Source organism: Mytilus edulis, chromosome 5 (assembly GCF_963676685.1).
Source record: "Mytilus edulis chromosome 5, xbMytEdul2.2, whole genome shotgun sequence".
Taxonomy (NCBI): domain Eukaryota; kingdom Metazoa; phylum Mollusca; class Bivalvia; order Mytilida; family Mytilidae; genus Mytilus; species Mytilus edulis.
Window position 1 is genome coordinate 35491794 of NC_092348.1, and position 72089 is coordinate 35563882.

General features: G+C 32.2%; 2 protein-coding genes and 3 long non-coding RNA genes across 5 annotated transcripts; 3 read left to right on the forward strand and 2 right to left on the reverse strand.

Annotated features, from left to right (window-relative positions):
• Window positions 1-10639: 10639 nt before the first annotated feature.
• Window positions 10640-15696, reverse strand: LOC139522383 (IgGFc-binding protein-like). The gene is made up of 3 exons (XM_071315908.1): window positions 14283-15696; window positions 13567-13603; window positions 10640-11186 (listed from the first exon to the last, which is right to left on the reverse strand). Exons 1-3 carry the CDS (start codon window positions 15624-15626, stop codon window positions 10948-10950), a joined length of 1620 nt encoding a protein of 539 aa, XP_071172009.1. The 5' UTR covers window positions 15627-15696; the 3' UTR covers window positions 10640-10947.
• Window positions 15697-43390: 27694 nt separating this feature from the next.
• On the reverse strand, window positions 43391-49055 carry LOC139523553 (uncharacterized). The gene is made up of 2 exons (XR_011664640.1): window positions 45187-49055; window positions 43391-43780 (listed from the first exon to the last, which is right to left on the reverse strand). It is a non-coding gene; the product is annotated as an uncharacterized lncRNA (long non-coding RNA).
• Window positions 49056-57355: 8300 nt separating this feature from the next.
• Window positions 57356-57703, forward strand: LOC139525067 (chromo domain-containing protein cec-1-like). Its single transcript, XM_071320246.1, has one exon. It carries the CDS (start codon window positions 57356-57358, stop codon window positions 57701-57703), a length of 348 nt encoding a protein of 115 aa, XP_071176347.1.
• A 5037-nt stretch (window positions 57704-62740) lies between these two features.
• Window positions 62741-67156, forward strand: LOC139523531 (uncharacterized). The gene is made up of 2 exons (XR_011664637.1): window positions 62741-65421; window positions 66283-67156. It is a non-coding gene; the product is annotated as an uncharacterized lncRNA (long non-coding RNA).
• Window positions 67157-68455: 1299 nt separating this feature from the next.
• LOC139522384 (uncharacterized) lies at window positions 68456-69523 on the forward strand. The gene is made up of 3 exons (XR_011664406.1): window positions 68456-68530; window positions 68939-69079; window positions 69387-69523. It is a non-coding gene; the product is annotated as an uncharacterized lncRNA (long non-coding RNA).
• The last annotated feature ends 2566 nt before the right edge of the window (window positions 69524-72089 follow it).

Genomic DNA, 72089 nt, shown 5'->3' on the forward strand with positions numbered 1-72089 from the left:
AGCCTCCCATAAGCTACGCAAGGACTTTCTGTCACTGAATCCAAGTTTAAAAAACAGCCTTCATGTTTTTGAGCATACAATAAACCTATTCTCTTATATAGTACTAAAATTTGGGGATATTTCAACCCTTTCAAAAAAAAAAAAAAAAAAAAAAAAAAAAAAAACTTTGACTACAAATGTAGATCAGGCTTATCCTAAGATTCTTTCAGAAAGACTACGCATTGAATTTTGTAAACATTTACTTGGTATTACCAAAAGAGAAACATATTTTGCCAATCTTTCTTAACTCGGTAAATTCACTCTGTATTTGGTCATTGCAAAGTCTATGATCAGATACTGGCACAGGCTTGACAATTTGGGATCATCTTTCCACTACTAGAGGAGGCATATTTAGAGTCAAAATTACCTACACGAGTTAAAAAAATTCCTTCACAGTATGGATCCTTAAACTTCTTTCTAAAGAATATTAAAGGGGTCAGCAATTTACATTGTTTATTATATGCTGATGATAATGTTTTTTTTTTTTGAATTTCAGCAAAAGGACTTCAGCAAACAGTATTCATACATAGCTTGTAGCCAGGATAATATTTAAAAGATAGATCTTTATGCTTCAACTCAGCGTGCTGGTCTTTTAAATCTGAGTACATTCATACAATATAAACATATAACATAAATATTATTTTCAACCTGCATATATATGTATGTGATAGTTGCCGCAGTACATTTAGTTCTACCTTGTAATATTATCTTAGCTACAAGGCTGGCTATAAACTACTAATATTTGATCTTACTCTTGAATTCAAAGCTTGTATCATTGTAAACTATATACCTGCATATATGTATGTAATATTTGCCGCAGTACATTTAGTTCTACCTTGTAATATTATCCTGGCTACAAGCCTGTCTACAAACTACTGACATTTGATCTTACTCTTAAATTCAACGCGTGTAGCATTGTAAAATATCTCAACCTTATTCATACTTTCTAGGTTAACACAATGTTCATGGCGACACCATGGATTAAGTTTTTATTCTGAACCAATACTTAGAACAATTATCAATGATATACCGCAAGATCGTCATGCAATCGATAAAAAATAAAGACAACACGATAAAAACACCAGACATTTGTGGATTTTAAATTAATCACGATTCACCAAAAGCCGAATATTTGAAAGCCAATGGTTTATAAAAACTGCAATAGCTGATTAAAAATTAAAGAAGATTGTTCAAAATTGTACGTTCAGTAATTTCATCTGCCGACATGATTGCAGGAAATAAAAAGACGTAAATAAAAAAAAAAATCTGAAAGCAAATATTCAACAACTTTATGCCTCAACGTACAGTAAAAAAATATTAATACTCAACCCTAACATACTATTTGGTTTAATGCGAGTTGATTAGTTTTCACTGTTTCTCATAAATGATGGTCGTTTGGAACATATCAAAAATGTATGATTGATAATTCTTTAACTTAATTTCTGCATACCATTATCAGAGTAACAAATGAAATAATATTTTTTGTAGTAAACTTTATATAACAACTGAGTTTATTAACATGGTTATGCATGTGCACAGTACTTTTAAAATAGCTTGATAAAAGTTCGTCTAAATACTTGAGTTACGGTCATCTTTCAAAGTTACGACCATCTTGTGTCGGTTACGACCATCATCCAAAATACTATAGTTGACATTACGACCATCACAAGTTAAAGTTACGACCATCATGCTCGAATTTTTGAATGACTATTTTACGAAAATTGGAATGATTTTATGTGTCAAATTTGGTTTCAATAAGAATGCACTCACGATATGTGTATATGAGACCAGCGGTTTGACTCAAATGAACCTTTTACTGCACGAAAATCGGAAAAGAAAAACTTATCCCTAGAGTTGTCTCCCATATTCAGATGGTCATGACTTAAAAGTTACGACCATCCGCTTACCACCAGTGGTACATGAAGAAATCGGATAGTAAACAAGGTTTTAATTAATCCGGAAACCTTAATTCGAGGGTTAAAAATAGAGAACAAAACAAAGCATAAAACCAAAGGGAATATTCTTGTCTTATGAAAGATGTTTTTTTCATTTAATCAAAAGAGAGAAAAACCAATGTAATGGTCTTTCTTCCTTTCTTCCATGCCAAGACATACCAAGAAATCCTCGCTTAAAATTCCGGTCGACTTCCTACGGCACCCATTAGTATAGTACTGTAGTTAAAGTTTTGATTTCATTCAACAAATTAATTCATGTCCTTCATGTACGTGACGTTTAGAATACGGCAATATACCAAATGGTCAATATTAATCATCCATGTAATGGTCATGTGTAATTTGCTCCATGGGTATTTGGAGAATTTCAACGGAGGCAATTTCTTAGCATAAGAGAAAAGAAGAAATACCATTCACAATTTGTCTTACATTGTTTTTTCTCTCTTTTAATTAAATAAAAAAATCTTTCAAATGTAGAGTTCATAAGGTAAGAATAATCTCTTTGGACCCCCCCCCTTTTTTTTTGCTTTGTTTTGTGTTCTCCCTTTTCAAAATGGTCTTACAGAATCCAGAATGTATATATTTTTTTACGTACAAGACATTTCTATATATATAAGGGTAGAAGTTCACAACCAATAGTCCAAAATTATTGAATAAATGAATGCTCCCTGATTCGCGTTACGGAAAGTCAAGTTAGGTCATTTTTCGTCCGTTCGTAGGATGTTGAGAAACCTCTATTTGGAGATTTTCAACGGAGGCAATTTCTTAATTTCAACAGAGGCAATTTCTTACCATGAAATTGCCTCCGTTGAAATTCTTCAAATTTGTATTACACATTATTACGAATCTATGGTTAATTTTTTTTTTCACGACAGTATTGAAGTTTGGGAGAAGGAATTAATTCCTTAAAAGTGTAAGAGTCATGTACTGAAGCCTGAGTTTCTGGACACAAGCGATGGTAGGGACTCATTCTATGGTTGTTTTTTGGTCTATGATAGTGATGGCAAGGTTTTATTTAGATCAGCTAGGGTGTGACCTTTATATTTATTTCGGTCCTTTGTTTCCTTTATTAATAATAATGTTATAAAAAGCTTGTTATTTTGAAACTGAATAGCGCACTTCATTAATATATATATTTAACCGTGCCATAATCTTAATTCATGGTCCTATTATTGTGATACGGCGGGTAGTAGTCATGTGTGGGGATTTTAGGTTTGAGATTATTATATAAACACTACCTTTGTAATGTTGATTTTCAAATATCGATTCAAACTCATAAGTCGAAGGCCGGTGAAGAGTTCTTTATCTGACTATATCATAATTATGTATGTCAAGTAAAGGTATTTATTGAAAAAGATTTTAACAAATATATTATCAATATTAAAGCAAATTAATTGTTTGATTAAAGAAAAAAATAATAATTATTTTTTCATTCTTCTAATACATAATTTCTTGAAAAATCGTATCGAATTTTATTCCTTTTAAAAATGTTTAGCTAGAATGTAAGGGAGATAATATAGATGTGACTTTAATATGTTGATATGTGTATACACAATAAATGTATCACTTCTTATACTTATATCTTTAACTTATTAGGGAAGACAGTTCGATTTTTATAACGGGGAGTAGGGTAGGCAGATTTGGAAATAATATCAGTCTCACCTTATTACTGTATTTTGAATGGATGGGAGAAATGGTATTTTTCACGAATTTTCTAATATAGAGAAAAATTTTTCTCTACCAACTAGTTAGTCCAAATAATTATGACAACTTGGAAGGTTATTTTTAAATTTTTGCTTTGACGCCTTCATGTTAGGCGTCAAAGAAAAATACATACAAATGTGATAGCATTTTTTAAGATGTCATAATTTTGGACTACCAACTAGTGTGCTAGCATAAATGCCATTGCAGATAAAAAATATCATAAAACAAATTATCTAAAATTATCTTGACGTTCAAAGACTTCTATGTAGACTTTTCGTTAAGATGGACACACAGAAAATTTCGTGGTTTTAAACAATTTAAACAAATATATTGATCCCGAATTTAATGGGGAAAAAATATTCTGACTAAAATAATATTCTGAATCTATATTTTAACCATACCTTATAGTGTTATAATTTAATAGCAATAAAAACTAAAATCAAATTTTACACTAACAAAAACATACCCCTCCCTTTGAAGATAAATAATTGCTACTTAATATGAGAGTTCCGGATATTGTAGCAAACAAAATTTGCCGGTTTTTTACCACAAAAACTAGAGGTTGTTCTCTGGCTAATAAGTCACGGAGAGAAATCCCTTTTATTTACATAATCAGTGAAAAAAAATATTTGGTAATGGATTTGAAAATAAAAGCTGGGCTGGATTTTCAGAGAACTCAGTTATGAAATATTCACTGAAGACTGTAGTAGTCAAGTTTAGCGTTTGATAACTCACTGATATTAATCATCTTTTTAAAAGTTTTCAGAAGGTTAAAATATCTAGGTAATATGATTTATCAAACGGATTTGCTTTAATATTCTGTTATTGCACTATCTGACCATAGTTGTTTATTTTTTGGTTTGCTTTTCTTTAAGTTTTTTCTTTTAATTAGACATGAATTTTCAGCTAAATTACATAAAATTTTATTTGTTTCATCATCAACACCTCTTTGATCTTACCATGGAAGTAATATTTAAATATTACTTCCATGATCTTACTGAAGTTTTGCATTTTAAAGTCTAAAATATTGTTAAAACAATTTCATCTGATAAATGGTCAAGCAATTTTATTTTAACTTTTGATTTTTGTGAGTCCCATTTAAATAAGATTCAGAGCTAGACCGATTTGAATTTCAAAATAATATCCACGTTGCATACATTTCAAGAAAAGTAAATGTTTACATGACCAGGCAAATAATCAATCTCATGAGTTTTAAAATATTCAACTGAGGAAAGGAGACTTTCACTTTCAAAAGCATAGTCTACAACACTTGAACCATTGTTTTTCATTCAAGTGAAGTTCCCCGTTATATCACCAATATATCTACCATTTAATATACTTAGGCTTGACGTATAGATAAATCTAGTAAATTGATACCTTGTACGTTGATGACTTTGTCACAGCTATATATCTTTTAAAACAGTTATCTATTCTATATTCATCTGGTAATAGATTAGTTTGAGCAAAATTATTTTTGTCTATCACGGTTGTCATCTTTAATATAGTAATTTATTACTAGTTTTAGAATTAAAGTCTCCTAAAAGTACAATTTCCCCCTTTTTAGACTGAAAAATATTTATTTCTTTTTTTTAGATGTAATGACGAGAGGAACTAAACAGAAGGAATGTATACAGCACATATATATGTCATCAGACAAACCAAAGATATTTTTTATCGAGTATTAACCATGATTGTCTATTATTTGATAAAGACCCATTTTTAACATATCAGGTTAAACCCTGGTATATACTTTTTTTTGTAAAATATTATTACGACCCCACCAATGTATATCTTTTTCAACGTTTAATCTTTTTACGTAACAAAAACAATGCTCATAGTATTTTTCTCAGTGTTAAAGCCAGGAATGATATATTCTTTGGATTCGCCTTTTCAAGTTTCAAGTAAAATATTAATGTCACTTTTAATTTGTTTTAAAAAGAACTCAACATTTGTTTTATCTACTAAGCCATGTATATTTCATACAGATATTCTTATTTGGATGTTGTTTACAAGATTCATTTATATATACTACAATATTTTTTCAATGTGCAGCGAAAAAGAAAATGGGTTGAAGTCATAAAAATTTGCTCAGTGCTCGGAGCACAAAATTCATGCTCGAAACACAAAATTCAGTATTTTGATTGGTTGATTCTTCAGTCTGAGTACAAAAATCATGCTCGAAAGTTTTATGACCGCAAGGCCTGATGCACATCAATGTATTGAATAAGATATAAAAAAGAAGATGTGGAATGAATTCAAATGAGACCACTCTCCACAAGAGACCAAATGACACAGAAATTAACAACTGTAGGTCACCGTACGGCCTTCAACAATGAGCAAAGCACATACCAAATAGTCAGTTATATCAGGCCCCGAAATGACAATTTAAAACATTTGAAACGAGAAAATTAACGGTCTAATTTAAGTACAAAAAATGAACGAATAACAAATTTAAATAAACAAACAACAACCACTGAATTACAGGCTCCTGACTTGGGACAGGCACATACATTTTTACATACAGAATATGGCGAGGTTATATATGGTAGCGGGATAGTTTGTTTAAAAAAATTCTTTTCTTTTTCACTTCATGTTAAAACATAATTATATTAATCTTATGATTTTTTTTAAATCTTGTAATTGGATCATGTCAACATAATATAGAAAGAAAAATACAACAACAAAAACCCCCCAAAAAACCAAACATATTAACACTGCAGTATTCATGTGTTAGCTATACAAAGAAAGATAACTCTATTTGTTTCAGAAATTAAAATGTAATACAATTTATGAGCATGATTGTAAATTATTTTGCACATCTGTGTTGTTGAGTAAAAATATATCAAGACTCTATCTAGGTTAATGAAAACATTATGATAGCAGTATTAATTAAATGAATATTATTTTCAGTTCCTTTAGTTACATTGTGTACTACATTAGTACTAGTAAACACAATTTGTAAAAAAATCAAATGTAGATTCAAAGCAACATTGAGAAATTCTATCCAACCAAGTCTCATGTTTATTCTATTGCTTGAATTGCCGTGATAGCTTTAATAATAATTGTTGTGTTTGTCATATGAGGCACTTTGGAGATTTTTTTTCTCTTTCGTAAATATCATTGTAATTGTCATTAGAAGCATTTTGATGATTTTCTCCAACGTATCGATTCGGACGTTTGTAGAAGTGATTCGGACGTTTGTAGAAGTGAGTTGGACGTTTGTAGAAGCGATTTGGACGTTTGTAGAAGCGATTTGGACGTTTGTAGAAGTGATTTGGACGTTTGTAGAAGCGATTTGGACGTTTGTAGAAGTGATTTGGACGTTTGTAGAAGCGATTATGATTTTCTTTACGGAACTGTTGATTCCTTGAGTCAATTACTCCAAGCAGTGGGTTTACTACATGTTTTACATTTGTACATATAGTTGGATACCATTATTATGATTTAAATGGATGCCACCTCATATATAAATCTGTGTGGTGAAATTCTACAACATTTTCATGTTTGGTAAATTTTAAACCATATTCAATGCATAACTCTGTAAGAATATGGTTACCATGGTTACATTTTTAGCTCACCTGTCCCGAAGGGACAAGTGAGCTTATGCCATCACTTGGCGTCCGTCGTCGTCCGTCGTCTGTCGTCTGTCGTCGTCTGTCGTCGTCTGTCGTCGTCTGTCGTCGTAAACTATTTCAAGAATCTTCTCCTCTGAAACTACTGGGCCAAATACTTTCAAACTTTAACTGAATGTTCCTTAGGGTATCTCATTTATAAATTGTATCCGAAGTTATGATCTATCAACAAACATGGTCGCCATTGCTAAAAATAGAACATAGGGGTCAAATGCAGTTTTTGGCTTATAACTCAAAAACCAAAGCATTTAGAGCAAATCTGACGTTGGGTAATATTGTTTATCAGGTCAAGATCTATCTGCCCTGAAATTTTCAGATGAATCAGACAACCTGTTGTTGGGTTGCTGCCCCTGAATTGATAATTTTAAGGAAATTTTGCTGTTTTTGTTTATTATCTTGAATATAATTATAGATAGAAATAAACTGTAAACAGCAATAATGTTCAGCAAAGTAAGATCTTCAATTAAGTCAAATTGACCAAAATTGTCAATTGACCACTTAAGGAGTTATTGCCCTTTAAAGACTTTTTTCACAATTTGTTCATCATGTTGACTTACTTTAAAAAATCTTCTCCTTTGAAACTGCTGTATCAATTTCAGCCAAACTTAGGCTAAATGAGTTTCAGAGTATCTAGTATAAATTTTATATTTTATTTCCTTGTAGGTCAAGAAACATAGCTCCTATGGCTAAAATAGAACATAGGAGAAAATGATTATTTTTTTTTGGCTTTTGAAGAAAATAGGACGATCCAAAAAACATTTAAATAAATTGAAAAGCCAAAATAATCATTGATGAGAGATTTAACCAAAAGAATTAAGGTGAGCGATTCAGGCTCTTGAGAGCCTCTTGTTTTTTATTCATTCTTTTTTGCTTGAATGTGCGTTTTTATAAAATCGATAGCATTTAGCAGAATGATGTTGGTCTCGTTGTATCTACTATTGCTCTTTCCATATGTTTAGCCGCATCTTCAGGTGAACTATCTTCTAGGTCGTTGGATCCAACTGTGAAAATTTATGACATTTAAGAATTTAGAGGTCCATGTTTTCTGTTTGGAATCTCCGCTTTAAAAGAAAGAAATTGCCCGACTCTAAGATAATATATTCCTGCATAAATTATATACCACGTGGTGAGACGGAAATTGTCTTTTAACTTTTGTTTTTGTTTTTTGAACTAGCCCATGAATAAACAAACACATGTCTTATGTTAACGACATTTATTAGCAGAGAGAAAGTAAAACAAAAAGGTGTTTCCGGAAATCACTTGTACAATAGGCTATTTTCCAATTCCCGTAATATACCCTGTAATTAGAGATTCCTAATTTGGTTGTCTCCCTTATGACGGACATTATTTTTTTTTTTATTTACAATGGAGAGCTAGCAGACAGAGCAAATGTACCTGTGCGAAATGTGAGTAATCTATAAGGTTTTTAAATCTTTTAATTACATTAATTTGTTGTTTAGCTAAATACTTTTGACATCAGAAATTATTTTTCATGAAAAATTAGTTAAACCACCGATACATCAATTCGAATTCATTATGCTTTGCATTGGCTATAAAAGGGAATCTTGTCCGGTATGGAACCAGTCTACGATTCACAAAGGGAAGTAATTTGTTTAAAAAGTGTGTAATAATAGAATCAAATCGGTAATTGGCAAATGGACTATACCGTAAAAACATATAAAACTTAATGACACATATGATATATATCTAAATATATAACATTGGGGCTTACGTATTATATAAGAATAATTGCCGAATATAAAAAGTGAAACTACAATTCAAAACATAAAGTCTGAAAGCACAAAGAAAAAGAAGATATTTTTTGTTGGCAAAGGTGACGGTGTTACACTATGTGTTAACAAAATACACGAAATATTTGCCACTGCACCTTTTATGTTATATAAATCCCAGTATCAAATTCCACAGTGTGGGAATGGAACTGTCCGAGTGATTGTACAGTAAACTTGCAAGCGATTGTACAGTCAATAAATATATCCGACATGGAGAAAATTAATATGGGGACGAAGTCCCCTATTACAGTAGAAAATTCAATAAAAAAAAAAAAAAAAAAAAAATCGGGAAAATTTCCCGAATTTATCATTGTACCAAGGATTTGTATAGTAAGACTATACAAATCCTTGATTGTACTAATGAACTCAAAATCGTTCAATTTTTTTTTGTCGTGTTTTTTAATTTCCGGATCTGCGCAGAACACATAACTCTACTTCCTTCTTCCGGTCTTGTTGTCGTGAGACTTTGATTAGTCTAGTAAAATATAGGAACTCAAGGAACACAATACCAATATCTCATTTTTAATCATTCTTTGTCTTTGGCATGAATAAACGTTAGGCCTACCTGATGCATTGCGTTTTTTTGTTTACATTGAACATGACGTCATAACTTAAATAACGTCACAAGTAAAATCCCCAACAACAGAACCAAAATCGGAAACGTTACGGTATTTCCGTATCTTTTTTTTTAACAAATATTTAAAATACAAAAAAAATAATTTAAACAAACTTCGTCCCCATTCACAGGTAATGCCTGCCTCATATTATATTTGGATTTCTACCGGGACAATGGCTTTAAAACTTTCAGACAGGTAAGACTATATATCAGAAAAGGTACATGTGAAAATTCAGGTAGCAAACATTTATTTTTCGATGTTTATTTGACAATTTTGATCGTTTTACACGGAGCTCCACCATTCTAAGGAAACCGTTTGGATGCATACATCTTTCTTATTATTTTATTGGTTCATATTTACATAAAGAATCTTTTAGCTACCAAAACTTGAAGCAGAAATGTTATATATAGTAACATAAGAGTTCATCTCAAAGTTTCCATCAAGCAACTTGTTATTTTGCAAATGTGGGAGCCCCGCTTGACAGTCTCCCGAATGACCACCAAATTATTAGAAAACCGTACAGTTCCGTTCCCACACTGGGAATTTAGTATCCTGATGTACAATTTAAAGACATCAGTTAAAATTCAGTATTCGGATGTACAATTGAAATACATTAGTTCAAATCCAGTATCCTGATGTGCAAATGTGGGAGCCCCGCTTTGGCAGTCTCCCGAATGACCACCAAATTATTAAAAAAACCGTACAGTTCCGTTCCCACACTGGGAATTTAGTATTCTGATGTACAATTTAAAGACATCAATTAAAATTCAGTATTCGGATGTACAATTGAAATACATTAGTTCAAATCCAGTATCCTGATGTACAATGAAAGTACTTTTAATTAGTCAAATTCAGCATACTGATGAACAATTAAAAGACATAAGTCAAAATTTAGAATTCGAATGAACAATTTGGAAAGACATTTAATTTAGTTCAAATTCAGTATTCAGATGTACAATGAAAAGATATTAGTTTTAATTCAATAACTGGATGTTATATTATAGAGACACATTAGTTAAAATTCAGTATTCAGATGTGCAATGGAAAGATATTAGATCAAATCATTAAGTACCCGGATGTACAGCGGAAAGACATTAGTCCAAATCTAGTAACAGGATGTTTTGTGCAAGTGATAAAATGATTACACTATCTTTGTATTCAAAGTCTTACACACGATATTTACTTAGCACACTTAGAGACTTTCATTCTCATTTCATGCAATTATGGAAATGACAACACCAGGTTCCTCGGCGAGTGCACTACTTGCGGCATACATTGTGAACAATTTGCATGTATTTTGTGTTTTTTCAAATGTCACCAAGGCGCAGTTGTTGTATTGGCGACATAAAAGATGACATTCAATGAAGGAACTGACATAGAAGGTAATCTTTGAAGCTGTAGACGGCTTCTTATCCACTGCTGCAACACGAAACAAGGCAGTCGTCATGGGACCTGCAAAATTGTATTGTCAGATTAACATATATTAAATATATATATATATAAAATAAAGGTGAGTTTTATGAATCGACATAAAACGATAATATGTTTGTCATGGCATCAGTTAAATATTCAATTCAAATTCAAAAACTTTAATGTTATATCTAAAGCTATTTGGCATATGTCTCTAAGAATAGAAAGTGTGTCAAATCTACCTGATTATTTATGTGAAATGTCAACTGACGCTTACTCTATCGATGCAACTACTCTGTATGGAGTAGTACAGATTTTGTTAAATGTAAACTTATCAAAGAAACAAGGATCAATTTTTGTATTTAAGCTGCTAGAAACGCGTTTCGTCTACAAAAAACTCATCAGTGACGCTCGAATCCAAAAAAGTTAAAAAGACCAAATTAAGTACGAAGTTGAAGAGCATTGAGGACCGAAATTCCTGAAAGTTTTGCTAAATACAGCTAATGTAAAAGTTGAAAAGCCTCTGTATTTCAAAAATTCAATAGTTTTGTAAACAGTTAATTTATAATTATGACCATATCAATGATAATTCATGTCAGCTCAGAAGTGCTGACTACTGGGCTGGTGATACCCTCGGGGAATTAAAACTCCACCAGCATTGGCATCGACCCAGTGGTTGTAAATAAACTCATCATAGATACCAGTTTTGTATGTATGTGGTATACATTTAGATTAAACCGTGCCATCTCGTTTATAACGATGTTTATCCCGTTGAAATGCTAAGTTTAAAACTTTTATTGCGAACCCTATCTTAGTTTTCCATAGATTCACCTGCAAGTTACCTGTCGATTTAAACTTTTGGCAGTTCTATTGTCCCATCTATCAAATACAACAGGTATTGTTCTCTGTGTAGTTTATTCACTGGGACCTTTAAATTTCTTCTAGGAGAAATATATCACTCATTGATTAATTTACCTGACCAAAAAATTATCTTCTTTTTTATTGAAATACTTCTAATAACTCACATAAACTGTATGCAATATTGTATTTATTCAATATTATCATTAATATATTTTCAATCTGTTCAATATAAAATCTGGTTTAATACTAAAAAGTTTATTTCAGACACATTTTTTAGTATTTTCCAATGAATTTACATGTTTTTGTTGTTGTTCATTTATAGACTTATGTTTATGAAGACCTTAATTTAAAAATAATAATATTCATTTTTTTATTTATCAAACACACAAAAATATTGAATATTTGATCAGAAATCAACTTTTAATTTTTGAATCAGTATTACAAATGTAATATTGAACACATTAAAAACGAGTTACTCCAGGTATCGAATAAATACAACACCACATGCAGTTTTGTGAGTCCTTACTTAGTATTGGTATAAGTATTTTTTCTTCATTGACAGTTCAATTTTTTACTCAGGTAGATTAATCAATGAGTGATATATTTCTCCTAGAAGAAATTTAAAGGTCCCAGTGAATAAACTACACAGAGAACAATACCTGTTGTATTTGTTAGATGGGACAATAGAACTGCCAAAAGTTTAAATGGACAGGTAACTTGCAGGTGAATCTATGGAAAACTACGATAGGGTTCGCAATAAATACAAAACTTATTTTTTGCTAATTCAATTTATGGACCTTTTGAAAAGAATTACATGCATCATAATCACGAGAATGATTTGAAATCACGAAAATGTTCCTCGAATGGTTCAACTTTCGTATTTTTCTCAATTTGTTTTTTTAAAACCGTTCAATCAATTAGAATAGATTTATAATACATGTATCATTTCAACGCGACTTACCTATGTCAAATTCATTGCTTATCTTGTTACGTATTTATTATGTTTTTTTCTTTGAAGGAAAATTGATATTTATAGCATCTGCAATTGTGGATATAATATACATGTAGGATCAGTTCGAACTTGATTTTCTTCTGATACTCCATGTGTAACGTATATACTCGTTTAATATAGCAGACAGTGTAACTCATAGAATTGTTCACTCTGTTTTTTGTTAAATTATTCATTAAAATAGAATCAATGTATAATATGCATATGTTTTATACACTTATGTTTATCATTTTCCACTCGATTTATTTGCTATTTATCAACATGTACAAATGTATGTATGTTATGCCCCTATATACTGTGGATTCATTATCATTCGTTTTATACTAATTTTCGTAGTTTTTGTTGATGCAGATAAACCACGAATTTAAATGTTTAACAAATCACAAATTTGCCACGGGTTGTATACAGACTTTGACAAAACCACGAAATCAAATATCCATGAAAATAAAAGATTTCCTCAATCCACGAAAATTAATACCCGTGAAAATAAATGAATCCATAGTACACAGTTATTGCAACTGCACTGTAATAATATTCTATGTATTAACTAACCTGTGTCAGTACCACCCATCTCCTGCAACGAAGAACTCTGTAGAAAAAAAGAAGTGTATTTTTGATTATTTTCTGAAACTTACACAAAGAAAATTTTGCGAGAAATGAATGCCGATAATACGTATGTGTCATTTAGCTATGATGACTCACCGATTTAATACTATGCGAGTCATACAATTGAACTAGTTTAATAATATTATGTATTATCATGTATACCGATACGATTATGACGTCTGTGTCTCAATTAAAAAAATGTTTTCGAAATCTAAGATATATAAGACACAAGATTAGTCTCCTTATCTGCTTACCAATTGTGACATTTTTACAGTGAAGATTGGAATGGCAGAGTACGGGACGAGTATCCTGTCGATACGCTAGGTCTCGCATCCTTTGACGTTGATGAAATTTCATTGATTTCGATCACTACACTCTGTTCACAATATAAAAACTGTCATAGACCGATGTCATCAAGGCAGAAAAATGATATGAGGCAATTTGACCTGAGTTTCTATTATGCACAGAGAATTAAGAATGATTTGAATGCAGGGATATGGGGTATACATCAATGAATACACAATGAAAAATGTAGGTATTACATGTTTTATTGTATTGGTTGTACATTTAGTTTTTGTAGTGTATATTCATGGTGTTTTTGTACAGCTAGTTCCCTTAGTGTAGCTTTTTTTTCATATATATATATAATTGAAATATATTACCTTTGAACTGCCCAATACACCTAAATGCCTGTTAATTGCTGTCCCGTATTGAGAGTTTTTGAAATATCCATTCAGATAGACAGTGCAATACTCATTGTCTTCTAGGTGACAGCCTAAAGTATGGTATCCAGCGTCAACATTTATTCTGATAGCTTCTAGGTTTGCATAACCACATGACGATGGGGTTCCTTCATGGGGAATATTTATTATACTTTTACCATCCAAATACAGTTTTCCTTTTGCGGATTCAGATACTATAATGATTACAGTATGAGTATATATGGCATTTGGAAAAGCTGCATCTACAGTAGTAACAAACATATATTCTGTAACATAGCTATCTAATGACAGTGTCACGATCATTCGTGGATCGCCAGTGAAACGATCGCCACTAGTACTAATCTGTATGACTTGAACAGGATTGTCAGCAACTACGGTCGCTCCCTCATTTTTTGCGATATAGAATTCGAAATAAGATGTCCTGTCCTTAATAAATTGAGAAATCACCGATCCAGGACTATAAATAGAAAATGCTGTATTGTCATGTACAGCAAATACTCTGATCAATTCCTCATCATTGTTACTAGTAGAAGCCACAGGATATACATTGGACAAGGTAGCTACAGGAGGCATCTGTGCCATTATCATATCATGACCGGAAACGATCTCACTATTTCCATGTACCATTACGTGTTCATGACCACTTATCACAGCAATAGGTTTGTTGCTTCTAACAAAGGATCCAGTCACATCTATTCCCATGATCTGTGCTAGCTGGAATCTATTTATAGTGACGACAACTTCTTCATCATGTTTGTATGTGCGTTTATTGAATGTGAGAAGTTGATTGACAGGAGGAGTAATCCGAATTTCTGTATCAGTATGTATTGCGAGACAACCTAGCAATGACTTCAGCTCTGAGTTCCTGGAGTTAGCATTTCCAAAAGCCCCAACAATGTATTCAGTTCCGAATGTCTTTACAGGATACAGAAGAAAATAAGACCCAGTGTCTCTTTGAAAATCTGCCGCAAAAACAAAAATTGGCTTTGATGATTTTACATATACGATTCTGTTGTCCACTGTACTGGTTTGTACACGGAGTCTAAAAGGTAGTTTGACTTCTAGAGGATAAGATTTATTCACTGTGTAGGTCAAATGAAAAGAATCCACCGAATTCCATGCAGGTGTGGAAATTTGCAGTTCCACGTCTTCCACAAAAGGTGTTAATATTTTTAGATAGGGTTTATAGCTATTCACAGAGTTTTTAAGAAAGGCTATTACAAATTCTTTGCCAGCGGCTGTCATCGAATACTGAAATGCAAGCAGAATATAATTTATAAACATTTTATCTCTTTCATGGTGCAGAATCTACTGGGCATATGTTTATTAACATTATCAAAAGTTATATTCTAAATCTAGGAAAAAAACCTGTAAGAAGATACTATTCCACAAACACTGAACAGTCAGCTTCGGTACTTGACTGGTTTAAATGCACTATTCAGAATAGTTTAAATGCGTTTAAACCATACAAGTTTAATTGCAAATCACTCAAGCAAACTGGCCTTTGACATAATTATGTGGTGCTTTACGGAAACCTATATGGACTACTTTTACAGATCTTGAATGAGTTTATAATAGTAAAATGTCCCAAATATTATATTAATATATTAAAAACTGTTTAGTATCAGTACATAATAAATTAAGTACAGAAACAACTATTTGGATTTAAACAACTAAAAAAACTATTGTCAGGTGTGAATTGCAGGATAAAATCAATATAATAGTATGTATATTCAACTTGTCAGAAATAAAAATATGCTTCGGAAGGTTAAAGCAGATCCTGTTCTACATGTGGTAGCCGACGTGTAAATAAAGTATTTTCTTCGTTATAAGTCTTATTCAAAAAGTTCAATTCGTGGAAAAGATGGAGGGATTACGACAATTTGAACATATCCGTACGGTTGTCATCTGGGAAGCAGATTGCCCATAACAGTCAACTAGCTCGTGATAAGCTTCCGTAAATTTATCGAAGTGTTTACTTTATCTTTACAATTTGGAACTCTAATAAACTCTTTTCTAGGGGTTCTGGCTAAATTAAACAAAAGAAAACAATATAAAAACTGAGAATGGATATGGGGAATATGTCAAAGAAACAACAACCCGACCAAAGAGCAGATAACACCAAACGGCCACCAATGGGTCTTCAACGTTAACGCGGCAAGAAAATCCCGCAACCAGAATATGTTTGTTATACTGATTTAAATTTTTTTAAATGTGTATGAAATAGTTCTTTAACGGAGTTTGTTATCAAAATTTCTAGTTTTGATATTTTGTACTATGTTTCTCCATACTTTGACAACTTTAATTTCACTTCTGCCAACTGTATGTTACACACTCCGATTATTTTAAAAGTGAACCGGAACTTTGGTACTCATTATTGTAATGTCTTTTAAAATTACTACTAAGATAAAAAAAAAAAAAACAAAAAAAAAAAAACTTAGATATAATGACTCACCTCATACAAATATTCCGCACGAAGAATTCTTGGTACGCATATCAACAGGCACACTGCATAGTACATATCCTGTAATGATAATGTAACTTTACAGATTTGTAAGTTTTTACGCCAAGGATAAAATAACCAGAATGACAATATGTAAATTTTTAAAATGTAAAATTCAGTTTTATGCTTTTGCCATTTGTTTTAAATCATTTGTTAATATTCCATTTTGTTTGAACAATCAACAGCAAAGACGTATATTTAGTTGTAGCTCGCATAATCTGACGAGATCCGATATGTCATGTGTAACACGTTATTTATCAATCATTTCCCATACAGGCGGATATCCCAGTTATAATTAAACAAAATTAAAGCGCTCGACCCAAATCATTTCCATTACCAAAAATATTCTTTTACTATACGCTGATTGTAACCGTCCTTGAGACATGTTATGGGCTAACTGGATTTCTGTATTTTTGAATTGATATAGAAAATGTATCTGCTTGATATTTTTCAAACACCCCTCTTTATTCTGTTTATAATCAAATACTGCATAGAGACATGTATTACTTTTAGCATTTACCAACAGTTAACGAAGCAGTCATAAGGAAAATATCCCCATTATAATATTCATCCCTATTGGCTAAGCTCACCGTACTGACGTAGATTTTATGCCCAACACACGCACCAATGACGTCAAATAACCTCAACTAAAACAAACACTTTGACGGAAAGATAACGATCCGGATCAAGCGTTTTAAAGATCTCCGAAGGCATAAATGGTCATGTTGGGATATTTGAACTGTTTACATTGGTTTCGATTGGCGTTAAACGAATCATCTAGATGCAGGACTTAGGACATTTTGCATCTTGTGTTCATACCGATTAAATTATAGTATGGAAATTCGGGTTGCTTGTAATTTTTTAAGTGAAGACGAATATTACCAGACAGTCGAATATCCTTGACGACAGACTTTGAAAGTTGATATCAAAAATGGATATGTAAATAATTTCATTTTTGTGTGTTTTGTCTATGGAAATTCCTCATCAGCCCTACAACTGCTTCCGTTTTTGCGATTGAAAATATTAGTTGGCGTAATGGGGAGATAACTTGGACGAAGTAGAATCCTGACTGATAGCTAGGAATGATAAAGCGAAAGCAACCACGCCATTACTTAAATCGCATTGTATGCTTTAATAAAACTTCTAATAGTATTTCTGTTACAAACGTGATAATAATGAGAAAGCACTTACTATAAGCTTTCATGTAAAGAAAGATATTCACCGTGTTTGCCTCCATTAAAGTAAATTAAAACTAAAACAAGCGATATTGTTTTTCTTTAAAAGACGTACTGCTTCATAGCTACTGAATACATTAAAGTATTGATCTCATGTCACACTTCAAATAGAATGTGTCGTACTTAATGCATTTTGTATGAATACAGAATGAAATAAATTCATCACAGAAAAAAAATCAATAAAAATTTACGAGCCAAGTTCATAATTTTAAGTAATAATTTTTCCTTTTTGTTTTTGTTAGGGAAATTAAACAAGGTTCTCCCGTCCGTAGATCATGAATCGCTCACCTGGTATAAGGGAGCAAACTCCGAAACAGTGGTGACTTTGCCTCGCTAACTTATCATATCGTTAAAGTCAACGTAGTGTAGTGTAGAGGACGTAACCGCTGTTTTGGAGTTTGATAGAGGAGGAGCTTTTTTCGAATATTAAAATGTTGCTTCTTTTTTTCTGGAACATTGATTACACTCAGCAAGTTGGCCTTCATATGACACTTTATGACTGTTTATCCTTGTCTTTAAATATTAGACTGTTGAATAAAAATATGGCGTAATCTAGGGGTGTCAGAAAAACGGGGTGGTCTATATAGATATTAAGCATGTTAAGATACTAGTGATTAAATTTAATACTGGAGTACTCGAACCTGATACTCACGAGTACTTGAGTACTCGGATAAAAGTTTAACGTCCTAATTTGTGAAAAATTATTTTTTTTGGAAGTAGTATTTTGGTTATAATCGTGATGATAGTTTCTGATCAAATTTTTAGGGTTGGCTGCAGGAAAAATGAATTCATTTTTTTTATTGAAATTTATATTCGATGAATATCGTTAACTTTTGTCGCAAACTGACATTGCTTTAAAAAATACGAATTTTTGAAATTCATTTCAAATATATTACATTACATACTTGTCTCGAAGAATCCCTGCTTTCGATAGGTTAAAATATCAAATTTGGTATGGTATGAAATTCAACAGTCATGACAGCACGTGCTTCTTGTGACAACGTCACAAACATTCATAGGAATAAACTGCTAACAATTTCATACAAATATAATTATAAGAACTGACTTTTTTGTTTTTCGAAATTTTAACGGTTTTTAAAGCGTTGTTCGTGCGCTCATTTCAAAGTATAATGAAACGAATTTTCCCTTTATATACAAATATGTTTTGGTCATCATTTTGACAACAAAAATCACTTAAAGTAGCTTCAGTTATTCAATGCATTTTCGGGACGGAAACTTTTGTTTATTTGACACATATTTGACTTTTTTAAGTCAGCCAAAAAAAACCCAACATAACAACCACGAACCGTCACAAATGCTTAGCATCAAAGACGCAATTACAAATTTGGAAATTTATGGGTTGACAATATCAGACTAGAACTTACGACATCCGGCATGCGAGTTAAGCAAGCATTAAAAGGATCATTGAATATATCCATTCGTTTGATGTGTTTGAGCTTTTTATTTTGCCATTTTATTAGGGACTTTCCGTTTGAATTTCCTCGGAGTTCAGTATTTTTGTGATTTTACTTTGTACTGTAACGTTTATTAACTAACTTTCATATCTAATGCTTTCAGTAAGTATGTGTTTATGATTTATAAAACGTAACTTTTTTAAATTAAGTTTTCGCTGTTTTTTAATATAACAAAAAGACGCTGTAGTATGATTGCCAATGAGACATCTCTCCACAAGAGACCGAATGAGACAGAAATTATTTTTAATTAAGTAAGATTTGTTCTTCAAATTCATGAAATCATACTGCGATAATTAAACATATTACTTTTTTAATTAAAAAAATATTAAACACATATCATTCATTATGTTGTAAATGTGGTGAACGGTCGCATTACAGGAGTGTTCTAAAGTTAAAGTGAAAATGAATACAACTAACTTCAGGTTTTTATATAATAAAAAAAATTGAGAGCATAAAACATGTCAAATTCTATACACTTCATCATTTCATATGAAATGTAGCCGTCTTTTACATGAATTTAAAATTTGAAAAAACCCACTGAAAAGATGAGGAAATTAAAAAATTAATGCTGACAGTTGCAATGAGCATAACATCACATCTAGAGCACAATGAGAAGAATACATCCACCTCATTTAAAGTATTAGAAATTTAGGTTAAAACAAGATAGTTGTGGTGATAAAACGATCGAAAATGTTTTAATAAACAACAAAAGCACATGGCGGTTGTTCCTCACCATGTATATTATCCTGAATATGTCTGACATATTTGCAACTGAACGTTAAGCAACCAACAACTAGTTATCATTAAATACAAATGCAGTTGAATCAGGAAATTTTTTAAATCCAACCCTTGGATCGAAAATTTTCAAAAAGGCGATAAATGAAAAAATTAACGTAAAACAAGACAAAATGCAAAAAGAGCATTCTTTTGATAATGAACAAAAAAAAATACATGTATATATATTTCACAGATAATAACGAAAGTGTTTGAATTTTTGTAACTACAATGATCCTTCTTCTTTTTTCTTGAACTTTACCTACTGAATTAGACTTATCATCGGGTTTGTTTTATTAATATAATTTTTATTAATTTTTTTTGTTTGTTTTTGAACGTAAGTTATTAAATTATAATCCTGGTAAAACTAATTAGAACAATCATACAATTTTCAAGAGTTGAATTTAATCATTATTATTTTTTGATATTGATATAAAAAAATAAAAGATTCCACGTTATATTCTTTCATTTGATTTATATCTGTTTTGAAGTTTAAATTCATATGATTTTTGTTTTATATAATCACCTACAGAATCAAGAACTTGAAAGGAAAATTGTTTTCTTCTATTTCATCTTCTGGTAACAATTCAAAAATGCAATTTTGTACTTTAACCCTACGAGTTTTAGATAATTTGACTCATTTCCTTACACCATTGTGTAAAAACAAATTTCATATCAAATACACAAGGTAAAAACGAAAGAAACTTACCATTTTGAAAAACATATTAAATCCTCAAATGTTCATGTTAATATTTGTATTTATTTTAAAGCAATTGTATTCATGGCTCATTATTAATGATTGAATATTGGATGTCAAATCGTGTTTGCTTTTTCTATCTAACTAATCAACACAGTATCTAAAAATTGAAAGTTAACGGGACTTTACCTTTGGTTGTGATCATCATGGTGATTGCATCATATCTTAATGGAAAACAATCAATCAAATGTTCGTACAAATTAATCGTGCTGATAGTTTCTGATAAAATTTTTAGGGTTGGCTGCATGAAAAATGCATTCATTGTTGTTTTTTTTTTATAGAAATCTAAATTCGACGAATATCATTAACTTTTGTCACAGAACTGACGTTGCTTTAAAAATTAAATGTAGTTTTGCAATAGACCACTTTCCATTCCTCCACCGGGAAAAACTCGTCAATTATGCCCGCCTTTATGACGTCATTTACCAGATATAGTAGATTTCCTGTATCCCGGCATTACTAAAGTTCATCAAGCGTATTAGTGGTCGTCATTGTGCAGGATAAACTAGAAATAATATTTGTTCAGTAGGTACTTAATGACAGTATTATGTCAGAGATACAACTTGCGACATCCGGCATTCTTGTTGAGGAAGCAACAAGAGGACCATTGCATACAAACGATAATAAATATTGTATGATTGCCAAAGAGACAGCTAGTTGCCATTTACAAAAAAAAAAAAAAAAACAAACCAAAAAACGATGATAAAGACAACTATAGAAGAAAAAAAAAACCAAATGCACAACGCATCATACAAAGAATGTTCACAGAAAAGAAAGCAAAAGTGCCTTGATTAATAGTTATATACATATAGGATTGCTTATTTTCATTGATTAATTCCCATTTTTATATTAAGAGATAGTAATGCATTCACTCTAAATGCTTGTCGTTAGTACCTGATTCAGCATCTTAAATTCTCCAGTTTTCTATTGTGCTGCAATGCATGATGTGTTTTAATAATCAATGTAGAAAGAGGAGATTAAAGCTTTAATCAAGGCGAAGGAATTAACAAATTTCAAAATGTAGTTATAACGCATGAAGCATGAAAAATCGTGCTGCCGTTTATCTTATTATATATTATATTTTAATTATGATTTCTTATTTTGCTAAACCATGACATTTTGTATAGTATTTAAGGAATTGTTTTAAGTCTTTTCGTGTGTTTCATTCTAGGTATTGTTGTTGTTTTCTTTGATATTATTGTGCCATTGTTATATTCTGACCTTCAAGGTATTACATTACTTTATATTGCATCTACCGCGTTGGTTATAATAACTGTTGAATATTACCATTTTCACGGGTGGTATATGTGCTATTGTCAGTCAAGAGACATAAACATCTTTTGTAAAATATTTATCCTTTTTTATCTACCTAGAATATTAAAAATAACCTCCATGTAATGAATTTTATTCAAAGGATTTGGCGATAAAGTTATATTGGATAATCATGTTTTTTTTTAACTAATCAATTACTACCATGTATGTTTACTTGTAATAACCACTCAAAACAGAAGCTAAAAATGTCTATTTGAATATTTACATTTTTGTTGTGATAAAGTTACATCTGAATAAAAAAACTCACGGTAGTTCAAATGTTCGTACGAATTAATCGTGCAGACAGTTCCTTGTCTAATGTTCATGCTCGGCTGCATGAAAGATTGAAGAATCAATTATGAATTATGGTTTATCTATTCAAATCTGTAAATTAGATGATTTATTTAAACAGAAATTTTACTGCTAGAAGATGTGTTTGCTTATCATGATTTAGTAAAAACTGTACCGTATTTAAAAAACAAAACAGCAAATGGGTCATTCGATAAACTGATGAAAGATACACCTCTTTTAAAAACGAAAATATTCCTTCATTGATTCGACAATAAAAATGAATGTTTAGTAATTAAATTTGAGTTATTTACTCTTGCAGTCACAAAGATAGAGTCTTTACAAAGTGATGATCAATATTATAAGCACAGATAAAAAATGCTGTTGCTATGTACTGTTGAAGATGCAAACATGTTATATTCACATAATGGTTACTAGTGTCAATAGATTTTTATAAAAAAAAAAAAATACAAGAATGCCCAAGAAGATAATTTAATATCAGTAACATCTGTGTACGAGTAGTTCATGGCAAACACCTTTCCATTATATCGAGGCGACAGTACTTTACCGAAATTAAAATTTCGTAAATCTAAAAAAACAATCCCGGGTATTTCGAGACTGGTTTAGTGTCTCCTCTGTGCATGTACTACCCGACATGCAAATTCACATAGTCACTACGTCATAATCGGGGATAGGATACACTCGGTAAAATTATCGATCACATGACGTTTCTGGTACCTTATGCAGTGTCCTGATGTACAATGAAAATAAATTAAGTCAAAGTCAGTAATCGGATTTACAATGGAAAAACATTAGCTCATATTCGGCATCCGAATTTACAATAGAAAGCCATTCTTTCAAATACAGGTACCTGAAGTACAATAGAAAGACATTCGTTCAAATTCAGTACCAAGATGTATAATAGAAAGACATTAGTTCAAATACAGGTGCCTGAAGTACAATGGAAAGAAATTAGTTCAAATTCAATATCTTGATGTACAATACAAAGACATTAGTTCAAATTCAGTATTCGAATGTACAATGGAAAGATATAACTTTAACATCAGTAACCAGATGAACATTTACAATGCCTTTTCAATCGCATCTTCCAAGTTTACTTAATTGTCTTGTCAATGTGCTGTCTCTGTTTTATTCAAACCAATTAGCCACCTTACAGTTATAATATGTGAGACCAGGTGACCCTTAATAAAAAAAAACAGAATTAGAAGAATTGGGACACTGTGGACACACAGTGGAAGAAGAAAGTAGTTGGAAATTTTCTTTTGGCAATGGGACACCGTTTTTATTCCAAATATATCTGCATCATGTCCCTAAGGTAGTTGATAAATGCACATTAAAGAGGAGAATGCAATGTAAGAAAATAAATCACGATCAAACATTTGAACTGTATAACCACATATTAATAGTACATGTAATAACATTTACAGAATACCTGACCTTGGTTTTATCATTTTTGAAACTTTCAGAACATTCATTGGTTTCTTATGATTTTTTTGGAATTGTGAATATTTTGTGTCAGGGATAGAATACAGCTTACACACACTGTGTTTTCAAGTTCGAACAAACGAAATTTCCTTGGAGACTTTCATTCTAATATCATACAATCACAAGACCAGGTTCCTCGGCGAGAGCACTACTTGCAGCATACATTGTGAACAACTTACATGTATTCTGCGCTTTTTCAAATGTCACCAATGCGTAATTGTTGTATCGGCGACATAAAAGAAGACACTCAATAAAGGAGCTGACAAAGAAGGTAATCTTTGAAGCTGTAGACGGCTTCTGATCCACTGCTGCAACACGAAACAAGGCATTCGTCAATGGACCTGTAAAATTGTATTTTCAGATGAAAAAAAAAAAAAAAAAAGTGGGTTCGAAAAATTTACACAAAACAATATGTTTTGTATGACATTGCGTGTACTCTGTTTTCAGTTCAAATTCAAATTTGAACACTTTTTTGTTTCATCAAAAAATATTTTGCAAACATGAACGTAACCCATGTGTAAAAACAAGACCTTGATCTCTAGAAGTCTCTAGGTATCGGAAATGTGTTCAAATGCATAAATGACTATGTGAAATGCCATATGAAGCTTACCCTGTCGATGCAACTAATTTGACTCTTTTTGGAGTTATCGTGATTTTGTTCAATATAATTTTGTTTTATTCATACTGAAAGGGGGTACCCAACACTATACCCCCAAAAAATCCTGTCGTTTAATTTTTCTTCATTTTTAGTTCACCTGGCCTAAAAGGCCAAGTGAGCTTTTCTCATCACTTGGCGTCCGGCGTCCGTCGTCCGTCGTCCGTCGTCGTCCGCCGTCGTCGTCCGTCGTCGTCGTTAACTTTTACAAAAATCTTCTCCTCTGAAACTACTGGGCCAAATTAAACCAAACTTGGCCACAATCATTAATAAGGTATCTTGTTTAAAAAATGTGTCCGGTGACCCGGCCAACCATCTAAGATGGTCGCCATGGCTAAAAATAGAACATAGGGGTAAAATGCAGTTTTTGGCTTATAACTCAAAAACCAAAGCATTTAGAGCAAATCTGACACGAGGTAGAATTGTTAAACAGGTGAAGATCTATCTGCCCCGAAATTTTCAGATGAATCGGATAACCCGTTGTTGGGTTGCTGCCCCTGAATTAGTAATTTTAAGGAAATTTTGCTGTTTTTGGTTATTATCTTGAATATTATTATAGATAGAGATAAACAGTAAACAGCAATAATGTTTAGAAAAGTAAGATTTACAAATAAGTCAACATGACTGAAATGGTCAGTTGATCCCTTTAGGAGTTATTGCCCTTTATAGTCAATTTTTAACCATTTTTCGTAAATCTTAGTAATATTTTACAAAAATCTTCTCCTCTGAAACTACTTGGCCAAATTAATCCAAACTTGGCCACAATCATCTTTTTGGTTAGTAGTTTGAAAAATGTGTCCGGTGACCCGGACATCAAACCAAGATGGTCGCCATGGCAAAAAATAGAACATGGGGTAAAATGCAGTTTTTGGCTGATAACTCAAAACCCAAAGCATTTAGAGCAAATCTGACAGGGGGTAAAAATGTTTATCAGGTCAAGATCTATCTGCCCTGAAATTTTCAGATGATTCGGACAAGCCGTTGTTGGGTTGCTGGCCCTGAATTAGTAATTTTAAGGAAATTTTGCTCTTTTTGGTTATTATCTTGAATATTATTATAGATAGAGATAAACTATAAAGAGCAATAATGTTCAGCAAAGTAAGATTTACAAATAAGTCAACATGACTGAAATGATCAAGTGACCCCTTTAGGAGTTATTGCCCTTTATAGTCAATTTGTAACCATTTTTCGTAAATCTTAGTAATCTCTTATAAAAATCTTCTCCTCTGAAACTACTTGGCCAAATTAATCCAAACTTGGCCACAATCATCTTTTGGGTTAGTTGTTTGAAAAATATGTCCAGTGACCCGGCCATCCAACCAAGATGGCCGCCAAGGGAAAAAACAGAACATGGGGTAACATGCAGTTTTTGGCTTATAACTCAAAACCCAAAGCATTTAGAGCAAATCTGACATTGGGTAAAATTGTTCATCAGATCAACATTTATCTGCTCTGAAATTTTTAGATGAATCGGACAACCCGTTGTTGGGTTGCTGACCCTGAATTGTTAGTTTTAAGGAAATTTTGCTGTTTTTGGTCATTATCTTGAATATTATTATTGATAGAGATAAACTGTAAACAACAATAATGTTCAGCAAAGTAAGATTTACAAATAAGTCAACATGACCGAAATGGTCAATTGACCCCCTTAGGAGTTATTGTTCTTTATAGTCAATTTTTAACAATTTTCATAAAATTTGTAAATTTTTACTAACATTTTCCACTGAAACTAATGGGCCAAGTTCATTATAGATAGAGATAATTTTAAGCAGCAAGAATGTTCAGTAAAGTAAAATGTACAAACACATCACCATCACCAAAACACAATTTTGTCATGAATCCATCTGCTTCCTTTAATATTCACATAGACCAAGGTGAGCTACACAGGCTCTTTAGAGCCTCTAGTTTTTCATTGATAAACTAGGCCAACCTAAACATCTTGTAAAAAATTTAAAAGATTTGAACCATAGGTTTAAAAGATTTGGCAACTCAAATATAGCATCTTTTACATACTAACACGGCCAAAATTGGAAGTTTCTGAAATATGGGTATAGGGTTAAATATGTTAAAATTTAAAAAAATCAATCCTAGTAAATTGACAATAGCATAGCTAATAATGATAGCTGAGGTGAATATTAGTTCACTGATACCTTTTTGTTGTAAGTTTCCGGATTTAAAATTTTGGCCGAACTTAGGGGGTATCAGAATCAGCCCCGAAATGTGAATGCTGTGCTTCTAGTGTTTGAAGAAGAATTTTTTTTTTGCCAAAAAAAATATATGTCGTTTAATTTAAAAAAAAAAAAAAGCATTTGGAGTGATAAACTAGTCGGTTGTTCTTTTTTTTTTTAATTTAACCGTTAGATGTTTTGGTATTTGAGTTTAAAATACGCCCCACCCTCAAATTAGTTCATTAAATAAGAACAAAATCTATTAAAAAAGTACATAATGGCCATATTTGTTTTCGTCTTTTAAACTAGGCCTTAGATATTTGGCATGTATATGTATCATCACGGAGTTAAGTGTCTTGCATTATGATGACCTTTGTGTGACCTACAAATGTGACCTCAAGGTCAACTTTATGGGTTTTTTTTTCGTGAAAAACAAAACCATGTAGGCCATAACTTCTTCTCCTTTTGACCTAGGCATTACATCTTTGGCATGTGGATGTACCATCATGAGGTGGTGTGCCTTCTTAAAATTTTGACCTTCATGTGACCTTGAATTTTGACCTCGAGGATGATAATTGTGTTTTTGGTAAGAAACACTTGTACGGGCCAGTGCATACTTAGACTTTTGACTTTTTGTACTTTATTCTTTTTATGTAAGACCTAGGCATTGTAGGCATTGGTAAGTAAAAAACGAAAACAGTGGTCGTTTCTGTTTCCCTCCTTTTTATAACATCCTTGTTTTCTTTTGGTAAATTTATTTCACTCTGAAATTTCCCTATTAAGTCTCTTTGAAGATTCATTTATGGAAAATGAGTAACTTTATATGGATTAAAAGATTAAATGTACAGCTGCTCTTAGCAATAATGTAAACATTCTGATCATGATCTTTTAAAAGCTTGCATATTGCACATGATTTTAAAACGTAGCCTTGAATCAGACTATGAGTAAGAGTTATCTTTTCGTAGGTGTTCTGTACCCCCTTAACTTTAAGCTAATTTAAATATAGATTCAACAATACCATCTCTTTGATTACGATATTTTTCCCGTCGAAAACTTCAAACTTTTACAGTTGAGCTAATTCATATAAAGATTCTAGAATGCCACTTATTTGATTGCGATATTTTTCCCGTCGGAAACTTTGAAATGCAAATGAAAGGTTTTATTTGTTGATTTATTATAAGGAATTTATGGTAACTAGACGTATCCTGGTTATTGGAATTCGGGATTTGATTTCGCAAAAATGTTCATCTAATTGTTAACTGTTCGTATATGTTGCTCTTTATTTAAATAACCCGTTTCAATCAATTAACATTAGAATTCTTAGCATCATTTCAAATAAACCCATCAAAGATACCAGGATTGAAATTTATTATATGCGTCAGACGAATGTTTCGTCTCAAAAAGACTCACCAGTGACGCTCGAATCAAATAAGATTTAAATAAAAGTTAAACAAATTCATTGCTCATCTTTGGACGAATTCATTAGTTTTTTTTTTCTATGGAAGAAAAGTAATATTTATAGCATCTTTAGATGGGAAAAGAACATATGATTGGTTCTAACCTACATTGTATTAGACCGAAGTTTGAATTCTCTTTTCTTCTGATACTCTGCATTCTTGGGTATATATTTGTTTAATATATGCGGACAGTGTCGACATCGTAGAATTATTTACTCTTTTCACTGTTATTATGTGAAACAGAATCAATTTGTATGCAATGTTTAATATTCAAACTTTTATCAGGTTCTACTTATTCATTTGCTACATTTTATTAACATATATTTTCGTCCCTTTTACGGAGTGATTGCGACTGGGCTGTTATTAACTTACTAACCTTTTTCAGAACCATCCATCTCCAGCAACAAAGAACTCTGTGGAAAAAGTAGTAAAAAGCATTGTTTGATTCTAATTTTTTTTTACAAAGAACATTTTGCGAGTAACGAATACCTGTACTATGTTTATGTGACTTAGCTATACTAACTTACCGATTAACAGACCAGTCCCGTTAAACCGGTTTAACCTTACCATTAAAGTCAGTCGCCTTATCTTTAGTTTTACCGAATGTTATCTTTCTCCGATAATGAAATGGTGACAGTGTTGATTGACATGATGGATTGTGCATGCAAAGCATAGAGTATCCTGTAGACACGCATTGGCTCGCTCCTTTTGAGTTTACGATTCCCTTAAATTTGATCGCCAAATTTCTCTCTAAATATAGAACTGCTATATATCTCGATGTCATTAAAGAAGACAATCGATATAAGGTATCTTGAACTATATAATACAAATCGCACTTTGAATACGGTCATAAAGGGTATACGTCAATGTGTGCAATGAAAAAAGGTAGGAGGAATTCATTCAGGCTTTGTTGTATTGGTTTCACTGTACCTGTAGATCACGTTGAGATATTCTTGTCAGATTTTTGGAATCCTTAGTTTTTTCCTATTATTCATGTCAAATAGTTTGCCCCATTTTTTTCATATAAGACTTCAATGGAAAAAAATGAAATCAATTAATTTAGTGCGTCCATATAGAATTCAAAATAAGATGTCCTGTCCTCTATATTTTGAGAAGTCACCGATCAAGGACGATAAATAGAAAATGCTGTATTGTTATGCACAGCAAATACTCTGATTAATTCTTCGTCATTGTTTAGAGTAGCAGCCACAGGATATACATTTGACAAGGTAGCCACAGGAGGTATCTGAGCCATTAACATATCCGAACCGACAGCGATCTCTCTATTTCCATGTACAGCTACGTGTTCATGACCAATTATCACAGCAACAGGTTTGTTCAGGTTTCTAACAAAGGAACCAGTCACATCTAATCCATGGATCTGTTCAAGCTAGAATCTGTTGATAGTGACAACAACTACTTCATCCTGTTTATATGTGCGATTATTGAATGTGAGAGCATGGTCAATAGGGGGAGTAATACGAATTTCTGTATCATTATGAATAGCAAAACAGCCTATCAATAAACCCGAATGCGCCCACAATGTATTCAGTTCCGAATGTCTGTGACGGATACAGAAGAAAATAAGACCCAGTGGTTTTTTGAAAATCTGCAGCAAAAACAAAAATTGCCTTTTATGATTTGACATATACGATTCTGTTGTCGACTGTACTGGTCTGTACACGAAGACCAATAGGCAGCTTAATTTCTAATGGGTTGGATTTATTTACTGTGTAGGTAAAATGGAAAAAATCAACCGAATCTCATGCCGGTGTGGAAATTTGTAGTTCTACGTCTTCCGCAAAAGGTGTTAATATTTTTAGATAGGGTTTATAGTTATTTAAAAAGTTTTTCAGAAAGGCTATTACGAATTCTTTGCCCGCGGCTGTCATCGAATGCTGAAATGCAAGCAGATTATTAATGAAACATTTGAAGTTTTGATGATACAAAATTTACTTAAGTTTAGTGGATAAAATTACACTGAATTTGTCATTATTCGCTCAGTGTTCATCATGAAAACGATCACACTGATTTCAAATAAAGAAAGCACTGTATTAAAGCAGACATTGCAAATGGCAAATAATTATGACATCTTGAAAGGCTATTATATTTGTTTTCTTTGACGCCTTACATCGACAGACGATAGACTAAATGTAAGCTGACTGTTAACTATCTGAACAAGCTCATTTGATGTCGACTTCATAATTATTTTAAACATTTTTTAATAGACGTCACTCAACTTTTAGCTTATAGATCTTGCTTTTTTCAAAGTCATGTTCATTTATTTTCAACAAGGACCAGAAATATGAAACTTGGAAGTTTAAAGGCCCTGCGGTTAGAAGCCAAGAAACCAATTTAGGGGAAGCCCCCCCCCCCCCCCCCCCCCCCCCTTTCACCCCTTTTAAAAATTTATCCTAGATCCGTATTTGAATAAGTTCACTATATTGTTCTTTGATCTATGAATATCTGTCTTTATATTGAAAATGAAACCACATCTTTTAAAATTGTATACGATGGTCCCATTTTTTTTTTATAGTTTCTCTCAGGCGATAGCGGTACCGTTTTGGTCACTATTTTTGTGTTGCGTCTAAAAATAAGTTGTAACACTTTATAGTGACTGAACAGGTAAAACAAATACTTCTCAAGAAACAGAAAAAGAACTATACTTGGAACAGCACTAGGCTATGTATTGGTATAGTATGAATACAAACTCAGATTGGAACAGCACGGACGATATGTTAATTGTACGTCAAAGTGAATAGAAAGGAAAGCTTCATATATCAATTATAGTGTAGACAACGCATTTTTTATCGGCAAGTCTATCGGGTTTTTCATACATTTTCTGTTTATATTTTTACAATAATCGTTCAAAAAGGCTAAACTTACTAGTTTCAAATAATGACAAGTGTTTTATTCTCCAAAAATCTCGTGCGTTTCTGCGAAAACAATCACGCGCAATTTTGTGAATGAAAAGGGAAAGTAGATCCTAACGCGTTGCATTTGCGCATGTCATTTGCGTACTGACTCAATAATTTTTATATTACGGCCAGTCTACTGATACTGACATTATCAATGAGTACACATCAAAGGAAAAATTTACAAAGTACCGATAAACTATGATTATACTCCTAAATTATATAGACTCTATATAATATAGCAGTGATCGCCGTGGAGAAAATACTTGAAATTGATAAATAATATCAAAAGCACTTTATTAATATACGTATGTCCATAGTATACAGAAACGTTAAAATCGTTGAATATAACAGACAACAAAAAAGTAACGAAAAAAGGAGAGGGCTTTACTGATTCCTTTTCTGAAATTTCCAGACATACACTCTTATACAAAAATTCACCCTACAACAGTTAACATACTTTCAACCAAGCTCTAAATGGCCGCGATTTTGCGGGTGTGTTATAGTTGCCATAAAGGCGCGAGGTTTGGCTAGCCACAAAACAATATTCGACCCACCAGTTTTTCTTAAAATGTCCTGTACCAAGTCAGGCAAATGGCAGTTGTTATCTAATAGTTCGCTTCAGTGTGTGTCTTCTGTCTTTTTTGACGCACTAAACAATGCTAAAGTTGTTCTGTTGTTTTGTGGGTTTACTCTTATAGCTGATGTGTTTCCCTCGGTTTTTGTTTATAATCCGGATGTGTTTTTCTTTAATCGTTTTACGACTTTCGAACAAAGGTATTACTGCTGTTGCCTTTATCTATAGCAAAAGACGAAAAAAGACAATAGACAAACAATAGTCATAACACAACATAGAAAACTAACTATGCAACACAAACCCCACCAAAACCTGGGTTTAATCTCATGTGTTCCGGAAGTGTCATCAGATCATGTTCTAAATGTTACTGATTACATTTCATGTGAACCTGAAGATTCAATTTGTACTCATTATCATAATGTCTTAATCACTTCTAAGTAAAAAACTTGATATATATATAACTCACCTCATACAAATATTCTGCATGTATAATACATGGTAAAAGTGTTAGCATGCATACACCATAGTGAATATTCTGAAATAGTCAAAATGAAAAAAAAACATGTTTTAATCGTATATTTTGTTAGTAAATAAATTCATACTGCGAATATGAAGCATGTTTTTTTAACTGAAAACTTTTGAAAAAGATATGATTTTAAATTCGGCAAAATGTGGTGAAGTGTCATATACCATTAATATTCTAAAGTTTTAATGATACGGCATACATTTTTTTTAATAGTCTCGTTTCATCAGAGTTATCGTTTTACTGCGAACACTAATCTGCATATGCATATGGAGCATCTGGATGATCGTGACTATTTTTGTATTGAAATAATTGCAAATATAAAACATGTCAAATACTACACATTTTGCGCTTGGATTTGCTTTTCTGACCCTCTTTTAAGTAAGTTTAGAAATTGGGATAATTCTGAAGGATACAGGATCTTGAAATTAAATAAAAATGATAATGGCAATTCTTTAGTACATTACATCAGACGCAAGCAATGGATAGAAAACGGTCACCAGTTTGAAATGATTTGAAATTTTGGTTAAAACAGAGATACAAAAATGCAGATTTTTTATGGCGGTTGTTCTCCATACTTGTAATATGTATCGTCCTAAATATGTATTGAATATTTTCGACTGGACGTTAATCAATCACCAATCAATCATTTACTTAATATACTATGCAGTTGAATCGGATAAATATAATAGTTATATGCTTTTATAATTCTAAGACCATTCAAACACATGTATACGCATCTTTGTATTTATGCATCCATTTATTTTAAAAGGAAACTAAAGGGTGTGATATGTACAATCACCACTCAAAATTACTGCATACACCTATAAATATAATAGAAAACGGAGAGAAATATTCCAGTTCTTCATCATGTTCATCTGAAAGTCACAACAAGGCCTTTGACGTGACAAACACCAACACTTCACTACAACCTCTAAGAGGGGATTGAACGAAATGATTTTCTCGCTACAGGTCGAGAACTTATTAAGATTTTTTAGACTGGTCGAGTATCAGTTCATTCTTTTAAGTACGGCTAGATTAGGTTCAAGTACAAATCGCTACAGTCAAGTATGGTTATAATTTGGGTCAAACTATTTCCATTAAAGTTAAGACCTATCCAGAATGGTCGAGTAAGGATCAGTACAGTCGTTTTGACTTTTACTGGTTTTTAGTGAATGACATGTCCCAATTTTAAGTGGTTGGCATTTTATATACATAATATTGTGTTTGTGTTAATCTTGATATTGGTTAATCATTTTTTTTAAATTTCTAAGATCTACGGGAATCAGTATAGAAGTTGTAGTGTTCCTTTGAAAATCTCACGTTCTGTTTTCCCGACATACCGATTAATAATTATGAGAACAAGAAAGAGAAAATATCTTACGTTCACAGATTGACGAACAGTTTTATTTAAAAAAAAATATGTCAACTTTCTATCACTGCGCTGGAATATTTGTGGATATCTATGTGGATCTTTAAAGTCCAGATGCAAATGCATAACCCTTTTAACACTTTTATGAAAAATTCTTAATTTCGAAGAGAAGCAGTTGAATTCATGTTAAAAATTTGCGTTTTAAACCATGAACATTCGAGTAGTAGGGGGATTTGTGTAATGTTTTATCGTTTCTTAGAATCATAATTAAAATATTTATAAAAAACGATAAGTAAACGAGGTCGAACGTGAATTTGGATCAAAATTTCCTAATTTTTTTCTCAAAAATATGTATCATGTTTTTTGTAGTTTTTACAATGACCTTGCAAAGACAAAATGATTTTTGATAGTTTTGTCTATTTTGTGTGTTATTTGATTATATGTGTTGTACAGTTTCATTCGATATGCTCTCTTTTAAAACGCTTATTCTGAAAGACGAAAAGTCAAGTTTCACACGATGGAGTTAAGTACGTATATTAAAGATATATTCTAAAACTATTAATCTTGTTCAGAGTCAAGAACTTGAAAAGAAGCTGTTTTATTCTATTCCTTTGGCTGTCACTCGTAGTGTTCAAAATTTATACATACTTATACTCGTTTGTGGTTAAAACAATTTGTCTAATTTCTCTAGACATTGTGATAGAAAAAAAATCATCTTTCATCATTTATAAAAATTCAAAAGATAAAAAAGCAAGGAAACTTGCCATTTTAAAAAATATATCAAATCCTCAAACGTTAATCTTTGTTTTTTTATTTCAAAGCTATGTTCATGGCTTATCATCAATAATTGAATAATGGATCAAATTGTGTTTGCTTTTTCGATTTCCCTTACAAAATGTATCAACGCAGTTTGTCCATGTGACTTCTATATATTTGCAGATTTAAAAAAAAATCCCTTATCAAATAGATATTTTTACCAGAATGCATATTAATATTTGATATATACGAACTCTCATTGATTTCGTAATTGTGGTCTATAATTCAAAAACTTGTTTATCAAATTTGATTCAATTGTCTTATAGTCATGACATAAGTATTGAAACTAAATTGGATGTTATACGAACTTGTTGATCTCTTCATCTACAAGTTACACCCTTTGATTTGTGTCAACGATCTTCTAATGAACCTTCTCATTTTGGTTGTTAAACGGTAGGGGATATCGTTGACTTTTTGATGAGCTGTTCATTTGTTAAAAAAAAGTGAACGATTCCTGCAATCATATATAAATAACATATCTGCACTCGCTCATTTTTTATGCAGATTACTCTAAATACAACCTATAAAAACCAAACTTCTTTATAACGTGGATATTACATAAATTTGGATTAATGTACAGCTCATTTCTTTTTACATTACAAAAGCATAATTATGTTTTAATTTCAGACAAAACTTATCTAAGATTGACGTGGCTATCATTTTAGATCCCACTTGATTACAGAGTTTTTGTGTATAAACATATTTGATATTCCCGGTGACGGCTGTTCAATAATACATTTTAGTAAAAAAAAATTACAGGTTTTACTTTGATTTGAAAAAAAACCCGGAAAAAATGTAGCAAAAGAACTTACAGATTAAACACAAAACTTCAAATCAACGAAAGGTGTCAAATAGATTGGAAAACCCATTGAGTGCAATAAATATTTAATTAAGCAAACATATGCTAACCAGTGGGTGAGGGAAAGCAGACTGGGATTTTAAACTAATATGTAAAACGCATATTTCGACATTCGACAGTAGTGCTCAAAATAGCCAGAAGGCTGCAATAATTATGAAATTGAAGGGCGTGAAAAATCTGTCTATCCCAAAATTTGCTTCGGTATAAAAAAAACTTTGGTGTTTATATTGATTTTTTAAGCATCGTACTACCAGTCAATATAAAAATCGATTTTTTGTTCAATAATTTCTTTTTTCTCAGAGGAAAACTGAATACTAGTACTGGACAAATGATCAGAGTACCATAACGGGCAGAGCACAAGCAGTGGCATCGACCACATGTTTATAAAAACTCTTTAGAGATATCAAGCTAATAATATATACCTTAGAGAACTTCTTTATAAACAAGTAGTTGTGTGTCAGATCATACTTGCACATTGTAGTTAGAAAGTATAGACGTTACACTAAAAAGATATAATGGTGTTCATTTACATGTAGGTCTCCAAACTCAGGATATTCATGTAATAGATAGAAATTAATATATGACGAAAAAGAACCATGTGTAAGATTATAACATGATTAAGATTAAAACATAATGTCGACTAATGTACCCCTTTTTGTCATTTTTATGTATAATGTCTGTTTGTTTTGTTCACACACCGTTGTCAATATAATAGAATTTGATGCGACTGGTATACAAGTGAGAGGTTTAGCTAGCTATAAATCAAGGATTAATCCACCGTTTCTTAAAAAAATTGTCGGTACCTAGTAAGGAATATGACAGTTGTTAAAGAAGAGGGCGAAAGACACCAGAGGGACAGTCAAACTCATAAATTGATAATAAACTGACAACGATGTGGCTTAAAATGAAAAGACAAACAGATAAATAATAGTACACAAGACATAACATAGAAAACTACAGATTAAGCAACACGAACCCCACTAAAACTGGAAGTGATCTCAGGTGCTCCTGAAGGGAAAGCAAATCCCGAACCACATGTGGCACCCGTCGTGTTGCTCATGTTATTACAAACCCCGTAAACACAACTTGAGGGATTCGCATGGTGTTTAAAAAAAGTTAAACTACTGAGCATCAGTCTAAATCTCATAATCGGTAATAAAACCCAATAGGTAAAATTATAAAGAAGCAATTGACGACTTTACTGTAGTCAAAGATCTTAGACTGAAAAACAACATGTTGCTAGTAGTTGAAACAACGATACAACGAATCCATTAACCAATTTGGGACCTTGAAACCTACGTATTGTTGGTTTCAGTTGTTCTCATTACTTTCTTGGAGATGTTTTTGTGTTAGGTGCAAACTTATGTTAACAAATTCCTCAAAGTATTGATAAACACGACAGTTACTGACAAATCAGACAACTCTAAACTGATGTAATTCCTCTCATCCTTCTTTAAATTTTAACTAGAGGCTCTAAAGAGCCTGTGTCGCTCACCTTGGTCTATGTGCATATTAAACAAAGGACACAAATGGATTCATGACAAAATTGTATTTTGGTGATGGTGATGTGTTTGAAGTTCTTACTTTACTGAACGATTTTGCTTCTTACAATTATATCTATAATGAACTTTGCCCATTAGTAACAGAGAACTATATTTGGTAAAAATTTACATAAATTTACCAAATTAATGAAAATTCTTAAAAATTGACTATAAAGGGCAATAACTCCTTAAGGGGTCAATTGACCATTTAGGTCATGTTGACTTATTTGTAGATCTTACTTTGCTGAACATTATTGCTGTTTACAAATTATCGCTATCTATAATAGTATTCAAGATAACCAAAAACGGCAAAATTTCTTTAAAAATTACCAATTGGAGGGCAGCAACCCAACAACCAGTTGTCCAATTCATCTGAAAAATTCAGGGCAGATAGATATTGACTTGATTAACAATTTAACTTCTTGTCAGATTTGCTCTAGATGCTTTGGTTTCATAGTTATAAGCCAGAAACTGCATTTTACCCCTATGTTCTATTTTTAGCCGTGGCGGCCATCTTGGTTGAATGGCCAGGTCATCGGACACATTTTTCAAACTAGATACCCCAAAGATGATTGTGGCCTAGTAGTTTCAGTGGAGATTTTGTAAAAGATTACTTAGATTTATGAAAAATGGTTAAAGATTGACTATAAAGGGCAATAACTCCTAAACGGGTCAACTGACCATTTTGGTCATGCTGACTTATTTGTAGATCTTACTTTGCTGAACATTATTGCTGTTTACAATTTATCTCTATTTATAATAATATTCAAGATAATAACAAAAAACAGCAAAATTTCCTCAAAATTACCAATTCAGGGGCAGCAACCCAACAACCGATTGACCGATTCATCTGAAAATTTCAGGGCAGATAGATCTTGACCTGATAAACATTTATATCCCCATGTCAGATTTCCTCAAAATGCTTTGGTTTTTGAGTTATAAGCCAAAAACTGCATTTTACCCCTATGTTCTATTTTTAGCGGTGGCGGCCATCTTGGTTGGTTGACCAGGTCACGCCACACATTTTTTAAACTAGATACTCGAAAGATGATTGTGGCCAAGTTTGAATTAATTTAACCCAGTAGTTTCAGAGGAGAAGCTTTTTGTAAAAGATTACTTTAATTTACGAAAGATGGTTAAAAATTGACTATAAAGGGCAATAACTCCTAAACCGGTCAACTGACCATTTTGGTCATGTTGACTTATTTGTAGATCTTACTTTGCTGAACATTATTGCTGTTTACAGTTTATCTCTATCTATAATAATATTCAAGATAATAACCAAAAACAGCAAAATTTCCTCAAAATTACCAATTCAGGGGCAGCAACCCAACAACCCATTGACCGATTCATCTGAAAATTTCAGAGAAGATAGATCTTGACCTGATAAACATTTTTATCCCATGTCAGATTTCCTCAAAATGCTTTGTTTTTTGAGTTATAAGCCAAAAACTGCATTTTACCCCTATGTTCTATTTTTAGCGGTGGCGGCCATCTTGGTTGGTTGACCAGGTCACGCCACACATTTTTTAAACTAGATACCCCAAAGATGATTGTGGCCAAGTTTGAATTAATTTGGCCCAGTAGTTTCAGAGGAGAAGATTTTTGTAAAAGATTACTTTAATTTACGAAAAATGGTTAAAAATTGACTATAAAGGGCAATAACTCCTAAACGGGTCAACTGACCATTTTGGTCATGTAGACTTATTTGTAGATCTTACTTTGCTGAACATTATTGCTGTTTACAGTTTATCTCTATCTATAATAATATTCAAGATAATAACAAAAAACAGTAAAATTTCCTCAAAATTACCAATTCAGGGGCAACAACCCAACAACCGATTGACCGATTCATCTGAAAATTTCAGGGCAGATAGATCTTGACCTGATAAACATTTTTACCCCCTGTCAGATTTGCTCTAAATGCTTTGGTTTTTGAGTTATAAGCCAAAAACTGCATTTTACCCCTATGTTCTATTTTTAGCCGTGGCAGCCATCTTGGTTGGTTGACCGGGTCACGCCACACATTTTTTAAACTAGATACCCCAATAATGATTGTGGCCAAGTTTGGTTTGATTTGGCCCAGTAGTTTCAGAGGAGAAGATTTTTGTAAAAGTTAACGACGACGGACGACGACGACGGACGACGGACGACGGACGCCGGACGACGGACGACGACGACGGACGCCGGACGCAAAGTGATGGGAATAGCTCACTTGGCCCTTCGGGCCAGGTGAGCTAAAAATGAGGTATCAAAAGAAAGAAGAAAGATTAATCTTTCAAATTGTGATAATTACATTATGACATAATTAATACATTCTTGTGCAACACAGTTTGACCTACAAAATGGTGTCTCAAATTTCTCCTGTAGTATTTCATTCACTCATAAACCTTCAATGAAGTTTGCGACATCAATTTATAAGAGATCACTAAATTCAATTGGACATAACATTTGTTCTTTTGATGTTTTTGGAAATCTGAGACATGGATTTGGAGGTCAAACTGTGTTGTCCAAGAATCTATAATTTTGGGATGCTGTGAATAACAAAAAAGTAAAATCCATTCACAGTATAGCAACTAATTACATAACAATTAATTATGTAATAACTATGTCAAATGAAATTATCACAATTTTAAAGATTAATCTTTCTTCTTTTTAAATTTAAAGAAGTATGAAATAAACTACACCAGTTTAAAGTTGTCTGTTGGGAGTGAAAAAAACCTTTGCATTGTGCTACCTTAAACATGATCACGCCATACACGTATCAGAGGGTATGTAACTGCTTAGAAATGGAAATGTCACAACCGGAAACGTAAACGCATTACGTTTGTCATGTATTCTAGTTTTAAGTTATCAATCTATGTCCATATTGGGAACAAAATCGGAAGCAGACATTCTACATTCATTATATCCTTAGAATTAAGTTAGCTAGGAGATATGAGAAGCAAACCTAATGAAATGTAGGTCATTGGATGACAGGACATAATCTATATATCTGAAAAGAAATTCAACAGCTTTTAAATTCTTTTTGTACTTTTGTCTTTGTGAATAAACTCATCATAGATACCAGGACTAAATTTTATATATACGCCAGACGCGCGTTTCGTCTACAAAAGACTCATCAGTGACGCTCAAATCCAAAAATGTTGAAAAAAGCCAAATAAAGTACGAAGTTGAAGAGCATTGAGATCCAAAATTCCTAAAAGTGTTGCCAAATACAGCTAAGGTAATCTATGTCTGAGGTAGAAAAGCCTTAGTAATTTTGTAAACAGTTAATTTATAGATATAACAATATCAATGATAATTCATGTCAGCACAAAAAGTGCTGACTACTGGGCTTGTGATACCCTCGGGGAAATAAATCTCCACCAGCAGTGCTGTGTCTGTATTCTGCTTCATATGAGTACAAGGGCAAACGACCAGTAGTAGTGCAAAATAATTACCATGGGACACCTGACTTAACAGGAGGTCCTTTTTTATCAGAAGGTTTACAAAAAACAACAGTAATTTAAACATTATATTGTACTTTTAACTTTAATGCCAAAATGTTTTAAATCAAATCTGTAACAAATGTGTACGAATTGATTTAATCATGTATTATACACTTTTTGATGAAGTTGCTTTGAGGTTATTAATAGTTGCAAATTAATTTTTAAAGTTGTAAGCCCCTATGAACTGACCTTTTAACACGATATAGTAGCTAACTTCAAAAGCAATGATTGGTCAATTATCCAAAATGTATATAATTTAGAAAAAATAATCACAGTGGCAATTACAAAAATGAAATTATATATTCGTGTGAGATGTTTCTATTATTAGTTAATATCATTTACTTAAATGTAATGATTTACAACAAAGTTAGAAATAAACTTCTATTGAAGCATTTCTGAGTGCATGCATTCCGTTCTCCGTTAAACAAAATCAAGTAAACTTTAATATTGAATATGTGCCAAAATTTTGGTCAGGAATATGATTACCTGATAGCGTTGAAATTAATATCAGTAATCTGTGCACAACACGGTTATATGGAGTAACTTACACCACGAACGCTTCAGAATAAAATTTTGGATAGTCAATAATAAGATGTATAATAAAACTTCCATACAGAAGCGCCATAATAAGAAACAAAGAATCAAAAGCTGCCCAATAGAGTTATACTATTAATAAGCTTTTGTGAGAAATACCTGTATCGGAATAAAATCTAGTAAATTGCTTATACCTAAACAAAAACTCTAGCAAATAAAAATAATTTAAATCTATTGGTATAGATTTATAGGCAAAAAAAATTGATTATAAGAAGAAAAGCTGTAGTCGAGAAATTCCTGTTAATCTTACATAAATTTTATTTTGTAGTATGTAAGTGGTGCGGGTCTTTATGAATCTAGCCATAACTGCGATTTATAAGAGTGAAACAAGAAACCTGAAATAAAATGGACATTTGCAATTTTGCATCTTTTTTTTAAAATTATAATTAATACAGAGGTATGATGAACAACATCACCAATTTCAATGAATCGTAGTCCTTTAGGGTATACTAAACAGATGCATTTAAAACATATGTATTTGAGAGCCTTCACATTTGATTAATTGTGTGTATAGTGGTATAATTTCGCCGTTCGTATAAGAGTTATTAATGGCTGCTTGTGGTATGTTTGCCCGGGCTGTTGTTCGTTTTGGTTGTTTTTTAGTATTTGTCATTGCAATGTCAACATAAAAAAGAAAATTTGGTATGAGTGTCTGTTCGTTTTCGACTTGTGAGTATAATAATCAATTTGGCATATTTACTCTCTCTTTTAGCATTTTACGGCAAATTTAATTAACACTTATGCTTTGTACTACACTAATACATATGAACTGAGTCGTAATTTCATTGTGCGATTGCTATCTCCCAAGTCACAATTTGCAGAATTACACAATATCATAATCACACACATTATAAAGTCTCCAACTGGACGAGTCTTTGTTTTAAATACAATGCAAAATATATAAAAAAAAATCTTTTTTAGAAAAAATGGTCGACCTCTTTAAAAAAAATAATATTCAGTTAATCTATCTGCCTTTGATTAATAGTATTGTGAAACTGAAAATCTTTGGCATAATTTTCCCGCAAATTAACGATTTAACAAATGTCCTGCATAGTTCAAAATAATTAATAATATCTAACAGAATGGAATAAATTTTAAAAATAATCATCTTAATTTCTCATATAAACTGAAAATCTTCAATGGGGATAATACAATCAAAACAAAAACCAAAAATATACAAATTACTGCTGTTGTTGATGAAATTTACAAAGTAATAAGATACCAGCGATAACAATGCTAAGCATTACAACAGCAGGCAATTATTTGTTCTTTTTGATAAAAATCTGCTTAATTTTGTGCTATTCCTTTACAAACCGTGCGAGGGCTGTAAAGCCAGTTAAGGTCGTGAAAAATTACCATCATCACCTATTCTTTTAACTATAAAATTCTATGGTTAATGTATAAATGCCATAACCATTAATGAAGGACTAGATGTCCACGATAATACTAATTAGTACATATAAATATATCCTTATGGTGTTTTTCAAATGTTGAAAAGCGAAAAATTGACTTTGAAAGGTCAAGTTACTGTCACATCTGTTAATTAGAGAGAAATACATGTATAAAAACAAGGCACGATTGAGAGAATCACATTTGTTGTCTTATTTGAAGTCGTCAAGGTAAATGTAATCCATCTTTTTTTATTTTTCGAACACTGGACACTTTTAATTTGCAAAACACTCATTTGCAAATCCGCCGCCGCCTCAAACAAGAGCTACAATATCATGTATATAACCAAAATGTGCAGAATTACATGGGATTCAATAATTTCATTGGATTTCTACAGTTACTTTCATATTTATTTTGCAATTTGAATTATAAAAACATGGGATTTTCAATATCCCATGGGACAGGGCAAAATCCCATGGGATTTACCATTATCCCATGGGATTTTGGTTAAATCCCATGGGATTTTTTTTTGTCCCATGGGATTATTGTAGTCCCATGGGATATTTGTTGTCCCATGGGACAAAAAAAATCCCATGGGATTTTTATTATCCCATGGGATTTTTAATATCCCATGGGACAAATTAAAATCCTATGGGATTCTAATTGTAAATATATAGATATAAATAAACAGTAATGTGTATGTTACAATGTATTCTATTTGGTAGTAAATTATTATAAGATGAATCTTTTTAATTGAATATCTTTTTTTCTTGGGAAATGTTGATTTAGCATATTGTTCTTTAACTGTTCAAAACTAAACTTTTAAACAACAAAGCAGATAATGTAAGTATCAATATATGTTTATTCATGAATTATAGAATACTTTCTTGAAACACAATTATTTGCCATTTGAAATCAATAAAAACTCTATTGTTAGGCTTAACATACTAGTAGCTATTTAAGTAAATCTATTTTTTTCACAATATCCCTCAACACAAAACATTAATAGTTTCTTATCATCCAGCATTGTTTGATGGTATAGTCCACTTTTTGGACATTCAGCACAGAACTTTGACATTATTGTGGTTTCAATATTTTTTTGAATTTAAAAGAACTTCAAATCATTGACTGAGTGATGAAAATAATAACTGATCCAACTTTTTTCTTTGAATTTATTCTGGTCTTGTTTCTATGTTTTCTCCATTTATTTTAGGTGGTGAATTTCAATCCTTCTGAAAAAGAACCAATAAAATCTAAAGTAATGGATTATACAAAATTGTTTTCATACATGTAGCAATAATATGATTTTCAATAAAAATAGCTATGCGGTATGGATTTTACTGATTGTTAAAGGTTGTCCAGTGTCATCAGTTGCTAACGGCCTACATCCTTTGGTCTCTGATGGAGGGTTGTCAAATTAGCAATATACCACATCTTCCTATTCTAATACCATATAACAATCAATTAATTTATTCTTCTTTATAAAATTTGGGTATTTTCCCAAGTTATATACATAATATATATATATACTGTAAATTCAGAATTAATGCAAGTTTTTTTTTATTGCGAAAAATGCAACAGAGTTGTAAACGCAATAATTTAAACTCGTATTATGAAATATTTTATATGGATTAAACAGGATTTTTCAAAATCGTAAAATTTAAAATCGCATTTAAGTCTAAAATGACAGAATCGCAATAATAAATGCACTCAATAATTTATGAATTTTACAGTATAAAGAACAATGTTAAAAGTTAAAACTTTAGACAACTATAATAACATTCCATTATTCACAAGAATTTGCAATATATTATACAAAATGCAGACAACAGAAACAATATTTCTTTAAGCTTTTGAAGTTCAGACAGATTTCAATTTGTGTTTTATTTCAATGAAAAAATACCTTGAACATATTGGAAATTATAACATTGATACAAACAAAATATGTATGTTTTATCCTTTTTTTTTGTGTTGTTGGCTTGCTGTCTCATTTTAATATACATTTAAACATACATCAATAATCTTCTTCTTTATTAAAAGTAAAAATGGGATATTTTTGATTTTGATATCCCAAAACATTATAGTTCTATCACATAACTTATTACCAAGTTCAAAAACATATGTGTTTGATATTAATTTTAAGACATGTATAAATGTTCCAGACCATATCAGTATTCGGATCTTACTTTTATGGTCCAGAACTTACAGTCCCACCATATGTGTACAGTCAGACCATTTAAGTATACTTGTACTGTCTGGTACCAGCTCAACCAAACCTGTGTTTTTATTTTAACTGCAATTAAACTTTTTGTATTAATCTATTAAAGATTTCAGTTATGTTGATCTGTACTGTACATTTGTTTGTAATAAACTTGACCAACTTCTTAAAATTGGGCAGACTGTATGCGTACAGTCCAAATACTTGTTTGTTCTGGAACATAAACATGATTAACAAGCATTTGGCAGGATGTCATGCTAAAATCCCATTCATATTAGTACTAAATTTTGAGTATATACATGTAAATCCACAAGTTACTTACTGAAATTCATGGTGAACACTCACCAAAAACTTACAATTTAGAGGAAAGACTGGAAAGATGAATGCACTAACACTATCAAAACAGAGCATAAAACTTACCGAAAAACAAGATGTTTTACATTTATCCAGGAGCAGGATAATTGAAAAGTTGTTTTTTTCTTTCTCTGCTGTCCATCATATAACCTTTGAATTCATTCATGCAAAATATGAAAATCTGCAAAGGTAAGACCTAGAACCTCAACCTATCCACATTTGAATTTTGAACTGCATACTTGTCCTTTTCATCTTGCTGACAACCTAAACATAAAAAAATGATAAAAACATAATTCTAGATTGAATTTGTGTTTTTATTTTTGTTGGTACATGTACAAACAATTTTCCCAACTTTAAAACGAAAACATCATCACCAAAGAGGAGGTCATACTAACCTCCGAAATATTTAAACAAACCGAAATTATTACTTGATTAAGATCTTGTCGTAAATTAATGGCATAGATACTCTTATTTTTGAAAACTTGATGTCTATTGCATACTTATATTCCTTTGTACGAGAGTATGCATATTAAGATGGACTCCATGGACTTTAATGTAAGCATGATTAATTTTACAGTCACTGACAGTTTTTCAGCTCTATGTGTACATTTTGAGAGAATCTTGCAATACTGTATATTCTGATATTCAGAACTTATTGTGAGGTTTTTATTAATACAACTGAAAGCTGTATCTCGTTTTCATTTCTGATACATATTTATGAGCTCTCAAACTTCAAACTTTATTAATCAAACTCAGACGCAGTAACTGCGCTACAGGAGCATCACATATGTATAGTATATTATATATAGCTGAAGACCAGTGCCGAATTTTTCTCACTGCATTGAAGACCCATAGGTGACCCATAGGTGACCTTCGGCCGTTGTCTGCTCTTTGATTGGGTTGTTGTCTCTTTGTCAAATTCCTAGTTTCCACTTCCCATTTTATATCATGTATGCTGATTTTTCTTAAATTACAATATTCAATCATGCAATTTTGTCTATTATTGAAAATACGATAAGCAAAAATAAATGCACAAAAAATTTAACATTGTTATATATATGTAAAAGACTTTTTTTTAAATTCAAAACAGTTGCCTACACTGTTAATTTCCTTGTTTGATTTCATATTTTTAAAGCCTTTATAGCTAGCTAGATGGTATGCCGGGGCGGATCCAGCCATTTTAAAAAGGGGGGTTCCCAACCCAAGACAAAGGGGATGATCCTATATTCATTTGATTTGTTTTATTGTCTCATACAAGAATATATATGGTTTGACGGTGGGGATCAGGGATCCTGAAATTTTTTCACCTAACCACTGGATGACAGGGGATCTCAAACATTTAAAAGTTTCTCAAACATGTGGGGGTGGGGGTGAACCCCATGGACTCTCCCTATATTTCCTTTGATTTGTTTTATTGTTCTATACACATGATACAAGAATATATAAATATGGTTTAGGGGTGGGGATCTTGACCGTTTACAAGTTTTCAAACTAGAGGGGGTGGGACTTCACTTTTATTTTATTTCATTATTAATTTTATTGTCCCCAACAAGAATATATATGGTTTAGGGGTGGGGATCTGGATCGTTCACAAGATAATAGCACATTCTCAAATTGAACAGAGTGGGATAACCCCCAAAGACCTCCTTTTAATTTCATTTGATTTGTTTTATCGTCCCATTCAAGAATATATATGGTTTAGGGATGGGGATCTGGACCGTTTACAAGATAATAGCATATTCTCAAATTGAAAGGGGTGGGGATTACCTCCCATGGACTCACCCTCCCTTCTTTCTTCCCCCCGAAATACCTTTTAATAAGCTCCAATGCACAGATAGTTCACAGTATTTTCCCTTGATTTACACTAAAGAATATACACTATACAGGTGTAATTTTTTTTTTAAAAGATAATACAACTGAAGACCACCATGACCACAGTGGTGGATCCAGAATTTTTCATAAGTGGGGCCCACCGACTGCCTAAGAGGGGCCTGCTCCTGCCATGACTCAGTGATTCCATATATAATCAACCAATTCTTTTCCCAAACAGGGGGCCCTGAACTCCTGATTCCCCCTTTTTTTTCCTCATTTCAATCACCCTGATATAAATTTAGTTTTATCACTTACAATAGGAATGGTTTGAATTCCCCAATAATTCTTATATACCATTAATATCAACATATTTCATTTTTGATAAATGAAAGGCAAAAGTTTTCTATGGGTAGAAATGGATAGTGGGAAGCTTTCAGATTCACACCATGCCGGTGGCTGTGTTCAAAGTGCTGGGTTTTTATGACCCTCGTTGTTTGCGGACTAACTATTTAGGCCAGTGGTGGATAATAGTGTGCGTGCATTAATCTTCTATACCTTCTTAATCAATATATTCAAATACTGACGGCAAGTGTTGTAATGCTGTATCAATGTCTTTTTGAAATCACCGTGCTATTTACATGTGGGATCGAGAATGCAGGGGAAGGAAACTTGTCAATTATGTTTATTTCTAAGCCAAAATAAAATGAGCCGCCGTAAAATTAACCTTGGGTAATAACAGTGCATGTAAGGCTCGTCTCGGAGGGGTGTCTTTTTTTCTGTCTTCTTTTTATGCCCCACCTACGATAGTAGAGGGGCATTATGTTTTCTGGTCTGTGCCTCCGTTCGTTCGTCCGTTCGTTCGTCCTGTTTCAGGTTAAAGTTTTTGGTCGAGGTAGTTTTTGATGAAGTTGAAGTCCAATCAACCTGAAACTTAGTATATATGTTCCTTATGGTATGATCTTTCTAATTTTAATGTCAAATTAGAGTTCTTACCCCAATTTCACGGTCCACTGAACATAGAAAATGATAGTGCGAGTGGGGCATCCGTGTACTGGGGACACATTCTTGTTTTAGTTATATTTTTAATAACTTACACTTTTTTCCATTATTCTCTTTCTTTCACTATTCTTTATTCCTTTTTTTTCTTTGTCCTTTGTTCTCTATTCTGTTAATTCACATCCATACCCTCTTATGTGTATGTGGACTTACTGTAGTTTATTTTTTAGTTCTGGCAGAGATATTAGATACAATATATATGTCTCTGGTTCTGGTATTATGCGATAAGTCAATTTCTTTTTCATGCAGTGTCATGAAATATAATGGTTTTATGCATATCAGCCAAGATTGTGCGCAACATTTTAATAAACAATTCAACACTATATACACGTTATGTGAATTTTATTAAAATCGATGAAGAACATGAATTTGGCAGCTAGTGCCCCTTAAACAGGTAAAGTTCAATTAACAAATTCTGATCTACTGGCATTCAACACCAAATTACTTACTTGCTGTATATTGATAAATGTGATTGATAAATGTGATTGTATATTGTCAATACCTCAACATCGAGAATACGTCATGTGAGGTGTTGGTCGCTACGTTTGATACGGGGTCAAAGGTTGCGGCTTCGAGACAGAGAAAAACATCCAGGTAAAAAGTGTAGAATTTTGTTTTTGAAAATTTGAGTTGTAAATTTTCCTAAAAAGTACTTAATTCCGTTCATCTAATTGTAAATTTTCCTAAAAAAAGTACTTATTTCCGTTCATCTATTATGGGTATAAACTAAACTGAACAAGAAAAGTATTAGTAAACAGACAGAAAGTCCGACGTTGAATTAATTATTTTACAATTAATTGTTTAAATATATGAGAGAATGTTTTAGGCGAATTTTCTTTAATTACAGATAAATGTATTTTAGGTTCAGGAAATGATTTATTCTTCGGGTACGTCTAAACAACCGCTCAGGACCTCCTGAGTGCACTCAGGACATACAAAGTGCACTCAGGACCCATTACCGTAATCATATCTGCACACATGATGGATGTTTATATTCGTTATACGCTTCTTATTTTAGAGTTAAATTTTGGTAGAAGTTGAAATCGCAGGGGCGGATCCAGCCATTTTAAAAAGGGGGGGGGGGGGGGTCCTAACCCAGGTCAAAAAAAGGGGGGGGGTTCAACTACATGTCCCCATTCAAATGCATTGATCGGCCAAAAAAAGGGGGGTTCCAACCCCCCAACCCCCCCGGAACCCCCCTCCCCCCTCTGGATCCGCGCCTGAATCGAACTTAGATAGATATGTTAATTCTTATAAAATAATGAGGGCACGTGTCACTGATTACACAACTACTGAGCCATGAATTATCCAATCAACAAAATTGATTGGATTATCTTTATTGTTTTTTAGGAATTGTATTGTTTAGTTCAGTTTTACCTTTAACATGAATTTGCATATAGAAAAAATAAAACATATATCTCATTCGATGTGCTTTTTCAGTTTATTTTTCATGATGACGGGTAAATTAATTTGTTGTGTTTTGCAGTTCACGAATAAAGAAAATTATTTTATAGTTGCGGTTTTTTTTCTGTAACAAGTTCGATTTTTGTTTTTCAGTGTGATTCTTTTCTCTATCTCTCTCTCTAAATCAAGTTTTTAAACAAACACAATGTTGACTGAATATCAAATTTTATTACACTTGTATATCTTTATTCTCAACAAACCATTATACAAGAGAAGACAATTATGTACAATATTCAGTTTAACCTTAACGGAAATCTGTGCACGAAGACTTAGTCGTGGTTTGAACGGATTTCGTGTCAATAAACTGTCTTCGAAATAGTCTTTCTTTGTTAATGTTTGTGTCAGTTTGGTCTTTTGTGGATAGTTGTCTCATTAGCAATCATACCACATCTTCTTTTTTAAAATTTCTCGCTACTACAATCTAACTTACATATTTTTTAGAAATAATTATACCCAAAATATCATAATTTTCAAAAAACGGAGACGAAAACGGAGACAAGTTCATTTTCAGAATTTATTTTCGCATTGAAATTCGTTTCAGGCTTGTGAAACTGGACAAAACGACTTTAATTAGAGAAAAAAAACTTAATAAAAACGGATTTCTTAAAATATTCGTATAACTCAAAAATAAAATTCCTGGACAAGTTCGATAAAAATGAGAAATAACATCTAACTACATGTATATGAGTTTGATTGTTTGAAAAGTACGGCTTTTACCGTTTAGAACGGATTCCTTATACACAACTTTAATTAATATAAATTCTTTTAAAGTATGAACATTTATAATTATTTCCCTTTTCAAACTCGTGCAAAGAATTAATTACTGGTCCAGGACATGATAATAAAATTAAGAATAAAACTTAAAAATTTATGGAACGAAATTTTAATAAAAGACGAAAATCTTAAAACATCGTGATATTCATTCTAGACGTCACAATATTACTTTCCGCATGGTCACACTGTACTAACAACACAATGTATAAAACAACAATAAAGATAATCCAATTAATTTTGTTGATTGGATAATTCATGGCTCAGTAGTTGTGTAATCAGTGACACGTGCCCTTATTATTTTCTAAGAATTACAAATTCTACCAAATTTAACTCTAAAATAAGAAGCGTATAAAGAATATATGCATCCATCCTGTGTGCGATGACTATAAAGGGTCCTGAGTGCACTTCGTATGTCATGAGTGAAATCAGGAGGTCCTTCAAGCGGTGTTTAGACGTACCGTTATTCTTCTGGAAGCTTCATTTTTTTCTTATCAATAACTTTTACACAAGGAGACATTTTTTTTTTGACAGCATGAACCCCAGTTAATGAGCAAACACAAATTAAGAACGAAAATCGTTTACAATTAAATTTTATAGAAGGAAAAAAAGGGGGGGGGGGGGTAATAAACAAATTTTATTTACGCTCACATACTTTTAAACAGATTTGCATATGTAAGCTCTCTATAGTTAATGTTAAATTATTTCAGGAGTTTTGAAAAAAAGAATATTATATACAGTTTAATTTCGACTAAAATAGTGATTCTTTTTATAGATTTGGTACCTCAGTTTCGACTCAACATTTCATTTTGAATTGTTAGATGGCAAACTCTTTAGGCGAATATTGTATCTGTTCTTTATTTAATTATGGTGATATTGGCGATAATATTCATTATAACAAGGCCTTGTACAAATCCTTGATTATAGAATGTTTGGTAATATAAAAAGACGAAAGTAGACAAACCCTAATTATGCAGGGTTTCACAAGTTGATCTCCAAGCGGCCCACATTTAACATATAATAAGATCTATATTTTTCAACGTTTTCAAAATGAAATAACTTGAATTGAAAATTTCCCAACTGTGAAAATTTGTTATTTCTAAACGTCTTTAATTATTATTTCGGAAAAAAAAATTATTTAGCATATTCATATAATTTCATAATTTTTTCCGAGGAAACCTTTTTTTTTGCAAAGTTTACTTCTTTATGTTTTTAACCATCACCAGCGACTTATTCTCTGCCATCACCAATTAGTCCTAATTATTAAAGATTAATTGCCAAAATTCAAATGATGATTGGTATATCGTATTGAATATGACCATCGGTCATCCGTGACGTATCCCAAATAACGACGCATGCCGATAGATAGATCATAGTTTATTAATTAGCGTCTCGCAATTTAAATTTCATCAAGGGGACTTAATTAAACCAGTTACTATACAAATCTTGAAAAAACGATGTACATGTACTTTTTAATATTTTTAAAACAAATTACGAAAACGTTTAGTGTAAAAATCACCGAATATAAATGTTTCTTTCTTGCAGGTTTTGGCATTTGTAAATAACATTAACGTTTTGGAATTCTAATGCAAAAGACAGTCGATTCAAACTGAAATAACTTCTTTAAAGATGGTTTGATTTTTTCAGAGACACATGTATTATATATGTCTCAATACATGTATTATATGTCTCTGATTTTATCAAAACAAAAATTACAAAATTATAAAATATGTTAGTTATCGAATGTATACCCTGAACTCTTACTATTATATAAATATGACCCGACAATTGTTCGTTCAAAGTTCATATTTAGGATTTTGTATATTTTTATAATATTTGCTTTTTATCAATTATTCCGAGTCCTCATTACGTTTTAATAATTTATTAGTTTATTGTATTTTACGCTATTCCAAAGTTACTTGTATTTTACACCTAACTATAATCCTTTTATTCAGATTAATTATCAAAGATTTATATCCGTCTTTATGATAAAAGGTTCTGTAACAAAGAATATAGATAAATTGACACTAAGTGAAAACTGCCGAAAGCCATTCTTGACAAACTTATACGAAGCATGTTTTAATCCTTAATCCCCGCTTTCGGCAAAACGCTAATTGATATTATTTAATAAAAAGATATTTGATTGGTTCATTCTCCGTATGTCAATCAGTCTTTTGAATTTGTATTTTATATTTTTTTTTATGTTGTTATTCAGTTATGTTTTTATATTTGAAATATATGGATGTGAAATAAATATGTAAACTTTCCAGCGACTTGGACTTTATCTCAGCTACCGCTAGTTTCCCCCAGAAACTAATTAATATGACAGAGGTGACCAACAACCTGGTCATAAGTGGTGGAATAGTACCCGTGATCTCAGAAGTGTACCTCAAAAGCCAAGCGAGTGAGAAAATGTACTTTTAAAATTAACAAAATTTCGTTATATATAAGTGCTAGTTACAAAATTTTATCGAGGAAATGAAACGACGAAAGAGGAGAAAAATGTGTTTTCCGTTTCCATTGGACTTATTCCTATCACAACTATGATGAACTTTTAATGTAAATATAGATCTGTACAACTGATTTCAAAATGGACCCTACTAAATTATTAGCTAAATTCAAAGGTGACTTTACCGAAAACCCAAGTCGTTGGTGGAAATTATTTGAAAACTTTGTTTCGCTATATTACGATGAATCTAAACTTTGTAATGCATTTCCACTATTTCTAGAAGAAAACGCACAGATATGGTATAATAAACTGTCAGAGGATGTAACAAAAAGTCAAAACAATTTAAAGAGCGAGTTTTTAAAGAAATACGAATTTTCTTCAGGACAAAATTTTCAAACTAGTACTGATTTAATAAACCTTTCTCAACGCGAAGATGAAAAAGTGTCAGACTATATTAACCGGCTTCATGTTTTATCTGAAAACCACGATTATGGAGAACAATTTACTTTATGGAAACTCCGGAATGAATGTAAACCTGAGCTTATGCGACAAATGGCCTTCGGTAAATGGCCAGAGACAGCGGCAGAAGCAGAAACTCGATTGCGTTCAGTAGAAGCGACATCAAAATGTCTACAAGAGGAAGACCAGAAGAGAATGCAGGATAATATCGTCACAAAACTGCAACCAGAAATGGAGAAGTTGCTACAACAAATTAGTGCCGTAAACAGCGAAGCATTTCAACAACCAACTGCAAGTCAGACAATGGTGGAACCACTTCTTGATGATCGCAAAGTTCAACATCGTCACAGAACGCCAAGACGACAACGCAGACGTAATCCATGCCACAGATGCGGTGAGTGTGACCATATACCATCTCAATGTCGCTTTATTAGAATAAAATGTAATAAATGCAAATCCATAGGCCACAAAGCAAAAATGTGTAGATCAAAACCAAAACATTTTTCGGCGCAACCAACAAAATTCATTTCGGCAACAGGTTTAAATAACACAAAAGCATCAAATTTAATTAAAATTCGGGTTGCAAATCATTCTGGTATGGCTATGGTTGATTCGGGAGCTACTATTAGCGCAATTTCGGCAGATTTTTATTATGCAAACTTGCATAAGAAGGTTACACTTGAAAAGGCATCTCTTCTTGCAACAGGAGCAAGTGGAGCATCTTTAAGAGGAATAGGAACAATTAAAGTCCCTATAGAAATAGGTCGTTTAACAATGCAACAAACTTTTCATATTTTTGAAAATTTTACACATTCTATTATTCTTGGTTTAGATTTTTTAGACAATCAAAAAGCAAGGCTCAATTTTGATGACAAAACCCTTGTTCTCCAGTCTGGTATTACCGAGGTTCCCCTTACTAATGGTGATAATTATGACAATAGCATATGCTTTATTTCTTTAGTTAACGATGAAGTAATTCCCAGTAGGTCCGAAGTCATTATCCCCGTTCAAACTGTTGACAAAAGTATAAAATCTAAATTAGGTATTATTGAACCGAACCCAGCCTTGGTTGGTAAACAGAATATTGTCGGTGCCACATGTCTTGTACAAATAAGAAACAATAAAACATTTTTACAAGTCCTTAATCCTACAAATGCAAAAGTACGGTTATCGAAAAATACAAAAATAGGCAAGTTCAGTGACGTTATAGAGAACTCAATTTCAAGTGAAATCACCGATGACACAGTAGAAATTAATTCAATAGATAAGGGTACACAAAATAAAAATAATGAAGCAAAGTACATCGAAATAGCTAAAAGTTTAAATTTCAATTTTTCTGACTCTGATTTAACAAAAGAACAAAAACAAAAACTAATGGTTATGTTAGGTACAAATAGGGACGTTTTTGCTATGAATTTATCCGAACTTGGTTGTACAGATCTTCATCCCCACCGTATCGAAACAGGCGATGCGCAACCTGTAAGACAAAGGTTCTACAGGCAATCACCAGTCGTCAAAGGAGAAGCCAGCAAACATGTCGAAGAGATGTTAAAGTACAATATTATAGAACCGTCACAAAGTGAATGGGCCAGTCCCATTTGTTTAGTCCAAAAGAAGAGTCCAAAGTCAGCATCGTCAACACCCAACACGCCCCAGTATAGGTTTTGTGTTGATTTTCGTCTCCTGAATTCTTTAACAACTAAAAAGGTGCACCCGATTGTACAAATGGACGATATTGTTGATATGTTAGGCGAGGCGAAGGCGAAATACTATAGTACCGTCGATATGTTTAATGGATTTCATCAAATAAAGCTTGATCCGGCAACGAAACATAAAACCGCATTCACATGTCACGAAGGAGTCTTCGAATTTAACCGACTACCATTCGGCCTTTCTAACAGTCCGCACACTTTTCAATTAGTCATGTCCGAAGCCTTACGTGGTATAAACTGGAAAAGTGCACTAGTCTACATGGATGATGTACTCGTTTTTTCAAGAACTTTCGAAGAGCATATGCAACACCTAACGACTCTATTTCAAAAGCTACGGGAAACCAATCTAAAACTTAAACCTACAAAATGTACTTTCGCTGCAAAAGAAGTAACATTTTTAGGCCATGTTTTGTCCAAAGATGGAATAGCTGTTGACACAACCAAGACAGACGCAGTTAAGACATTTCCTGTCCCCCAAAATACAACAGATGTCAGAGCATTTTTAGGACTGGCAAATTACTACAGGAAGTTCGTAAAAGGTTTTTCTGAAATTGCTAACCCGTTACACAGACAGCTAGTGAAAGGAGCTAAATTTATTTGGGACAAGAGCTGCCAACAGTCATTCGAAGAGATAAAGAAACTTTTGATCTCATCTCCAATACTTGCGTTTCCAGACTTTTCAAAAGATTTCATACTCTACACGGACGCTTCACAGATCGCTATTGGTTACATTCTTGGACAAAAAGATCATAAAGGCAGAGAACAAGTCATTGCTTATGGTGGACGATCATTAAGAGGAGCCGAAAAGAACTATTGTATCAGAGATCTTGAATATTTAGCTTTGGTTGAAGGAGTTAAACAATATCATGTTTATTTGGCTAGCCGAAAATTCACAATATATACAGATCATGAAGCACTTCTACACACTCAGAAGCTCACGAAGGAGAAAATCACAGGCCGACTTGCAAGATGGGCCATGTTCCTACAGAGCTATGATTATGAAATAATCTACAAAAAGGGAACGGCTAATGGTAACGCTGATGCATTAAGTAGAAGACCATATGATACCGAAATAGCTACTATTACAACAGCTACAGTCGAATCGTCAACACAGACAGAATCCAGTTTCATCGAGCTAGACCCATATGCGTCCATTTGCGAAATAACCTCAAGTCCAAAAGAAAAAGTAGTCAATGATCAACGGACAGATGAAAATTTCAAAGATGTCATTAAATATATATTGGATAAAGAACTACCCGACAAGACCAGACAAGCTAGAAAAACGGTTATTGAATCACAAGATTATATTATAGACGAAGATGTATTATTTCATTTATACTACCCGAAAGGAAAAGGTCACAGAGCGGATAGGATAGTTAAACGATTGGCAGTACCATTAACCCTAAGAGACGATATCCTGAAGTCATACCATGACAGCTTACTCGGTGGACACAATGGCATTGAACGTACTTACCATACAATACGATATAAATACTATTGGCCTGGTATGTACAATGACATTCAACAGTACGTACAGACGTGTATACAGTGTCAAAAAGCTAAACCTGACGCCCATAAGCGCCCGACACCACTACAACCACTTCCTGTGCTGGACGTATTTAGAAGAGTACACATGGACATCCTAGGACCATTTAGAAAAAGTTCCGGCGACTACACACACGTTCTACTAATAGTCGATTCATTTACAAAATTTATGGAAATACTTCCTATGAAAAATACAAGCGCAAAAGATGTAGCTGACCTATTTTATAACCAGTGGATATGCCGTTATTCAGCGCCTGATGCGATCCTGACAGACAAAGGACAAAACTTTATGTCGAATATATTGAAAGAGGTTTGCAACATCTTCGAAATCGAAAAGATAAATACCAGTAGCTACAGACCCCAAACAAACAGTACATGCGAACGGAATAACAAGACAATAGCTGAAAAACTTCGCACATGCATTGATGCCAACCAGTTAAATTGGTCAGACAAATTACCAAGTATTGCTCATGCTATGAACACGTCAGTATGCACTGAATCGACACAGTACACTCCGTATTTCCTCGTATTTGGAAGAGAATGCAGAACGCCTATTGACACAGTTTTAACAGAACCCTCCAAAGTCGGACCAGTCGCTAAGCAGTATATAGACAAGTTACATGAACACTTAGTTTTAGCTAGAGCAATAGCGCGAGAAAATGCACTCGAAGCACAAAAGAAGTACAAAGCACAGCACGATAAAAGAGCAAGAGAAATTTCTTACAACATTCGTGATAAAGTATGGCTAGATACTAAGAAAACGGAAGTTGGGTTATCCCGAAAACTTTGTAATAAATGGCAAGGCCCGTATTACATAACCGAAGTTAAGGGTTAAAGCACGTATAGACTCCGGCGCTGTTCTGACGATGTACCAATTAAAGGACTTGTCAACGTCAACAGACTAAAGAAGTTTTACGACCCACAAGACAGGCCTACAAACAATGTAGATGTTCCAACTGACGACGAAATGTCAGACGATGATGACAATGAAGAGGAAATTGCTGAGGATGACGATGAAATTGTTCGAACGGATACACAGCCAGACTCCAATGACCCTACACAAAACGATACTCAGGTACAACGGAACACAAATGATGTCCGAAATAACGATGATTCAGATCTGTATCTAGTAGAACGGATAGTAAAATCAAAACGTATAAACAATAAAATGCATTATTACATAAAATGGTTAGGTTTCGGTAGCACAAGCAATTCATGGGAACCGGAAGAAAATATTCCTCCAGAATTAAGACACGAATTTAAAGTTCGTATGGATCAGAATAAACGTATAAAAGCACGTAAAACAAAGAAATAGAAATAACCCTCCCCTTTTATTCTTATGTAGACTTACACATTACAATTACACATCATTTTTCAAATTAGATAGCAAAACTAACATACAATGTACAAGCTCGGTTTATTTGGTACATTGCAATTGGATAAATATTTACATAATCAAATATTTCATTTTTGTACCCGCAAACAGTATTGTTAATAGTAAAACAACATTTAAATTTATATTGGGTTGTCATAGTATGTTTGTCGTAAATTTGGACCTTGTGTTTTTTTTACACAAGTTAATGGTCGTATTATCAGACAAACATCAGTGACAATTCATACATCAAGTAACTGCAATTTTTACAAAATTGGTGTTATTTTCATGTTCTAACAATGGTATAACGGGTACAGTCGTACCAAACTTTTGGCATTTCTTTCGACCCCTTTCGATCATGACTTGGACTCGTCATCCAATTCGTGTTCAAAGGAGTTTCAATATAGGAGTGACGATCCTATGCTGAAACGATCAAACCTTGAAAACTCTTTTTTTTAACTGCTTTTTGCATTTTAAGAAACCATTGTTAAACTGTATTTAATTTCAAAACATGCATTTTTTCAAACAACACCACGACAGAAGTTCATTTGCATATATTAAAGTATAAAAAGGAACTTCTTTATTCAGACAAAATAATGTCTTAAAATTTCCATCAGCACCAGTTTAGTTTTAAAATAAACAGCATTTGTACAATCAGAAAGAATTTTACACTTGAGTTTTATATATATTTCGTTATTATGTCCTATTTTCTATTTTTCTCAATTTGAAGTTCAACAGTTTGACACCCCCCCCCCCCCCCCCCTATTTTTTTACCAGCATTTTATATCCGTACCCAAGTTACCATAATATTTTTAGAGGAGAATTTTAAGATTTTATTTACTTGCAAATATATATGTTTAACTTTACAACCAGATGTATTGCGATATTTCATACAATGCCTTTTCAAGTACCGAATTGATCTACATTTTGCGTTTTTGTTTAAAATAGTTATCAGGTATAAGCGACATTTTGATAAATGGTTACATTCACATAGATGTATTGACTGTATTAGTACAAAGATGTGTACATAAATATCCATATAGTGCTACAGAACTGGTTCGGACAAATGTCCCTGAAAATTAAAAGATGTAGTAACAAAGTTCAGATTGAAGAGAATATTCGTGATATTCTTAGTGTTCATTCCAGGCCGAAATAGAGATGGTGATGAAAACAGATTTATTCGACAAAACAATGACTTTTAATACAATGACAATGTTTATATAAATATATTACTGACTTATTTTATATTCCCATATAGATTCAAGTATCGAATTTATGAAAAAGAGAGACACAGTGTTCAGTTGATATTTGCATGGTGGCAAATATTACAGACCGTTCGTTTTATACTTATTGATTAGTGACTTATTCGTGTTGGTATTTAGACACACTAAGATTTAATTACATGTACTTTAAAGATATTTTGAGACAGAAAATTTTAGACGACAAATGTTCGTAATAGCGCGCTTGTAAATAATGTAAATACAATTTTGCTCTATTTAATTTTCCTATGTGCTTTTTGACATATTATTCGTTCATAATTTACACATGCTGATACGGGAGTATCAGATAAGGAGCGACGGGGTAATATGACCCGACAATTGTTCGTTCAAAGTTCATATTTAGGATTTTGTATATTTTTATAATATTTGCTTTTTATCAATTATTCCGAGTCCTCATTACGTTTTAATAATTTATTAGTTTATTGTATTTTACGCTATTCCAAAGTTACTTGTATTTTACACCTAACTATAATCCTTTTATTCAGATTAATTATCAAAGATTTATATCCGTCTTTATGATAAAAGGTTCTGTAACAAAGAATATAGATAAATTGACACTAAGTGAAAACTGCCGAAAGCCATTCTTGACAAACTTATACGAAGCATGTTTTAATCCTTAATCCCCGCTTTCGGCAAAACGCTAATTGATATTATTTAATAAAAAGATATTTGATTGGTTCATTCTCCGTATGTCAATCAGTCTTTTGAATTTGTATTTTATATTTTTTTTTATGTTGTTATTCAGTTATGTTTTTATATTTGAAATATATGGATGTGAAATAAATATGTAAACTTTCCAGCGACTTGGACTTTATCTCAGCTACCGCTAGTTTCCCCCAGAAACTAATTAATATGACAGAGGTGACCAACAACCTGGTCATATATACATGTCCTAAGTTACTTAATGTCCTGTGCAACCAGGAGATCCTGAACGGGTTTTAAACGTACCATTATTTTATATGCATATATTCAAAGCTGTTCTTAATTATATGCATACTAGGTATCAGTGGCGGATCCAGGGGGAGGGTTTCGGGGGTTGGAACCACCCCTTTTTTTGAACGATCAATGTATTTGAATGGGGACATATGGTTGGAACCACCCCCTCCCCCTTTTGTCCTGGGTTGAGACCCCCTTCTTTTCAAATGGCTGGCTCCGCCGCAGAGGTATATTTATAAATATATGTGTATACCAGCCCCCCTCCTAAATCTTGGGAAACAAATGGTAGATTATATAGGGAATCACGGAAGCATGACTGGACGTGACCCCTCTAAGGCAGTCAATGAGTCCCCACTTATGAAAATTTCTGGATCAACTATTGCTTAGTTCTAGTTATCTTAGGTCCTAGTGTGAAATAATGCCAATAGGTCTTTTAAAACACATCTTTATTCATACATGTATATATACGTTTTCTCACGGATTTGTTCATGCAATATTGGAATTATGTTTACTCAATGCGCAATTACTGAAGTTTATATTTGCTACTTTTCTTCTTAATTTCATAAAAATTTTTTTTTTATATTTTTTCTTCGAAAAATTAGTGGTGTTGAAATAGGGAATGGACACAGATACCTTATCACATTTAACCAAAGAAATGTTGTATAATGTCATCAATCTGTATTACATGCACGTAGACAGGATGTTCTCTAGAAAACTATACGTTATACACACCCGAGAATACACGCACTGTCGTAATGGAAAATTACTGTATGTTATAGTTACCTGTAATCAGCTTTGCAACACCATGTCATGACAGTTCAAAAAGATTTTCTTCAAATCAAATTGGAATATTCATTTTGTCTGTAAAATTTTAAACTTTAAAAAGTAGACTTTGACAAAATTATGAAATAGAAAGAATTGAACAATTTAAAATCGTATTTTAACAAAGATTTAGATATAATTTTACAACGATCCTTAAAAAATAACCAAACAAACGTTGAATCAAACGATATGAACCTACGCAGTTTTATATTAAAATACTGACACACACCAGTTTGCCATCTCAGTATGCAAGGCAAGGGTGCTTGGTGAGGTGCTGGAACTTGATGTACATGTATCATTAAGTTAATACAGTTCTGTTCTCTGCTCAGCAAATGGTGCGTAATTAGCATTTGAATCAAATTTCTTGTAGAAGTAAAAAACACAAATTAATGTATTTGACAACTTTATTCAGGAGCACAGTCTATATTATCCGGCGTAAATAACTTCGAGATTTATGTGGAAGTTTACTCTGCTGCTCGATCTATGCTAATCGATGTTCCAGTATATTTCATATTTATATTTATTCGTGAGGCCTCGTCATCGTTTATATTCACTAAAAGCACAGTCGCCTAAATATTTTATATGGCGAAAAAATTGCGAAAATTGGGGGAAATAATATATTTTTAGTAGCATTATTATTTTAGAATCTTAAGAGGTTGCTTGCAAATTTAACTCTAAAATGAGAAGTGTATGACGATCTATAACGAATATATACATCCATCATGTGTGCAGATACGACGGCGACTATATAGGGTCTGCCATGAGTGCACTTTGTATGCCCTGCATGTGTGCACCCAGGAGGTCCTCCTGAGCGGTGTTTAGACGTACCGGGAAAATCTGATTCAGGATCAATTCATCGGTTACACTCCCCTGTCACCAGTGATTCTTTTTTGCTGACATTCTGAAAAAGTATTGTGTAGTCCCTGTGTAAGTGTTGACTCTCAACTTGCACACGTGATTTTTTAACACTCCCTGGACTTCTGCAAAAACAGAAAGTCACAGGACATTCCGACAAAAAGTCACAGGACAAAAAGTCAAACACATGTCAAACTCCGGCATAAAGTAAGAAAGTTAATAGGACAAAAAGTCACAAACAATTTGTTGACAATTGATTGAATATAAATGAAAAAAGATTTTGAAATATTTTCTTTTTATTACATATATTCATTTTTAATTTTAGGAAATTGTTCATAATATAAAAAAAGAAGATGTGGTATGATTGCCAATGAGACAACTGTCCACAAGAGACCAAAATGACACAGACATTAACAACCATAGGTCACCAAACAGCCTTCAACAATGAGCAAAGCCCAAGGTAAAGCCCATACCGCATAGTCAGCTGTAAAAGGCAATCATACTATATCTTTTTTTTTATATTTACATGTTAAAAAATGCGTGCAAATGTAATCAAAAGCTGCACACAAACGTAATGATTTTTGTGCGCAAATGTAATGGTAATGTGCGCAAACCTAATGCACTGATTTATTTGTTTTTAATAAATTTTAATTTAAAGTTGCTACATCATGTTCATGTATAAAACTTCAAGAAAAATACAAAAAGAGTGTTTTCTTGTTCAAAGAAAAATAATCTCAAAACTAAATTGTGACTTTTTGTCCTGTGACAGTGTGTGACTTTTTGACTGTGACTTTCTGTCCTGCATTCAGATTGAATAGGGGAGTTTGGTTGACCCCGCCTCCCTCTATCTGAGACTACTATCTCAGTGATGAGCTTTATGTTTCATGTACAAATGTATTGTGCTTGTCATATATATGTATGTCGGATAAAAGCTCTACAGACCTTTAATATGTTGTATTGTTATATGTATAACCGACAATAAATAAATAGCCCCTAACAAGTAAGAATTAGGTTACTTCTTTTTGTTTTGACATCTTGCATGGGTTTTTATAGCCCCGTATTAAAATTATGCCCCCACTTTAAAAAAGGGGGGGTATACTGTTTTACGCCTGTCTGTCCATCCATCCTTGCGTCAGTCAGTCCGTCCGATGAATATTTTTCGTCCCATTTTCCTTAGGAACTACAATAGAAGGATTTCTGAAATTTGGTTTCAGGGTTAAATAAGTCAGCTATACCGTGTGATGCATTTTCAGATTCATCACTCGACAACTTCCTGTTTTCCCAACACTTGTATGATTTTACACATGATAGCCAAGTTGAAAGTTGAAAACTAACAACCTAATTTATGTACAAAAAAATTGAAAAACAGATATGTTACACATAAACAAACGACAATCACTGAATTATCGGATCCTGACTTGGAACAGGCACAACCATAACAAATTGGCAGGGTATAAGGAACTTTGAAAATATTTAGTTTTTGTGGTTTGGTCAATTTTCCGGATACTGTAAGCAATAAGGCCCCTTTATTTAGTGAATGAAATAATTGTAAGATGCACTTAGCTGTCTGTCATATTTTATATGAACTTGACCTCATTTTCATGCATGGTTCATTGGTCAATGAAACACTGCATTGTTTTGTCAGTTTATCATATGTTTAAAGTTACAGGTAGATTATATTTGGTAGATATGAAACAATTGTAAGGTGTGCATGTCTGAATGGCAGATTCATATATATAAACCATGACCGCATTTGATTGTTCTTTGGTCAATGATAAGTTTTCTTGGTTTTGTCATTTTATCAGGCCACATTTAAAAGAATGTCTGTTTCCCCTCCCCGGGTCTACCCTTTGTAAACAGACCAGGAAGGCAGGTTTTTTTTAGCTCACCTGACCTGAAAGGTCAAGTGAGCTTTTCTCATCACTTGGCGTTCGTCGTCTGTCGTCCTGCGTCCGTCGTCTGTAAACTTTTACAAAAATCTTCTCCTCTGAAACTACTTGGCCAAATTCTACCAAACTTGGCCACAATCATCCTTGGGGTATCTAGTTTAAAAAATGTGTGGCGTGACCTGTCAAACCAACCAAGATGGCCGCCATGGCTAAAAATAGAACATAGGGGTAAAATGCAGTTTTTGGCTTATAACTCAAAAACCAAAGCATTTAGAGCAAATCTGACATGGGGTAAAATTGTTGATCAGGTCAAGATCTATCTGCCCTGAAATTTTCAGACGAATCGGACAACCTGTTGATGGGTTGCTGCCTGTGAAATGGTTATTTTAAGGAAATTTTGCAGTTTTTGGTTATTATCTTGAATACTATTATAGATAGAGATAAACTGTAAAAGCAATAATATTCAGCAAAGTAAGACCTACAAATAAGTCAACATGATCAAAATTGTCAGTTGACCCCTTAAGGAGTTATTGCCCTTTATAGTCAATTTTTAACAACTTTTCGAATTTTTTGTAACTTTTTTAAAAATCTTCTTCTCTGAAACTACTTTGCCAAATTTAACCAAACTTGGCCACAATTATCATTGTGGTTTGTAGTTTAAAAAATGTGTCCGATGACTCAGCCTACCAAACAAAATGGCCGACATGGCTAAAATTAGAACATAGTGGTAAAATGCAGGTTTTGCTTTATATCTTTGAAACTAAGACATTAAGGGCAAATCTTTCAAGATTTAAATGTCCATCAGAATAAGATATATCCCCTCACAAATTTTCAGTTGAATTGGACAACCTGTTGTTGGGTTGCTGCCCTAAAATTGGTGATTTTAAGGTAATTTTGCAGTTTTTGGTTATTATCTTGAATACTATTATAGATAGAGATAAACTGTAGACAGCAATAATGTTCAGCAAAGTAAGATCTACAAATAAGTCAGCATGATCAAAATTGTTAGAGGACCCCTTAAGGAGTTATTGCCCTTTATAGTCAATATTGAACAACTTTTCGTCATTTTTGTAACTTGTATAAAAATCATTTCTAAAACTACTTGGCCAAATTTAACCAAACTTGGCCACAATCATAATACTAGGGTATCTATTTTAAAAAAAAAGTGTCTAATGACCCCGCCTACCAACGAAGATGGCCGACATCAGTAAACACATTAACAGGTGAGCGACACAGGCTCTTGAGAGCCTCTAGTTTTTTTTAACTGGATGTGATTGTCATAGCATGGTCACATGAATGGTTTGACTTGTCCAGTCCAGGCCACTTATCAGTTGTTTGTGCTCAATTTGAGTGTATTTATTTAGATTATCAATCCTTCTGCTTTCAAGTACTTTCCAAAAATGGAAACAAATTATTTTCAGGAAAAAAATAATTTCGATTTTTTTGTGGAAAATAATTTTTTGACCCGGGCGCTTATTTTTGACCCGTGTGGGGGGAGGGGAAACAAACATATTTTTAATTTTGGCCTTAGATTTTTTAAGCATAGGTCTACTTGTTGTATGGAATGACTACAAGGTATCATATAAAAAAAGATGTCTGCCTGCCAAGGTTAATTTTACTGTGACCTCATATTCATAGAATAATGATAATATTCATGATATTGAACAGCAAGAATGATGAGTAAGTTGATGTTATATACAAATAAGACAAAATTTTCAGTTGCCTACTAATTATGTAATACATGTAGTAGTTATTTTTGTCATTAAATGATGTTTACCCTTTTATGTGTAGGGCAAGAACATGAAAGATAAAGGGGAAACTATAAACAGAAGAAATTATCAACAAAATAAGATTTACAGAGGTCAACAAAGCCTAAATGGTAAGTCCACTGTTATAAAAAATTTTGTCCTTGAATAATAATTAAATATTTATTAAAATAAGATGTGGTATGATGAAAGAGAAAACTATCCATCAGAGTTCAATTTAGTGGATGTAAGCATTGTAATTACTTATTAGAGGCCATTGATGACCTGTAAGTAATGAGAAAACCCATACCCTATACATGTTATAGTAATCTATAAAAGTCAACACTAACCAAATTTGAAACAGAGCATCAATTCAAACGTCAAATATACCAGACTAATTTATAAAAACAAAAAATTATGAAAAATAAAAATGACGGGTATGAACCAACATCAACCACTGAACTATGTACAAGCTCCTGATATTAGACAGGTATAATATGGCTGGGTTGATATAAAAATAAGAAACACTTAGCAGTCTGAATCCAATGAGACATTTCTCCAATAGAGATCAAATGACATTTAAGGAGGCTCTAGGGTATAACAATTTCAGAAAAATGTTTTAATATTTTTTTTTCATAACTCAATTTATTTATATCTTTATCATATGGTACACCAAATCATTCAAAACAATCAATTCGGTTTGGCCCCAGATGACTTTTAAAATGCATATATCATTGAAAAAGCTCCAAATTATCTCCCTTTGGTGCAAAAAAGCCATTTTTTGGCATTAAAAATGTAATATCTTATTTAACTCATATTTTTTATTATAATTTTAAATACGCTGTACTTTAACTAAACTATTATAAAATTTAAGCGATTTCTGTAATTTAGTACTTGAATATTTAAATGAAAGTTTATCATATTAATCATAAACATATAAAATAGCCATTTTATTGATCTCTTCACTGATAATTTTTGAGTTTGTGTATTTGTAGGTCAGAAATCTGGATTTTCATGGTCATCATTCACAGATCAATACTGAACGGAAAACTTAAAGCTGATATTTTTCTCCATAGTGCGACTTTTTTATTAATTTGAAATGGAACATGTTTTTTCCTACATTTATTTGAAAGAGGAAATTTCAACATGATGACTATAAACAAAAAGGAGTCATATCATCACGATCATTGATGCACAAGAACTTGATCATATAAATACAACAATGTAATTATCAATTGAAAGATGGAACGAATGAACAAGATATTAGAATGTTGTTGTCCAAATAAACTTGCTTTGTCTTCTCATTTGAATCTCTCCATTCAATAAAGATGTACAGAGGAAGATCTTTGAAGAACAGATTGAAAAAATGTTTTGTCTAAGAATTGCAGGAATATTCTAGTGAATGAAATTATTTATTGACTTCACTCTTATATAGTGGACTGAATAATTGTACATAGCAAGCTGTGAATAAAGAAAGCAAAAACTTTAACAAAAAGTGTTTATATTATAAATTTGCAATTATAAGCATACTATTATGTACACCACAAAGTTATATATAATTCAAATTGTTTGCCTATACAAGTATTGCAATGAACCTATAACAAAGAAAATCTTACCTCATGAAAAGAGTGAACTATTCAGTCAGAATATGAAATATTTTTTCAGTTCTATTTTTCATAATAGAATAAACAAGACAAAGATTTCAAAACAATATTTTTTCATTTATTTAGAAATTTCATCATTTTGTTTCAGTGAAAGGACTTTATTCTTTGACTGTAAAATATTATTATTATACATTCCAAAATAAGAATAATATTTATTGTCATATAAACAAATAAAAAACATGTTTGTGACAAAATTTAAAAAAAATTATATATATGCATATATAAAAAATATAAAAAAAACTCTTATACATTTAAAACATTTTACTACCAAACAGCATTCATTGTAACATACACATAAACTTTATATTTATATATATATATTTATAATTTTAATCCCATAGGATTTTATTTTGTCCCATGGGATATTAAAAATCCCATGGGATAATTATAGTCCCATGGGATTTTTTTTGTCCCATGGGACAACAAATATCCCATGGGACTACAATAATCCCATGGGACCAAAAAAAATCCCATGGGATTTAACCAAAATCCCATGGGATAATGGTAAATCCCATGGGATTTTGCCCTGTCCCATGGGATATTGAAAATCCCATGTTTTTATAATTCAAATTGCAAAATAAATATGAAAGTAACAGTATAAAACCAATGAAATTATTGAATCCCATGTAATTCCGCACATTTTGGTTATATACATGATATTGTAGCTCTTGTTTGAGGCGGCGGCGGATTTGCAAATGAGTGTTTTGCAAATTAAAAGTGTCCAGTGTTAATTTTGTATCTTTGTTTCATTTGATAACTTTTTGAATTATTTATCTAATACTTATTTAACATTTGTAAGGCAACACTTATTTTAAATAATTAACAAGTATAGAACATTCCTGAACAAAACTATTATAGTATCTATTTAAAATGACTTATACATGTAGGTCCATTAGGCCGGAACTAGTTTAATGAAATATTTCAATATTGTATATATTTTTGTTATACACAATGTCATTTGAAAGGGTTAGCGCTATAAAACCAGGTTTAATCCACCATTTTCTACATTTGAAAATGCCTGTACCAAGTCAGGAATATGACAGTTCTTGTCCATTCGTTTTTGATGCGTTTTGTTATTTGATTTTGCCATGTGATTATGGACTTTCCGAATTGATTTTCCTCTAAGTTCAGTATTTTTGTGATTTTACTTTTCATTATAAAATCATATTTGTATTGTATCGTATCGTAAGAGAGACATGCAGAATGATATTTTTTATTTGTGTGTAAAGTGTTTTGCGAAAACATCTAAGTATTACAAAGTTTTCTGGACGCTTCTTGTGCTTGGTATATGGACGGGCATTCGGTGTTGAGTCACATTTCAGGTTTGTTGATAGTCAACAAAATAACGATTGTTTAGTTCTGAATGTTGACCTTTTTCTGAAATAGAAATCTGAACCTTTAAACCGAAACAAACATATTTCCCCGTATTGAAAACTATAGAATTTAAAATCTTTATAGATATTTGAAATACTAATATACGAAGAACAATATCTTGTTATGTTGCAGATGAACACATTAACATATGGCTTGGTTTTACTAGCAGTTATCGTGATTGTTCAGTCTCAGATTCCAGGAATAAGTAATTATTTAGTATAATTATATTTTCTTACATTTAACCCTTCCTTTTTAAAGCGTCACCAACGAGTCTTTTTAAATTAAACGCCCATCTCGCGTTCAAAATTTAAATGCTGGTTTCTATAATGAGTTTATTATACAAATCAGATAAGTTTGCCATTTGTCAAAATACAAATTTGATATAGCTTTTATAAGGGTCCTGTTTATTCAATTGTTTACTAAAATTATTGAAGTGCCTTAGTTTGCATGTCAATGATTTTTTTAAAACAATGCACCATCTTAATGGTCAATACTGAAATGATTTTTTCAAATAATTCTGCAATGTGTCTTCAAAAGATGTACAATAGAAAAAACATAATTATGACAGTTATGGCTTATCATTCAGAAAGACTAACTTCAAACTCAATTTAAGTTAAAGGTTGTCCAGGTTGTAGCGTAAAAGGGGTATGTTACTTACCTAACCAAGAGTGGAAACAAGGATGCTGGACGAAGAAATGCGTCCTCTATTCTTCCGGTAATCTACAAGGATGGAAAACGCCAATTGTAAAAACACGTATGTTTTTTTCTCTTTCTCTTTTTTATTTTTTGAATTCTTTGAAAATGTAGGTGTAAAGTTGATTTTCATATCTGATGCTATAATGTATGTTTTTGTTGAAGTAATTTTATGTTGTTGATATGTGTGCCTTGCATTGAACACCATAACGTTTAAAAAAAGGCTTGTCTGACTTAAAACCAATCTATTTTCTAAAAGAACAGTTGGTATCTTTCAATTGGTTTTTCATTTTGAATCTGATGATTTCTATAGTTCAAGCTTAAAATGTATAAATATATCATACTTAATCATATGAAGTCATTTGTAGAATGTCCAGATAACCTTGGTAGATGTGTCGATCACGGTCAACAAGTCTCAGATGAATGTTTCTGTAAAGTCAATGGATGGCAATGGTCAGTGATTGGAAAATGTTATGGAAAATGAAATAAAAAATGAGTCATAAAATATTGTCTTTATAGTTTTCATGGAAATGTGTTATAGTTTTTATTATAGAATTATTCAGAGACTTTAAATATAAACAGTAAACAATTTATTCCAATGAAGAAGGCCGTAATGGCCGAAACGTATTGGAATTTGTGTTATAGTTTTTATTATATATATTTATATATATATATATATTAATTAATCCTTCCCAAACAAAGTTGAAGTAACTTTCGTCTACATATAACCCATCAGTGACGCTCAGATCAAAATTGTTAGAACGCCAAACAAGTGCAAAGTTGAAGATATGTGTTGATCCTATAAGATCATTTACTAGAACCTTTTATATTTAAGTATTATAAAGGCAACAGTAGTATACCGCTGTTCAAACATATACAAATACCAACACAGACTTGGTATGATAACACGTCATGAAACAATCATTATCTGTCATTTAATTTATACAACATCTTGTAATATGATAGTGAAATCAACCATCATTTCTTGATATAAGGATTTTCTGCTATTTTAAAACAAGCATGCACAAAATTCATCAAATAGTTGTTTCATTGATAATTGACAATATATTTTAATCTTTTCATGTAAAAAGAACTGTCACATTAAGGATGTACTTAGGTGAGGTTTTGGAAATTTGCGTAAAATATTCGGACTCCTTGGTATTTTTCCATCAATAGAGGGTAAAATATTTTGTCCCATAACACCCATTTTTCTCTGTATAAAAGTCTTCAATAGTTCATAAAAGGCCATTTTCCAAAATTTAAACAAATTCTTAATTTTTGTTCTTTCGATTTGAGACCCAAATAAAACCAATGCAAATGTAAGGTAAAAGTCAGAGTCAGCCTTTTCCCGCCTTTTTTTAAAACTCAAATATCTCGAAAAGCAGGTCCATTACCTATCAATATATTTAGCTTATTTTGTGCCTTAACTGGTGCTCTTTCAAAATGGAGTATCAATTTTAATATTTTGATTTTAAAATTTCACCTAAGTACATCCTTAAGATTTTAATTGTAACAAGATATCCTCAAGTTGGCCTTCGATGGAATTTGTTGTCCATTTTATTCCTTTGGTCAAACTACCCATCTGTATTCAAGTTTTCATACATACCTGACTTTCACATTTTCGGAGGTTGACCGTTCCTGGTAAAGATAAATTTTAAAACAGTACGTCTGACGCACCTCTGTCATTACAATTTACATAACTGCTACTATTTTTTGTCAGTGATTTTACTCTGGTATATAATACTTATCAAAGGTACCAGGATTATAAATTATAAATTAATACGCCAGACGCACTTTTCGTCTACATAAGACTCATCAGTGACGCTCAGATCAAAATAGTTATAAAGCCAGACAAGTACAAAGTTGAAGAGCACTGAGGATTCAAAATTCCAAAGTTACGGCAATCTATTCCAGGAATAAGAAAATCCTTAATTTTTCAAAAAAATTCAAAGTTTGGTAACAGCAATTTTATAAAAATGACCATATTAGTGATATTCATGTCAACCCCAAAGTACTGACTACTGGACTGGTGATACCCTCGGGAACGAAACGTCCACCGACCTAGTGGTGTCAATAGTTATCAACCATTGATATGATAACATAGAAAACTGGTGTTTTGCACATTAATTATCTTTTAATTCTTTTTCTTGGTGTTTCTAGAATATCATGTTGAGATTATTCAAATATAATTCGTAACATATGGAAAAGTGTCATCAATTTGCTATATAAACTTTACCTGTTTAAAGTGTGGATTTGAAGATATTGTGAAGAGATTACTGTCGATTTTCCCATATGGTCTTTTGAAAAAAACTTGACATATGTCATAGAGATTTCTTTCCTATTCAAAAATGAAAACAATAATCTTCAATTGATTCATATACTATACAAAAAAATGTGTTCATCTTTTTCTTCTTTTTACACTATATTTGCCAGTTACTTGTATACGAAAGGATTAAAATGTATCGGGGGTTTATCATTATTTATGACACAAGTTTTAAGGGAACTTTTGCATGTTTTTTTTTTATAGTGATTCATGTTACAAGATGCTGAAAATGTCACATTAAACAGAATGATTGATCCATTGCGTGTTAGCATACACGTTAGCGCTAGCCTTGTATGTCTTTTTTTATATATATAAAAAGGGTGACTTTTTAAATGCTTAAAGGTCTGAAAGAGAAAGTCACATGCACATTTTGTAAGCTGTACTTGTTAAACATGCTACATGTAGCTTGTAAAATGTGAAAAAAAGGTTTGCTTCTTGTATGAAGAGGCATATGTTTTTTTTCCATTTTAAAGACGTGTAGGTGTTAGCTTTAGTATCGCTTATCATTTTTTCGGTACAACATAAGACAAAATTAGTTATAAACACAATATATATATTCAAGTTATTTTATCGAGGGAAAACAAAACAGGGTGCTTCGGTTGGCTAATCGTAACCTGCTATGCAATCCTTCACCCGGTATGAAAGTCCATTCTGTCACAATAACCATCCCAAGCTTAACTACCGAAACACGAAATTATATTTGTGTCGGGTCCTATCAGCAATATGGGATGCGTGGTTGCATGGGTGT

Excerpts from the sequence above, each read along its gene's own strand:
- LOC139522383 (XM_071315908.1), bottom strand. The coding sequence starts at position 15,626 with ATGTTTATAAATTATATTCTGCTTGCATTTCAGTATTCGATGACAGCC. Across the intron at positions 13,604-14,282 it reads GTGTATTGGGCAGTTCAAAG|AGTTCTTCGTTGCAGGAGAT; the intron begins GTAATATATTTC and ends TTTTTTCTACAG. Across the intron at positions 11,187-13,566 it reads GATGGGTGGTACTGACACAG|GTCCCATGACGACTGCCTTG; the intron begins GTTAGTTAATAC and ends ACAATTTTGCAG.
- LOC139525067 (XM_071320246.1), top strand. The coding sequence starts at position 57,356 with ATGTCAGACGATGATGACAATGAAGAGGAAATTGCTGAGGATGACGAT.